The following is a 64,187-nucleotide window of genomic DNA, read 5'->3' on the forward strand; positions in this document are numbered from 1 at the left end:
ATTGGAGAGTGAAGGAGTGGTATACAGGAGGAACATTAATTGGAGAGTGGAGGAGTGGAATATGGGGGGAACATTAATTGGAGAGTGGAGGAGTGGAATATGGGGGGAACATTGATTGGAGAGTGGAGGAGTGGGATACGTTGGAAGTGTCCTAAGGATGGGGAACATTGATGCGAGAGTGGAGGAGTGGGATACAGGGGGAACATTGATTCGAGAGTGAAGGAGTGGTATACAGGAGGAACATTAATTGGAGAGTGGAGGAGTGGAATATGGGGGGAACATTAATTGGAGTGTGGAGGAGTGGAATATGGGGGGAACATTGATTGGAGAGTGGAGGAGTGGAATATGGGGGGAACATTGATTGGAGAGTGGAGGAGTGGAATATGGGGGGAACATTGATTGGAGAGTGGAGGAGTGGAATATGGGGGGAACATTGATTGGAGAGTGGAGGAGTGGGATATGGGGGGAACATTGATTGGAGAGTGGATGAGTGGGACACAGGGGGAACATTGATTGGAGAGTGGAGGAGTGGAATATGGGGGGAACATTGATTGGAGAGTGGAGGAGTGGGATTCGGGGGGAACATTGATTGGAGAGTGGAGGAGTGGAATACGGGGGGAACATTGATTGGAGAGTGGAGGAGTGGGATTCGGGGGGAACATTGATTGGAGAGTGGAGGAGTGGGATACGGTGGGAACATTGATTGGAGTGTAGGATACACGGGGAACATTGATTGGAGAGTGGAGGAGTGGGATTCGGGGGGAACATTGATTGGAGAATGGATGAGTGGGATACAGGGGGAACATTGATTGGAGAGTGGAGGAGTGGGATACAGGGGGAACATTGATTGGAGAGTGGAGGAGTGGGATACGGGGGGAACATTGATTGGAGAGTGGAGGAGTGGGATACAGGGGGAACATTGATTGGAGAGTGGAGGAGTGGGATACGGGGGGAACATTGATTGGAGAGTGGATGAGTGGGATACGGGGGGAATATTGATTGGAGAGTGGAGGAGTGGGATTGGGGGCGGGGGAATATTGATTGGAGAATGGAGGAGTGGGATACAGGGGGGGGGGGGATATTGATTGGAGAGTGGAGGAGTGGGATACAGAGGGAACATTGATTGGAGAGTGAAGTGGGATACAAGAGAAGGATTCTAAGGATGGAGAACACACACACACACACACACACACACACACACACACACACACACACACACACACACACACACACACACACACACACAAACACAAACACATTTTTTTTAACCGTGTGTGCGTCTGTGGGTGTGGGTGTGCGTGCGTGTATGAGTGTGTCTGTGCATGTATTTGCCTATCTCTCAGGCCTACTCTTCTATATAGTTTCTGCCTCGTCTTTTCTTGTCCTGTCTTGTCTTGTCATTTCTTTGACGCACAGTGGCATAATCTATTTTCAGCGGACTTCATGATGATTCACGTAACCTTCACAACCTAAACAGCCGTTTCCTTGACAACTCAAGGGATCGATTGTCTCTCTGCTGACCCGTGTTTGTAGTCATCTGTGTAAATTACCTCCCATAGCAACTCAACTCAAGGACAAGGATCTTTGCCGACCACTGTACCATCTATAGGGAAGCTGCTTACCAGAGGGACTGCCAGCTCCTACATGATGATCTCAATGCTCTGTCAAGTTTGGAACGAGCATGAAGTGTGGAAATTCACGCTCAAAGTGTATGTAGTGCCACTATCAAGGACTGTCGTCACCTCTTAGTTACAAATGGAAAGGCCGCAGACATCAATACTGTGTGGTGTCCATGTCAAGAAGAGACCCGAGTAGAATTGGGCATATCAGTAAGAACGGCAAGCAGTGGGTCCATGATATGGTTCTTCAGATGTACTCATCCATTTGAAGGACATAGCACGAAGAGTAATGCTTACAGCAACCTGGTTCGCTGACAACTGTGTGATGACGTGGTTTCTTTTCTTTCTGTCTCTCTATGTCCACGCCCCATATTTCGTTCCGAGCTTATCTACTAAAATGTATTCCCAGGATTAACACAAAGCAGATAAATGTAGATTTCATTAAGTGGAGTTTTATAAAGCGCTATCGGTGTATATTTTCAATGGGTGTCTGGTAACGATGCTGAAATGAGTTGTATTAGTATTGCTGTGGACTTCGTCATTGGATCTGAATCACTCATTACATTGGTATCAGAATTTGTTGCTGAACCGTTTGAAGCACCGCTATCTTTAGCTCACAACCAGTTTGTTGATTATATAGTGTTACTGAGCAGTTTGTAGAAAATCTTGATGGAGAGGGGAGGAGTGGGATACAAGAGAAGGATCTTTTTAAGATCCAGATAACTTGATCTCAGCTTCTAATTTCAGCGTAATCCAGCTTCACCAAGTTACATTTGGTACAAAAATAGGCCTTCAATATCAGCGATTTTGAATGGTGAAACAGGCATTTACTTCTTATGTAATCTTGTTAAAAGAAGAATGATACGATTCCTGGCGAACCTAATAATAGTGCGTCTGGCAAATATTTATATTTGTTGCATCGAGTATTTCGTTAAATGTTCGTGTTGTTGTCCGTGGCACATTGATATTGAAAATATCCTTGTGTCTGCTGTTTTAGACTGTGTTTGGGATTCTCCTTTTTCTAAGCAAAGAAGTTTTTGTTGTTGTAGAGTTCACATGGGCTGGATTAAAATATCCGCCATAAAGCTTTGCTGTACAGATTTATAATATTGAGTTTGACGGGGAACCTTATGCTATATTCATAATCAATATGGTATTATATTTATCTAAATCAAATTTCGAAGCAGTAATCATAAGAGTCAAATAGAGTTAGGTCGAGCACCAGGAATTCAACAGGAGCTGCGTGTATGTAAAAATTGTGATATGAACAGTATTGGTGATGAGTTTCAACTAGCAGTTGATGGTGATGAGTTTCAACTAGCAGTTGAATGATTGTGATATGAACTGGTGATGAGTTTCAACTACCATTTGAATATACTACGTTTTCCATCTTGAGAACCGAGTTCCTCCCAAAGCATATTTTACATGTGACGTCCATGTTTAATCTGTGTTGTTTGCTTTCTTGAACATTCGAATATTTCGATTCATGTAATTTTTTCCCCATTCCTGTAAAGTTGTTAACCGGGCTGAGTGGTCTATCTACTTTATTGTTTCTTCGTTGTTTAAAAAAAAAATGTAGTATTGAGTTTATCGACCTGTTGACTCCCGCGCTCTGAAGGCATTCTTTTTCAGTGCTGAGTCTTGGTGTTGTGGAAGTTTCGTTGTTCGTGGTGGCGGAGTCATGGAATTATACAGCGACATCCTTTGCTTTTATTCACTGTCAGGAGTACATACTGCTGTGCATTTTGTTACCCTGAATACTCCTATGGGGTGAAAGGATTAGATTAAAGTTGAAAGTGTATGTGTGTGTGTTTATATGTATGTGTTTACGTGTGTGTGTGTGCGCGCTGTGTGTGTGTGTGTGTGTGTGTGTGTGTGTGTGTGTGCGCGCGCTCCCTCTCTCTCCAGTGTGTGCCTGAGTGCATGTGTGTGCGCGCGTGATTACTTGACGTCAGTGCGCGCAGCGTGTGCGTAGGTGTATAAATTATATGTGAGTCTGCGTGCGCTTCCCGGCCCACCTCTCTCTTTCTCACATTCGCGCGCACACGCAGATTTTGCAGCCACACAGACACACACAGACACACAGACAGACAGACAGACAGACACACACACACAGAGAAAAAAGAAGCCTCCAATAAACATCCCCACACAACCATTACGAAGCTCTTCACTTCTGCTCCAGTTTATTTACAGACATCATTTACGAAAGAAAGAATTGGTACATAGTTCACTAGCATTGCACACACACACACACAACACACACACACACACACACACACACACACACAGAGTCATTTATATATTCTTCTTTTTTATAATCTTTAAAAATAAAAAAAAATTCATGAGTCCATGGTGTACAGTCATTTCAGGAATTTAGCCTAATTGATTATAGCCTATGCATATCCCTCAGAATTCAAATGACTCCAGTTGCTGTTTTTGCCAGTGAAGGGATCAGTCGAATCCTCTCCCTCCTTAATTTTTTGAAAAAGTGCTGTTGAAAAGTGTTTTAAATGATGGAATGTTGCTAACACAGGTCTGCATTTTCATCTATCTTTTGTTGCTCTGTGTGTGTGTGTGTGTGTGTGTGTGTGTGTGTGTGTGTGTGCGCGCGCGCGCGCGCGCGTGTGTGTGCATCCGGTTGCCACGGCCGTGAAGTCAGTGTGTGTGCACTGTGTGAGCGCGCGCCTCAGTACAGCAGCAGCTGTAGTAATGGTCTGGTTACAGGTTACAGCAGTGGAAGCAGCAGCAGCACAGTGCACACATACGAACGCATATATAAATTTCATTTTCCTTCCTCCTTCCACTCTCCCCTCCTATCCTGCCCTTTCGATCCCCAACACTGAGATGCAGTGTCGGAAATCGATAGTCCGCACGCTTTGAAGCTTCATTCAAATGCAGGAAACTGTTCATCTCCGAAACATTTCACACATAGCTCAAATTTATTGATTTGACTTGCCTGATATGCTGTCATTTCATGCTTCAAATTTTCGTGGGCTTGTCCTTCATACACTCAGATTTACTAGAGAATTGAATCTTGTAAAGCTACAGGGTTCAATTTCCTGGAAGTGGTTTTATTCGATGTATTTTGGAATGACCTTATGTAACTATCCCAATTCCCATTCTTTTGCGAATCCACGGAGGCTGTTCTATTAATTAAAAAGAACGAGAAATACACAGGATCGACGTGAGAAGCAGAACGTCACGTGATGAATGGGGGGGACGAGCGAATGACGTCACGCGCACTCGCAACAGATTTGGGATCGTTCACCTGTAAACAAACGTGCGCGTCTGCGATCGTCAGTGTTGTCGATGCTTTCAGAGCGTGCGCTGATGTCTTGTAAATTGCAACAGCGGTTCGCATGATTGAAGAGCTGAAAAACGATATGGTAATGAAAGCACGCAGAACTGAGAAGTCACAACAAGAATAGCCCAGGAACATGAGGCCAATTATAATAGGACAACCCGGAAAAAGATAAAACAGTTAAAAAAAATACTTTGCACACATAATTTATGGTTCCATTGCTGTTGATTACTGTGTGAAAAGTCCGCAGAAATCCATTTCCAGCAACACTGCCAATTGAAAGATCACTGACTTTGTCCAAACCTACCGTTTTGACAGTTTGGCGTAAGGCACAGTTTTGGTGTGGATTGCTGAGGAAGAGAACATGGGTACTTAATCTCCATTTTTCTGTAGTTCTCTTCTTCATGCATGGGAATAAAAACAAATACATTTAACTGCTAAACAACAACAACAACAAAACAAACAAACAAAAAACATACACACACTTGAATTCCAATATCCTTCTTTCGTACAGCTGATAAAGTAACATGGTCATGTATTGCTAACAAACTAGAGGCTGTTTTACTATTGTTTATTCACACTGATCAAGGGGGTTTTCCGACTGAAAGGCAGAGAGATACACAGGGGAAATATCCCACACTATATGACATGTTGGTGTATAATGATGAAAAGAAAATGCCTGATCTCTTCTTGTTGGTAGATTTTGAGAAGGTATCTGACACTATTTTATGGAAGTTTATTTCTAAAATTTTTTTAAAATAAATTTGATTAAAATATAAATATAATTTTGGCCTTGAAATAAATGAACAAAAGCTTTCTATGCGTTTCCGAACAGAAACATCCTAACTTGAAGACTGACTCTTAACAGTACTGTTACTTAATTGAAGCAATTAAGAATTTTCAAAATACAGTGGGTATGCTGTGTCAATGTACAGTGTGCAAAAGCCAATGATTTATATGATAAAATGATAAGAAATAGTTTACAAATTACACGTAGGCCTAGATGGATTGATTCACTGTCTCCAGGGGTAATCACATAGAACACCTTTAATAAAGAACGGAAATGGATTTTTTTTTTTCAAAATGTAATCAAACAACAGCGGATTGTCAGCTGAAGTGTTTTGTTGTTTTTGTTTTTTTTCTGTCCCTTCATCTGCTCCGTTTCATTGGCATTACTTCCACGCCGCTCATTCCGAGTACCCCATACACAGCCACATCTGGGTTCGTCTGTCGCAGTCACAGTGTCGGCAGTCGGCCTAAGGCAACCATCGATGTTAGGTCGTCAGCAGGCCACATACTAGAGGAGACCCTGAACTGCTGCTGAGTCACTTCGGTGGTGTTCAGTGATGCCTGTTCTGATTTAATGTACTTAGGACACCACCTACTAAACCCCATACTGACGACAACAATAGCTTAGTCGTGGAGCCAGAGTGAGCGCTCCCGTGCCAGTGTACGTAGGAGCGGGCCGAAAAACCCACCTCCGCTGGGAATGGAACCCGCGTCCTCCCAGCCTTCAGTCCGCGCTCGGGGGGAACCCCTTCGCGACGACGGATAGACGCTGATATGCTTTCAGTTAAGGCTGTTACAGGAGGCAGGTGGCAGAATGGTTAAGACGCTCAGCTGCCAATACAGAGAGACCATCAGTGAGGGTGTGGGTTCGAATCCCGCTCTCGCCCTTTCTCCCAAGTTAGACTGGAAAATCACACAGAGCATCTAGTCTTTCAGATGAGACGAAACTGAGGTCCCCTGGCACATCAGTACAGCACGCAATTAGCGCACCGAATGTCCATGTTATTACATGATTAGCCATGTTTGTGATTACATGGAACAGCGACAGCTGACAGTTACAACACACACATAGAATATTACACAATGTACGCACACAGATACATCAGTGCACACTCACACAGACTGACTGACACAGTAATGGATATGCACACACATGCTCACACGTGTACATGTGACAATACATAAAAACAAAGAGCAAAATTATTTCCAAGACAGCATTTTCCTCCCTGTCATTTAGATAAAAATAAGTCAGTCAAGTACAATCCCCACCACTGATCATGGTAGCACACACAGAAACTTGGAGGGAGTCTCAAAGAATATGGTTGCTGAAGGGACAAGTGACATTCAGAGAAGACGAGGCAGTTGTGTGAAATCTAGTTTGATTCTTGGTCTTATGTTAGCCCTGACTGTGTTACCGCAGATCTTGTACCCAGCTATCCGTGTACTGCATGTGCGCTTCAAGACTTTCAGTGTAGTACTTCAACTGCTCATGACGCCAAACACAAGATCGAGGTGGAATGCGACTCATTCTGATTTCCTTGAATCGTATGGATCAAAACCAAATAACTATGAACTGTTTCATGCTCTCGAACAAGATGGACGGGGGATATGCCTGTTGGTTTTGAAAGACTTGAAACCAGTGGTTTGTGACCGTGTAGACACTAGCACATTTAAAGAGGTATTGTTTGTTGAATGTACCACGGCAGGCAACTCATCTCTACTTGTAGGACTTATCTACAGAAGCCCAAGCAGCAGCCATGAGAACACAAAGGAGCTAAATGCACTCCTGGGTAAAGCTACAGAGGCAGCTACTCAAGACCTACTTCTTGTTGGTGACTTTAACTTTCCCAGCATTGATTGGAAACACGAAATCAGTGAAGTAGGCCCAGATCAACCAGCAACACTCTTTTTGAAAGCCACCCAGGATGCATTCTTTGTGCAACATCAAAAAAGAACCGACAAGATACAGAGAAGGGGAAAAATCAAATGTGTTGGACTTTGTCTTTTCAAACCGTGAGGAATTGGTTGAAGAGATTACAGTGGCACCTGGAATGGGGAAAAGTGATCATTTCACTCTCTTCATCAAACTGGATCACTCCGAAGCCAAGTCACCAGAGCAGAAACGGTTCAACTTTCAAAAGGCAGATTTTGATAGACTCAGAGCTGATCTACAGGAGACAGACTGGGATAGTGAGTTGGATGGTCTAAGCGTGGACGACATGTGGACCCTTATTAAGAACAAGATTAACAATGCTGTCCAGCAATCAGTACCGCTCAAATCAGTTGGTCGAGCTCGCACAAAGAAATGGATGGATCACAAAACGTTGGACTCAGTGAGAAAGAAGCATAGACTTTTCAGACGATGGCAGCAAACACGAGAAAAAGGTGACTACACAGCATACCTTAAGGCAAGGAACAAAGCCAACAGAGAATGCAGGAAAGCAAAGAGAAGTTTGGAAGCCACAGTGGCCGCTGAAGCTAAGAAGAATCCCAAAGTCTTCTGGTCATACGTCAAGAGTAAGACGACAACACGATCGGGGATAGGAGACCTGAAAAAGGAAGATGGCAGTAAAACAACATCAGATCAAGAAAAAGCAGAGCTGCTGAACAATTTTTTCCACAGCGTGTTTACTTGTGAAGATGATGGCCCTCTCCCGGACCCACCAACTGCTGAGTACAGTATGACTTTGGAGGACTTTGAAATTTCCGAAGAAAAAGTACTGAGACTGCTCCAGACCCTAAAGACATACAAGGCTACAGGACCAGATGGCATCAACCCCCTCATTCTGTCGAAGGCTGCTGACATATTGGCCCACCCAGTTACACTACTCTTCCACAAGTCTCTTGAAGATGGACAAGTTCCACAGGATTGGAGAAAAGCAACCGTTTCGCCTATCTTCAAAAAAGGTAGCCGCCTACAACCATGTAACTACAGGCCAGTCAGCCTCACGTGCATACTCTGTAAGGTGATGGAAAAACTCATCAGAGAAAGGGTCATCATGCACCTGGATGAAAATCAACTTATCAGCAAGCAGCAGCACGGTTTTGTGCATGGGAGATCCTGTGTTACGCAGTTACTGAATGTTACGGACACCTGGACAGAGATTCTCGATGCAGGAGGCAGCGTCGACATCATATACATGGACTTCATGAAGGCATTCGACTCCGTGCCCCACTGACGCCTCCTGATGAAGCTTGCAGCGTATGGCATCCAAGGCAAGGTCTTCAACTGGATCCAGGCATTTTTGACAGACAGGCAGCAGCGAGTAGTCGTGAACGGAGCAAAATCACAACTAGCGCCAGTGACGAGCGGGATTCCACAGGGAAGTGTTGTTGGCCCGATGCTATTTGTGGTCTACATCAACGACCTGCCGAATACTTGCACCAGTGAAGTGAAACAGTTTGCAGACGACACAAAATTGTACACCCGCAGTGACATCCCAGGAGCCACGACTGCCTTGCAAGATGACCTCGACAAACGACAGCAGTGGTCGCAGGATTAGCTACTTCGTTTTCACCCGCAAAAATGCAGCGTCCTGAAACTCGGTAACAAAAGGTCAGAGGTGGAATACACCATGCAAGACGGAATACAGGGCACAATAGTGCTGGAGGAGCATGAACATGAGAAAGACCTTGGTATCCATGTTGACAACAAGTTATGCTTCAAGGAACATGTAGCAAAAAGTACTGCAAAAGCCAATAGAGTTGTCGGCATCATTCGGCGCACTTATGACTTCCTCAGCAACGACCTCTTTGTTCAACTTTATAAGAGCCTTGTGCGTCCTATCCTGGAGTACGGCCACTCTGTGTGGCAGCCGCACCACAAAACCCTCTGTAGTGAAGTGGAGGACGTGCAACGACGAGCAACCAAGCTGTTGGCATCACTGAGAGACAAGCGGCGTACCCTGAGAGGCTGGCGATCCTGAGACTACATCAGTACTCTTGAGCATCGCAGAAATAGAGGCGATATGATTTATCTGTACAAATACATACACGGGATCTACGAATCTGATCGGCCGAAGTTCGAGACTGTGCAACAAGAGGAAACAGTCTCAGGATTAACAAACAACATTGCAGGTTGGATGTTCGCAGCCGTACTTTCAGCGGGTGGTGAACATGTGGAATGACCTCCCAGAGTTCGTGGTCAGAGCGCCATCCATGAACAGCTTCAAAGGCAGACTCGACGCTCATTGGAAAGAATTAGCGAGTGTCTACACTCCAACTTATCAGTCCTGACTATTTGTATATCTTAGTATTTGCCACACGTACCAGTGCCACGCATGCCACTAAAATGTACGTGAACATTGAAAAGATGAACTGGCCCATCACTGGGCCTCAAACATCTACAACGTCAAGGTCAAGGTCAAATAACGCGCTCCGTCGATCTAGCCTCTGCGTCCAACTTACGGACTGTTACATTATCCTTCGCTCTGAGTTCGCTGAGTTCTTCCATACTGAAATAAATTCGACTGACACGAGAAACGAAACGAATGACCCGGAAGCGACACCTCTTGTCAACATGGCGTTCATCGCTCCGTTTCCGTTGGATCACTGCATACTGAAAGATGTTTCAGTTTCACCGGCTTTCAAGGAGGCATCAAAGCATGCGGATTGACCAATGTACACTAAACCACGTCTGCTTTAAAAAGGAAAGAAGATGAGCCATGCATATCAAAAGCCGGTTCAGTTCCATGGTAGTAGTAGGCCTCCTTCGGTCATGGCTGACCATGGATAGAGTATACCCGACCTAATGTCTAATTGGGCTGTCTGCTTGGACCAAGCAGCGTCGCCTGTGACTGTAGAGACCGATGCGAGAGAGACAGTCTCTGTCGCAGCGGTCACATGTGTAAGCTGATGCTGGTCTGTCGGCTGCCGTCCTTTTTCTGCGAGCTTGCTTTTCTGCTGCAGCAGCTGACAGTTTGTCCTCACCAATCTGTAGCTGATTCTTGAGAGTGCTTCTCCATCTGTTGCGGTCATCTGCAAGGCCCTCCCAGGAATCAGTGTTGATCTCAAGTACCTTCATGTCACGTTTGCAAACGTCTTTGTATCTCAGCTGTGGGCGGCCGATGTTTCTCTGCCCCGTGGCGAGCTCTCCATAAAGGATGTCTTTTGGGATGCGACCATCTTCCACGCGGCGAACGTGGCCCAGCCAGCGCAGCCGACGCTGTCTCAGGATGGTATTCATGGTCGGGAGGCCAGCGCGAGTCAGGACTTCGGTGTTTGTCACCTTGTCTTGTCAGGAGATGCCGAGTATGCGCCGTAGGCTTCTCAGGTGGAAGATACTGAGCCTTTTCTCCTGACGAGCATGTGTGGTCCACGCCTCACTGCCATACAGCAAGGTGCTGAGGACGCAGGCGTTGTATACAGCCATCCTTGTCTTCGCGGTCAGCTTGGGATTTGTCCACACTTTTTGTGCAAGGTGCAAGGTGTTTGTGGATGGATGGACGGATATAAGCCTGAACAATGTAATATGGAAGACAGGCTGTTGAGTTCCATGGTGTCGTATTGATATATATATATATTTTTTATTTGACACAATCGTGAAACTGAAATCGAAACTTCATACAAGGCGGAAGCAAACCAATGTATTTCCGGTTCAGATTATGTCCCTTTAGAACGCCTGCGCACTTTGGCAACAAATTTTATGACTGTAGAGTCTACGGGAAACGAACAATAATGATTTAATTGATTTTGTAGAGTTCTTTGTGCATAGGAAGAGTCAAGTGGAGGAAGCACAGACCCTCAATATTAGTTCGAATATAGAAAAGGTAAGATGTCGTTGAGAGTTTCATTTGATGTGTTGATCCGTTGGTTGTTGACGTGTTCGAAATGACCAGTTCAACCAGTGGTAGAAAAGAAGTATCAAACAATAACGACAAAAGTTAAAACTTCGTTTAATCTGACTCTGAGTTAATGAATAGATTATTACTTTACCCCCTGTTTGATCAACAGTGAATCAAAAAAATCCGTTTACTTGGTGTAATTTGAATTTTGGATTTCAGCGACGACAGGACCGTGAAGACCGATTAGTCCTGACAGCATCAGTGATAAAGACAGACGTACAAGTCTATTACCAATTTTAATAAATATTCTGCACTTCCCTCTGCTGAAGCCGAAGCTTAGTCGGAGTCGGGCTGAGTGATAAACAATAAGACCAAAGCAAGCTGAAAGAGATATAAAACCAAATGAACAGTAAAACCACAATGTGTGTTGGATCCAAAGTCAAAAGGAAAATAGTGTGAATTTTGAATTTGATCCAGATTGAGTAAGTAAAACTAGCAGTAGAGTAACACCAGTAACAGTACACTATCACTGTCAGTCCTAATGCAGTGTTCTTCTTTAATCCTGAGTTATTCTGTTATTTCCACAAGCACCTCTTTACTGATGCTGAGCAGATTACAGTCAAAATATGCTGCCACTGTCCACTAAAATAAGATTAATTTGGCCTTTTAATCGGCTATATCCACGGTTTTTCTCCTCAAGATGTAATGAGTAGTATTCTCAACAAGGTGTGGATGTTTACACTTCACCTGTCATTCAGATGAATGGAGGGGAAGAAATGTGGTATTATCGCATTTTAATCTTGAGCAGAGAGTGGGTCCTGATCAGTCCCACTTGGAGATGCTAAACCTGAGATGTGTAAGCAGTAGTAATTCTACAGTTATAATTTTAGAGCTTAGCATTTCATCAAAAAAGTTTGATCACTAGAAATAAAAAGTAGTATACTTCATTCCTTGTTTATTAGTCACTGTTTTGTGATATTTTTTCTTACACGACAGTGATGTGTTGTCAGCCATAACAATGACAGTCCAGAACATTTTTGCTGCTGCAGTGTAATCCAGATCCTAACAGGAACACCATAATGTTCATAGTATCACACTATTCTTGACTGTTCTCAGGTCAGTGCTACTCCTGGTATTGTAGTAAACCATAATTCATAAGTTATAAGTTATGACACCATCAGCATCGTCTCAGCTATGCACAATGAACTAAAGTGGGAACTGCTTGAATTACAAAGGAAAAAGTGTCAACTATCCATGTTTTACAAAATCACAAATGGACTTGTTGACATCCCACCAGAACAGTACCTTTTCCTTGGCACCACCCGTGCTCGATGCTATTATTATTATGTTGATGAAGAAGATTATGGTGATGATGACAAAGGTTTATAAACATTGGTGAGATTGTATACTTGTGTACAGTATACATTTTCATCAACGTCATGATAATCAACAAGCAGAATACCAGGACCCATTTGCACAGCTATACCCATATAGGATGCCTCCATCCCCTCACCATAACCCCTGCCTCCATTCACACATATTCACCTACCCTCATATATATATATAATATACTCAAGCGTAAATACCCCCCCCCCCCCACCCCACCCCTTCTCCCCCTCACACAGTATGGTGAACTTGCTGATGCACATAATAATTATGACATAACCATACAACCTCACCCCCACACACCCCACACCCCCGAAAAAAAATCCACCATGCTTGAAAAGTAAACTACGTTGTATGTATATATCAACGGGTGCAATAGCCGAGTGGTTAAAGCGGAGGACTTTCAATCTGAGGGTTGCGGGTTCAAATCTCGGTAACGGCACCTGGTGGGTAAAGGGTGGAGATTTTTCAAATCTCCCAGGTCAGCATATGTGCAGACCTGCTTGTGCCTGAACCCCCTTCATGTGTATATGCATTCAGAAGATCAAATATGCACGTTAAAGATCCTGTAATCCATGTCAACGTTCGGTGGGTTATGAAACAAGAACATATCCAGCAACTCCTGAAAACAGAGTATGGCTGCCTGTATGACGGATAAAAATGGTTATACACATAAAAGCCCACTCGTGTACACTTGAATGAATGTGGGAGTTGCTCACGAACGAAGAATATATATATATATATATATATATAATATATATATGTAAGCACACACAGACACATACACACATTTATGTTTTGAATAAGAGATGCCCCACAGAAGAAAATGATAAAGCTCCTGCAGACATTTACTCACTTACCCGTTCTTATCCTGCTCAGAGCCCTGCACACAAACACATTTAATAGTTATATACTTGCAAAAGTGTGCATGCGCATATGTATATATATATGTGTGTGTGTGTGTGTGTGTGTGTGTGTGTGTGTGTGTGTGTATGCACACACAGTGACACGCATGTACTTAACTACTCCCATGTATACACACAGATTCATGTTGACTTGTTGTTTATTATGTATACTGAATCCTGTTACCTCTTAGTTTTACAAGGTCTCCAGATCAAAGCACTGTCAGCTTTTTTTCTTCTTTTTTTTTTCTTCTCTCTCTGTCTTGACATAGCACTGTGCTATTTTTGTAAAAGCCTGGAAAGAATCTGCTCCATTTTGAAGAAGTCTGTATTCTGTTTTAGAGTGGAGATTTCTGAAATGGTGCCAATGAATAGTAATGGTTCATACTCTTCCTCTCTAATTAGATACATCACTTTATGGGTATTGTTTCATCTTTGGGGATGAACAGGCCAGAGGAAGGTGGCAGAATGGTTAAGATGCTTATCTGCCAATGCAGAGTCTGTGAGGGTTTGGGTTCAAATCCAGTTTTCACTCTTTCTCCCAAGTTTGACTGTAGAATCAAACTGAGTGTCTGTTCATTCGGATGTGATGATAAACGGAGGTCCTGTGTGCTGCACTCATTAACTTGGTTAAGGGCACTGAAGAAGAACCCATGGCAATGAGAGTGTTGTCCATATGCATGCACTCGAGGCCTACTGAGCATGTTGGGTTGTGCTGCTGGTCAGGCATCTGCCTAGCAGATGTGGTGTATTTACATGGATTTGTCTGCACGCAGTAACACCTCCTTCAGTCCTTGAGAAACTGAAACTGTTGCTTCTCTCTATCCTTCTCCCTTGGACTTGGAGGTAGTTGATTAGTGGCATGATATGAAATAAAATGATGGCCTTGTTCTTGATTTTCAGGTTACTCCCTCCTGTTTGTTGTTACTTTAGATCCGAAAACTTAATAAAATGTAAACCAAATGTTATAGTTAATCTGTCATTGAGCTATAGTTAATCTGTCAGTGAGCTGTTGATTTTCATTGACACCTGTATGTCCAGGGCAATACTTGCAATAAGTTCCCTGTATAAGTTTTTGCAGCTGAAGTCCAGAGGTTGCTGAATTTATTCAGTAATATTTATATTACTCTTTTGTCACAACAGATTTCTCTGTGTGAAATTTGGGCTGCTCTCCCCAGGGAGAATGCATCACTATGTACTGAGAGGACCACCCTTTTTTTTTTTTTTTTTTTTATTTTTTCCGCCTGCAATTTTATTTGTTTTCCTATCGAGTATCAATCATATTGATATTATTCATTCTCTGGTATTATTATGTGAATTATTTAATATAATTTACTGAATATATATTGATGAGAGTTATTTCCCGTCGCCTTATGTGCTTGAGGGAATAGCTCTGGTGTTGAATGTATGCCTGCGTGTGAGTTCGTGTTTTCGTGATTGTGAGTGTGACAGTCTTTTTACTGATGGAACGCTGGTCATTTTGGTGTATTTTCTGTCGCTTTTTGACCAGGGGCAAGGGACTTATGGTTCAATTTGTCAACCTCACTTTCTTCTTCGTCTTCATCCATTTCGCTGAGCTGCTTAGTTGTCGGTCATTGAACAAGCAACCTGAGCGTGTGGAAGAAACTGCAGAGCAGAGTTGTCCTGTGCTGTTTCCGACCACTCTAGTCTTTTACAATAGAACCAAATTACTGTCGATTCAGTGTACGCAGTCTAACCATAATCTGTCCGTGTGTGACAAACTTTGTCATCTTGGTATTCACAGTCCGGTTCCATGCTCAGATCTGCAGTCAGATCAGTGGGCTACATGCTCATCGAAGAAGAGAAAGCAACGGCCGTTTCGAGGTGGGCGCTGACGGGCGCAATAGCCGAGTGGTTAAAGCGTTGGACTGTCAGTTTGAGGGTCCCGGGTTCGAATCACGGTGACGGCGCCTGGTGGGTAAAGGGTGGAGATTTTTACGATCTCCCAGGTCAACATATGTACAGACCTGCTAGTGCCTGAACCCCCTTCGTGTGTATATGCAAGCAGAAGATCAAATACGCATGTTAAAGATCCTGTAATCCATGTCAGCGTTCGGTGGGTTATGGAAACAAGAACATACCCAGCATGCACACCCCCGAAAACGGAGTATGGCTGCCTACATGGCGGGGTAAAAACGGTCATACACGTAAAAGCCCACTCGTGTGCATACGAGTGAACGCAGAAGAAGAAGAGGTGGGCGCTGGAGATTTCTACACAGTAGGCCCATCCGAGTGCTTGCTACAAGATATCAAGTCCTCCACTCCCCCTGTCCAGTCGATGACCGATCGCCGATCAAACTTCTTCCCTCTGTGAATTTCAACGACCTGATCTCCATTCCCCTCCACCCTCACTCGTCCAACAGAGCTCTCTGGTCTTAAAATTGGATCTTTCAACACACAGTCTGTTGGTCCCAACTGCAGAGAGAAAAGAACCGCTATTTCTTCTTTTATTGTTGACAACAACATTTATTTACTGTTTATTGTGAAGACGTGGCTCAAGCCCTGTGGAGACAAAGCAGTGTGTGCTCCATCAAGTCACTCTCTTGTGCCTCTGGTCATGGCGGCGTTATTGCAGTCAGTTACAGAGACACTCTCACTCCCCACCTTACCTTTACCTCCACGTTTTCCTTCACCCACTCATCCTTTGAATTGCTTCAAGTGTCTCTCACTTCCCAGCATAGTGTGCTGCACTTCGTGTGTGTGTATCACCCCTGGCCCACCTCTTTTAATAAGTTACAGAGACCATGTTCTTTGAACAGTTTCCTAATCTTTTGGACTACTCTGTCTTCATGGAAATCTGTGTCATTTGGGGGATTTTAACTTTCATGTTGACAGTTCCACTGATCGTAGTGCTTTAAAATTCTTGGAACTTCAAAATATGTACAACCTTTCTCAGACTGGGCGTGGACCTACCCACAAGCATGGTCATACTCTTGATTTGGTGATTGAGAGGCCCAGTGATGGAGTTCATCGATCGTCTGATGTGAATCAGGACTTAGAATCTGACCATTTGTGTGTAGTTAGTGTCCTCCACATAGACCTCCCCTCCACTGTCACAGTGTATCACAGTGTGTGCAACATTTGTACTATAGACAGAGCAGCTTTTTGCGACGACCTAAAATCAGGACTGTTAGGCCGACCAGTACAACACTGCCCTCCAGGCAGCACTGGACAAGCACACCCCTGCATCTCATTGCAGGGTGTCGTCCAGGAAAGTGTTGTGTCCATGGTTTGGGCTTCTTGGTGAGGAACTGCTAACAGTGAAGAGAGAGAGGCGACATGCGGAAGCACAATCAATGGAAGGTATCTGGTTTAACTGTCTACAAACAAATCTACCAGAAAAACAAGAACTTTGTTACCTTTCTTGTGCACAAAGCGAAGACTCTGTTTTTCAACACCAAGATCTCCGAAGCTAAATCAAACAAAGAACTATATTGCATTACAAATAAGCTTTGTGGCAGAACAAAATCTTCTTTCCTTCCTTCTGTCTATCCATTTTCAGTACTGCCCAGTGTCTTAGATTTTTTCTGCTGAAAAATTGTTAACCTCAGGAAAGAACTGGATTCACAGTCAGTTGTGTTACATCCCTTGGGAAAAGAATTTCAAGGTGTTCCTTTTGTTGCTTTCACACCTGTTTCAAAGACAGATGTACTAAGTGTGTTGAAAAAGTCTGCTCCATACACATGTGACCTGGACCCCCTTCCCACACCACTACTGTATGAGTGTTTGGATGTTGTTTTACCTGCACTTACAAAAATTATAAATTATTCTGTAATTTCTGGTGTCTTCCCTGATGTATTCAAAACTGCACTTGTTTAGCCCCTGCAAGTACACAGTCTGATTCTGTCAATGCAGGATTGTATTCTCGATGTTGAATCCTGGATGACATTCAACAAACTAAAGTTAAATGATGACAAAAACTGAAGCTGTGATTATTTCCTCTGCAAGAATGTCCACATCTACTTCTTTTCCTGCCTCTATTGTGGTTGGTGATGCCACAGTTCAGTTTTCTAAATCAGCAAGGAACCTTGGACTAGTTGGAGTTTATTCTTCACTCAGACCTCAGCATGCATGCTCACAGCTCAGGTAGTAAATCTGATATGTATAGTCAATTGTGAACTTTGTCGCATCAGCTCTGTCCGTCAATACCTTTCTGTTGAAACTACTAAAACTCTTTATTTCTGCTTTTGTGCTGTCATGAATCAAGTACTGTAAAATTTCTCTTCTCATAGGCTGTCCACATAATATTCTTCAGCGAATTCAAAAACTTCAAAACAATGCTGCCCGTTTGACTCTCAGAGTCCCACATACTGATCACATTTCTCCTCACCTCCGAACTCTACATTGGTTCCCCATTGAAGCAAGAATTTAAATACAAAGTTGTGTATCTCTGCTATTCTGCTTTCCACTCCGTAGGACCTACATATCCTTCTGACCTTATCAGTGTTTACACTCCCACAAGAAATCACTGCTCTTCCTCTAACTGTTACCTTTTGAAACTTCCTTGTGTCAATACAAGAACCTTTGGTAAACGTTCTTTCTTCTTTGCTGCTCCTTCCTCATCATATCCGAACATCTGATTCTATTTCTGCTTTTCACTCATCACTAAAAACTCATCTTTTTAAAACCCATCTATAAGCACTCTCGGCTTCCTCGTTCTCCAGACCACCCATGTCAGCTCACTTTGGATGTATGTAGAGTGGGAAAGGGAGAGTGTGTGTGGGGGAGAGGTGGGAGGGGTTTTGAGAAAGAGTGGTCATGAATGTTTTATGTAACTTGTAATATTTTTCTTTCATGTAAAGCACCTTGAGCTCTTAGAGAGAAAGGGCGCTATATGAATGTACATAATTATTATATTGACTCACAGTTACTGACTCAGTTGCAATTTACATTTATGAATGCCAGCCACTGGGTAGTGTGTGTCACAGCTTCTACTTTATTGTCAGACTGAAGTTTGTGAATTTGTATGCAGCATTGTCTTCTGACTGTAATTGCATTTCCATTTTGTTTCACAGTGTATCCCCAACCCGAGTGATTGTTACTACATGTTAGTAACTAAACCTTGTGTTATTTAGTGGTGAAATATGTTATTATATTTTGTCTTCTTTGTGAAGTTTTGCAAACTTATATAAGGCATAAAAATTGCTAATGATGCAAAACAGTAAAATGAATAATCATTTCATTGGCATGTTTCAGGCACAATGGGCTATGAGTTGGGTCGGTTTGAAGGAGATGTGGACGAAGAACTGATCTGTCCAATCTGCAGTGGGGTTCTGGAAGAGCCACTGCAGGTGCATATGACAAAGTTTTATTCACATATATATACATACATGTAATAATGTATTGTAATTTTATGATGGAGATTTGATGTGTGTGTGTCACTGTCAGTGTGTGTGTGTGTGCATGTGTGTGTGTGTGTAGGGGGGGGTTGGGGGGGGGGGTTCTGGAAGAGCCACGGCTGTTTTGTGTAGTGTATGTATGTATGCATGGGTATGTATGTGTGTGTCTGTGTGTTTCTGTGTCTGTGTCTGTATATATTTGCACTGTGTTTTGCATGTGATAATATGCACAATGACTGTCTTGAGTACACAAAGACATGTACATCCACGTAATATAGATGCCAAGAAATGAGAATTATTTATTATCAACCAAAGATGTAAAGTGCAGTGCTTTAGTTTATTGATTCTTTTTTTTTTTTTTTTTAAATTCACTTAAACCAGTTAAAGTTGTAAAATACAATGAGGTTCACGATAACTACAAAATCATATCTAGAACATTGTGGGTCAGACTAAATAATAATCCTCTTTCATTGGATCTCGAGCTAAATTAAATTTTTTTTTCCGAATGTTATTGCATATGACTTCTGTTCATTCATAGTGTGTTCGTTTGCTGGACTGCCACACAGGCCCCGCAATGTGAACATGCATACTGTGCCAGCTGCATACAGGAGTGGCTGACTCGACAGCCCACCTGCCCGGCCGACCGCAGCCCCATCACCTTCAACCAGCTGAAGCCAGTGCCCCGCATCCTGCGCAACCTGTTGTCCCGCCTGCAGATTGCCTGCGACAATGCCCTGTATGGCTGCACTGCTGTGGTCAAGCTGGATGTGCTACACTCCCACTTGCTGGAGTGCGAGCACAACCCTAAAAAACCTGTGCAGTGCACGGAAGGCTGTGGCCTGGTCATCCCCAAAGATGAACTGCAGGTATGGTGGCAGTCATGACCGACTGCTTGGATTAGATGAGTCATAAGCATGAGGATTGTTATTGTGATAATTTATATTAATCTGTAATGATGAAATCCTGTGTGGGAATGGTTCTTTGGTGGTGGTTCTGTTTGTTTGTAGATGAGTTGAAAGTTGGGCTATTCAAAGGTACTTATTCTGTAATCCATGATGATTATATCATGTTGATAAGTTTGAGAATGGTAATTATTGGAAGTTGTTTGGTAGATAAATGGTATTTATTATGTTCTTTTGAAAATACTGATAGTAATTTGAAGGTTGAAATTTTATTTTATTTTATTTTTTGCTGATGTGTGAAATGCCTGTGTGCATCAGGATTAAAACTGGCACTTGTGCTAATGTTTGTGATAACTATTGTCAGGATCAAAACTGTGGCCCTCAGATTGATGTATGTGATGACTACTGTCAGGATCACAACTCTGGCCCTCAGATTGATCTGTGTGTGTCAGGATCATAACTGAGGCCATCGTGCTGATGTGTGATGTGTGATGACTGTGTGACATGTGCGATGACTGTGTTGTCAGGACCATAACTGTGTGCGGGAGCTGCGTAGCCTGGTGACGAGTCAGCAGCAGAAGATGGGGGAGATGCAGTCAGAGATCATGGAGGCTAAGCTGCAGCTTAATGAACAAAAGAGGGAAATTCAGATGCTGAAGGTAATGATAATTATGAAACATTTAAATAGCACACTCCTCTAGAGTGGTTCAGAGCTCTGTGTGCTTCAAGACACATGCTAAGTTAATACATCTCCATGCTAAAGTGATTTGACTGATTGATATCATGGATGTTAGCTGATATGCATGTAAGAGAGTCTGAGTCTGCATGGTTATTGTACATCAGACATGGGCCGTCATACAGCCATAAGGGAGGGAGGGGCATTGGAGGAAGAAGAGAGTTGGGAGAAGGTAGGGTAGGAATGCCTAATTGCGAACGATGCAGTTGAAGTGATCAGCTCAGCGTGTGTACTGAAAAGATAACATGTTGTATGATAGTCAAACGCAATTCTTTTATTTTTGAAGGCTTTTTCTGACTGGTTGCATCAGGAAAAGTTCGTCTGCTCATTTTTTTCAACGTTTTGTCTACGTTTGAAATAGCAGGGGTACTTGAGGGCAAAAGTGAACAGGCAAGTCTAATTGCGAACAATTGGTTTGGGTACATGAAGACAATTAAAACAGAAGCAGGTCTTTAGCTCATTAGACATAACATATTATTGGAACATCGCACCAGACTGCTGTATTATTGGTTTTGATCACACATGCCCACAAACACACAAACAGACATTTAAACACCCCCCACACCCCACCCCACCCCAACATTACACAGAAACACACCCTTTTAAGAGTGCTCAGTAACTGTGCAGCATCGTTCGCAAATAGACACATCAAAATATCCTATGGTGTAATTGTAAAGGACATTATTTTGCAGATTCCTGTCAAAACTGACATTCTGATCTGTCACCAGTATGCTTTCTTAAATTCTCCCAGCACTGGTAATGCGCATTCAACATTATGTTTGATCACATCAACTATTTTGAGCTGTCAAAGTTCAAGTGCTACAACTTGCTTCCTTTGATTTTAGGATTTTGAGAGCATGTTTATGACCTTGGTCGGCTGTGGTTCGCAAAGAGAAGAAAGAGTGCGGAAATAGTCAGAAAAAGCCGATGTTTGACTGGTTCTTGGAAATGGATATTCATTAAACTTAAAGTATTAGAAAAAGGTCAAAGCAGATGTTGAATTGTGAAATGCAACCGTTAAGAACGCTTTGAAGTGGGGTGGTATACGAATCGTTCACAATTGCACGCTGTTCGCAATTACCCTTACCTACCCTATGGATGATAAGGATTGGGCATTGTGACAAACTGCTTGCATTTGTACAGATTCCTTGATCAGCTGTACTGTCATAAATAGATCATTACATAGTGAAAGACACTGTGTGTGTGTGTGTGTGTGAGCGCGAGCACGCACGTTTTGTTGACAACAAAAGTCATAAGACTGAACTGTATCATGTGACTCAAATAAAATATTGTAACCTTTTGTTTGAGTAATATTATCCATGAGGCAAGGGAATGCGATGAAAGTTATTACTTAGTGATGCAGTACAGCACAACAGATTTAGATAAATCTGTTTTGTTGGTCTCTTCAGCTGAAGTTAACATTGTTTGAAACTCATTCCCATGCTTTGATTTAAGTAAATAGGATTTCATAATTTTAAATGTGTAAAGAAGTTGCATTATATTATTCAGATTAGATTTTAGAAGGTTAAACAAGTTAAGTTCATATTGTCCAGTTTTATGGTCAAATTTGTCAGTTAAGATGCCAAGTAAACTGGCTTTTCTATGATCAGTTATGTAGATAATCAGTTAGAGAAGAAATCAAATGTTGAAAATCCATGAATGTTAAAGTTGGGTATTGAGATACCAAAGTGAAAGTGAGGATATTATATATAAATAAAACTGGGTTTTATGAAAATGTTGGAAACAGAAACCTCCTTTTTAAGTGAATAATATTGTATGAAAGATGTCTGTACTTACACTATGTGCCTAGATACCTTTCCTATTTCTGTTTACATTTTGTCCATGAGCAGTTTGTTCCCATTTTTGTTAACATATAGGTTTATGCATTACAGATATCTGTACTTACATTTTGTATCCAGACACCTTACATGTTTCTTTTACATTTTGTCCATTACCAGTTCCCATTCTTGATAACAAATGGGTTTCTTTTTACAGGAGCTTATGAGATCAATGCGAGCGACTAACCCACGCATACGGGAGATTCAAGCCTCTATGGAATCAGAAGATGTTGTTGGGTAAGGCGTTATAATCCAGAGAAATTTTCACTACATTTGTGCTTTTTTTCTAGCATTTGCATCATCTTTTTTTTTTCTTTTTTTTTTACTCTCGGCAGCATGTAATTTATTGCTTCCAGCTTTCACTGAATTAACATATTACAGATACTTTGTTTGACAAACTTGGCAGACTGATATATATGTGTAAGACTGATTACAGGAAATACTGTTAGCTTCAGTAACATTTGTTTTCTGTGTGCTATATGCAAACAGTGCTTTCAGTTGCAGGAAGAATCCTTCTGACCCAGCTTCTCCAACTTCTCTCTAGCCTTTTGTAGTCCAGCTTCATTTCTGCTGTTCCCCACATATCATGATAGCTCCCTACATAGGCAGCATGGGTTGCCTGCAGCTGAGAAAGGCAGCAATAGGTCAGTTGAAAAGGAAACAGAACCATGATTTTCATTTTAAACTCCTATGAATAATAGATTGTTGGGAAAGAAATTTGAAGCAAAATTTTCAAGTGTTTGTATTATAATGGATGATGATGAATCTGAAGGTGATGTTGAAGAAGATAATGATGTAGTGGAGTGATGGCCTGGAGGTAACTCGTCAGCCTAGGAAGCGAGAGAATCTGAGTGCACTGGTTCGAATCATGGCACAGTCGCCATTATGTTCTCCACTAGACCTTGAGTGGTGGTCTGGATGCTAGTCATTTGGATGAGATGATAAACCAAGGTCTCATGTGCAGCATGCACTTAGGGCACATAAAAGAACCCATGGCAACAAAAAGGTTGTCCCTGGGAAAATTCTGCAGAAAAATCCACTTCAATAGGAAAAAACAAATGAAAAAAAAACAACGCAGGCAGCAAAAAATACAAAAAAAAGTGGGTGGCGCTCTCAGTGTATTGACGCACTTTCCCTCGGGAGAGCAGCCCAAATTTCACACAGAGAAATCTGTTGTGACAAAAAAGAGTAATACAATACAATACAGTGACGAAGAAAACTTACTTTGACCTAACCAGGTGGGTGAACAGCCTGGAGACTGCCCGTGTGACCCGGTGGGGCGGCATGATCTCCACCCCTGACGCTGTTCTCCAGGCGGTCATCAAGCGAGCGCTGTTGGACAGCGGCTGCCCCACCCACATTGTCACAGAGCTGATGGAAAATGCCCATGAGCGCCGCTGGCCCACTGGCCTCAGCACACTGGAGACCAGGCAGCTGAACCGCAGACAGTATGAGAACTATGTAGCCAAGAGAATTCCAGGTAAAGAAAAAGTGTTGTATGATAATCAGTCATGTCGAACTATGACCATCAGAACAGCAGAAGAGGCAGCTGCTGTCCTGATTATCTGGGCTAGAATTTGATTATAGTGGAGAGTGTCTTGCCCAGGTTACTTCCCCATTCTCTCAGACAATAGGGCTTTGGGATGTTGGAAAATTGTGTTCAGTTAAAAGACTTGGGCAGTTTAGTGAACAAGATGGAAATTGTTTAGCCAAAATGTATATCAGAAAAAAAGATGTAGCTCAGTAGATTTGCATAAAAAAAAAGAAAAAAAGATTGAAATTTGATTAGAAAAGAGGATTCTCAGTTAAAAAAAAAAAAAAAAAAATTAAGAGTAGCTAATTTGACAACAGCGATGGGTTTTTTTTTCAGCCTATGTTCAACACTCTACCCAGAGCTGAGCGTGCTGTGGGCTTGAATTAGAAGACTGGGACGACACAGTCAGGCGTTATTCACTTCATGGATGCATCCTTGTGTTTTGCTCAAATTTTCTGATGAAAACTGCAGGTGTCTGTATCTGTCAGGCCTGGTTGATGTCAGGGTGTGTTATACAAAGAAATGTAGGGTACAGTCTTGCTACGTTTGCCCTGCTTTATGATGACCCCAGTTTCAATCCCCAGCCACTTCCATGCTTGGGTAAAGTTCCTGTCAATTTCTTTGGTGTTGGTAGATTCATGGTGGGGCTCTTATTGGGAGGACATGCCGGTTGTCTTTACTTTGGGGGGGATGCTCACTCAGTCTGGCTCCACGACTAAGTGATTGTTACAGTCTATTGGGGGCTTAGCAGGTGATGTCCTGCCTATTTTGAATCAGAACAAGTACTACTGCACACACACTCACACACACACACACACACACACACACACAAATTCAGGCCGAGTACATATACAGTTTGGAAAAAAAATCCTACTCGGTGTTGTTATAATTGTCTTTTTTGTTGTTTTAGCATTCTTTCAGTTTCAGGGATAGTGGTGAGGGTGGCTTTGCAGTTTGAAGAAAATTATTTGATATCCTGACCCTCTACTTTCAGCTAGATTTCTGTGTTTGGTTCAAATTTTGTAGTGGAAAAGTCATATTTGATTGTCATATTGTGTCAGAAGTTGGCATTTTGCATTTACTGTTATGTGTGCTTCAGGTAAGCAGGCAGTGGTTGTGATGACCTGTGAGAATCAGCATATGCCTGATGACCTCATCGTGGAGCCAGGCCTCGTCATGATATTTGCTCATGGAGTGGAGTAACCCTTGAACTACTTGCAGTTCATGGTGAGACCTCTCACATGTGTGTGTTGTGGTGAGTGTGTGTGTGTGTGCGTACATGCGTGCGTGCGTGCATGCATGCGCGCGTGTGGGTATGTGTAGGTGTGGGTGTGTATATGTGTATATGTTTGTGTGTGTATTTCAGCCAGTCAGATCACCTGATTGCTGGAGAGCTAGCCCATGTCAAAATGCAGATCAACTTAAAAGTTTTTATTATATAATTACATTTCGGTTTAATGTCACCACCCACCTCATGTGATATGGCTGATGGGGTGCACCATTCTCAGAAAGTGGGGGATGGGACCTGTTGAACACTATGGCACTACCAGAACAAGTTATGATCATTGATGGGCTGCTTTAATTTCCTTTTTTTTTTCTTAAAAAATTTTTTTATTTGTGTTTCGTATTTGTGATTATAGTTCACAACGTTTTGACTACAAACTTGGCATTCATCTGTTTCAGCTAGTCAGGTACTTCTACTCAAAATTGTCATAATTATGTCTGAGTTCTTCACAACCAAAAATTTTGCTTTTTTTTTTTTTTGTATTGCTTTAATTTATCTCAGCCATTTTCTCATTTACACACACACACACACACACACACACACAGACACAGAGACACAAGCACACACACACACACACACACACACACACATGCACGCATGCAGACATGCGCGCGTGCATTAATGCATGCACTAACATGCACACTCACATATAGACATGCTCAGACTAAAAACATTCATTCATTTTAAAAGAGAATACCCTGAGCCAAACAGAAGGTTGTGAAGGACTGATTTTCAGAAATTATAGCCTCATCTTAAAGCTAAAATGAATGTTAAAAGTGCTGTTCATTTGCATTAAGATACTGCATAATAGCTTTATTTGATTTTTAATGCATTACGTCATTTAAATGTTCAGCAGCAACCTAAACAGTACAGCCATAACATGACATTTCTTAAAGCATAGATATTTTTGGAAAAAAAGCTTAACAAGATCTGTACATTTGAAGAAAAGAGATTTCTGGTTTTGCTATTGTGTGTTTGGTGTTGCAGTCACCTGATGTGTTGATGTGTTTGTGTCCAGGGTGCCCTGCTGTATTGCTGCTGTGCATCTGGCATGCAGAAGAAAACCATCATTGTCCTCATTCTGTACAGCCCTCTCTTTGCTTCTCTTCGCAACACCTGTTAAACTGTGTCTTTGAATGCGTGTGAAACTGGAAGCCACAGCTTCTTCCACCCTTCTCCTGCTGGCATTGTGAGAATGGGAAAATGGACTGTTCCTGTAAATACTGTGCTCTTGGCTTTGGAAATACACCACTGATGTAAATAAACCAGTTCTCCATTGCTTGGGGGGAGGAGGAAGGAATGGGGACTGCCTGTGTTTTCCTGAGTTTTCTAGTTTTGTGATAACTGTTGCCCTTGTTTTGTAAAGGAATGGTTGTGCTTCTGTATTGTGTCTGGTGTCTGTTGCACTATGCTCTTGTTGTATTGTGGAGTGCCGGACAAGCAATGTGATAAACATTTAATCTGTTTAATAACATGTAGGTAGGTGGGTCATGGGTAATGAGAAATTTTAAACAAATTAAGTTAGTATTTTCAAACCCAGTTCTTCCGTACAGCACCTCTGTTGACCAGTGATGTATTGATAGAGGCCTGAAGTCAATCATCAGTGGCAACCAACATGGTTGAGTAAACTGAAATGGGGTAGAAAAATATCTGGGAAAAATTTTTAAAAAGAGAAACAGTTTCTTCTGCTCACGGTATGGGAATGTTTGTTCAGTGTTTTCTGCACCTTTTTTTTTATAATCTATTTTCAGATTAATATCCGAAGAAATAAGTGTGTGTGCAAACCAGTCTTGGATCTGTTGTGACAAAACATTTAAACATGTTCATCCTAATGCTTCTTAAACTAAAGCTACTCGTTTTTGTATGTACTTAATGTTTGAATCAGATGGCCATTATTAGTTTAATGCCAAGGTCTCAGCAAGCTCTTATTTCATTCCAAACACTAAAACACAAAAAAAAAAACACAAAAAAAAAACAACTGAAAATTATCTTGAAGGAGTCTGTTCCAGTTTCTTTAACCAGCTCTCAGTCTTTTCAGTTGGCTGAAACCAAGGAATGAAAGCAGAAAGGTACTTTGAAAGGAAAAGGCTGGATTTGGAATTATGTTGATGTCTGTTGGCAGATGACGGGACAAAATTTGAGTAACTCAACTGGTGGTCAGCTTCCTGTCTTGAACCTTGATGAAAGAGGCAGTGTTTCAGTGTAACCAAAGCAAGCCATTTTGTCTTTTGGGGAACTCATCAGGCCTGTGATCTCTGGTTGCAGAATGCAGAGAAAGCCTTTGCAACGTTCAGGAAACAGTTCCTCAAAACTGGAGAACAACAATACGTGTGGAATAAGGCAAAATTTACTTTGAAAGTAAAAAAGACTACAGCAGTAATATTAAACACAATTGAAACTGAAAAAGAATGCGATGTTAATCAGATAAAGGAAAAAAGTCTTTAAAAACAGCAGAAGAAAAAAAAGAAAGAAAATGGAAAACTTCCTGCTAAAGTAAAAAAGAATCTGCAGACTTTTTGGACAAAAATAAAGCAGCCTTTGATCAGTTCACTTCAGCTTTTACTCCAGCCACATGAATATACAGATGTGTGTGATGTGCTGTCCAAAACATTCACTCCTGGGGAAAGCTTATCTTGAAGTTAATGCTTTGAAGAGAACAGAAGGCAACAAGGCCAGGCAGGGAATCCCAAATTCTTCACAGCCTGCTGCTTTGGAAGGCCACCAGTGTTTCACATTTTAGTCAACATGATTTTGTTTTGGCATGGAAACAGTTGTTTGTGTGGTAGCCTGAATGATTCCATCTGATTATTGAGTTGTTTTCATAGTAATGTCTTTTGTTCACAGGCTGGTAGACTTTACAGTTGAATCCATACTAGATATACTGATGTTGTACTGGTTCATAGTCATAATGATAGTTACTGATGATCCAGATTTAAGAGAGAGAGAGTGTGTGTGTAAGGACTGATTCATTATCATTACTCAGAGAGCAATTGGTATTTTTCATGAATGAGCCATCATGCTTGGATTTGCTTTGTCTGGCTTTAATTCCAGAGTTCACCTTTCTTGCACATTTTCGACAACTGATTTCATGAAGTCTGCAAGTAAAAGTGATTTTTCTCTGACATATCTACAGCACACATAAGTAGTGTTTATCCGTTTAAACCTTTGGTTATCTTTGGTCTATTTTCATATGAATAGATATACATGTATGAATGATTATAAGGGACCAAAGATCATTTGTGAACTTGACAGACAAATGCACAACAGTTCTATCCATGTTCATCTGAGTGATATTTAGTCTGCACATGATTTTTTGGACCTCAACCTAGGATTTAATCAGTTTAGTGAAAGCTGTATGCCTTCTTCATACATTTGGATACCTGTATGCATATGTCTGGAAGGGGAGGAAAGGTCTTTTTACACGTTCCAGCATTATGTTTAATAAATGAGTAATGTGGGATCTGAAACTTCATTGAAGGTTAATACCATAGTGGTATGTCCCAGAATGCAGATCAGCATTTAGTTAACAGCTAGTGCCATACAGGTGCATCTGAGGATAAAATTCAACAATATTCAGTGGTGATTAGTCCAACACAGACACTCCTCAGGATAAACTATATTCAGTGATTAATATTCCAGAACAGGTGTGCCTCAGAACTGTATGTCGCAGCATTGTACATCCATTATCTGCGTTATCTGTGACCATCATCAGTAAAGCAAAAGTACGTTATTTAACTGTCAATTAACAATCTCCTTTGGCTTTACATTACTTTTCACCATTTTGAACTCTAGCCATTACATTTTAAGATCAAATTGATGAAAAGTAATTACAAGGTGATGAATGTTTGTACTTGTCCAAAGTCAGTTAATGTTGTGCCATTTTTTGAAAGCCAGTTGGCACAGTATATATTAATAGCTGCTTACTTGTCTTGTGGTCAGCTAAGCTAATAGGCATGCAGACTTGTGTGTCAAATAGGACCTGCAGACTCCCTCTAAGGGTGTAGGTGATATTTAATGATGTTGATAAGCATGGATTTACATTTTTTTGTTTTGTTTTTTGGAAGACAGTGCAATCAAGAAAGATACAGAAGACAAGGTGGACATATCACCCTGTGTACATAGAACCCACACTGATCAGTTCAGTGACTGCTTGAGGTATTGACATGGGAACACAGCATGGCTTGTTATGTACAGAATAGAAGATTGTTTTTAAAGCAGAGTTTTGTAATAAGAAAGCTGCTAGTTTGTTTTCAAGGTGACATCTGCATATTTTAGTTTGTCTGCTGGTTGGTTTGTTGTATTGCTTTTGATATAGGTGGTTCAAATCTGTCTGGAGCTTGAAATTGCATACAAGTAGATGTGTATTTTATTTTATACCAGTTCATTCTAGCCAGCACAGACTAGCAGAACATCCTTAAGTAAAAAAAGTATCTGAATATGTGGGGACTGAATGTTTATTTTTGGTGATCATACACATATTTTATACTCAGTCCTCTTCCTTTCTGTTTCTGCTCATTGTCTGTCTGAATCTTTCTCTCTTTCCAAATCTTTCCTGTCTCATTGCCTCCACATTTTCTTCTGGCTGGATAATTTGTTGGCAGTCGTGTTGTTGTGCACATAGATGTATGCATGCACCAGACAGTTCTTTCAGCCGCAAGACAGTTTCCTCTTTTGGGTTTGCCTTGATTTCATCATGAATGAAACAGGGTACTAAAGATTTGACTAACCTGTTAGTGTTGTTTTTTTTTTTTTTAATTTATTTTAATTTTATTATTATTATTATTTTTTTTTTTTTTAAGGCAGTACCCTGCATTTCTTCCGAGTTTTAGACTGACAGTATTATTTGCATTGTAGAAACTGCGTTTGTTGGCATGTTGCCCAGTTGTTCTGGGACAAGACAATTTTTTGAAGTGGAATTTGTCTGCAAGACCTTCAGCTTTCCCCTGAATGCTTCACTTCATATTTAATTTGCAGTGTTTGTGTCTATTTAAAAAAAATAATTTTGAAGTGTAGAATGTATGCTGTGTATGATTTTTTTCTGGTCTCTGATGTTGATTTATTTAATTTGTTTTTGTATTCTCATTTGTAAAGCCTATCATTTATTTTCAATTGAATGTGAATGGTGAAAATTAGAAACTTCTGATCATGTGCTCTGCTGTTTAGGGTCTTTCTGAAAACATACAAATGATTAAAGATCTGTTGCTGCCTGTGATTTATGTGTCCTTTGTTGTCCAGTTTTCTTATTTATGTGTGTGTGTGTGTGTGTGTGTGTGTGGTACATGTGTGCATATGTGTGCGTATGGCATATAGGTTTATTGTGTTCTTGTGTGTAGTGTGCTTATGTTCAGCATGTGTGTGGATGTATGCGCAATGTGTGTACTTTTGCATTTCCAGACAAATGTGTATTGGAGAAATCTCAAAACCTGTGCACAGGTCACAGATGGATGCTGACTGGTGTCGGGGCTTAATTTAACACCTTTAACACATGTATTGGTGACCAGTTTTCGTTCAGCATCTTTAAGGACTTTTGCCTGTTTCATAGTTCACCAGTCAGCATCTTTTCATGACTTTTCATTTTCAATCCATAATAGCTGAAAAGGTGAGGGGTGGAAATGATAGCTGGTGAGAATTTACTACAACAGATTCAGTTGCAGATAGTTTCACTCTGTTCATAGATGGTTTGTGAACATAATGCTAGTCAATGGTCATTGTTCCCTATTTCTGTTCTCCTTATACGCTATTCACTGCACCAGAACACACAAGATGATCTCAGAGATGATTCTCTGTCACTTAAATATAACTGGACTTCATGATCATCTCTGTTTGAACACTGTATTTTGCCACTTGTGGCTTTCACTTTTGTCTTTTGATTCACTTTGTAAATTCTCCACCTGCACTCAACTTACCATCAGAAAATACACACACACGCATGTGCATACATGCACATGCTAGCACACACAGGTTATAGAAGTCTTTAAAAACTTAATGAACACAAGACACATCTTTATATTATTTCTTACATGACCAAAAATTACTTAACAAAAAACAACAGATTCTATGCCAGAAATTTCATGTTTTTTATCCTCTTTTTCAGTCTTTGTTTCTAGCTTCTTCCTTTTCTTTGTGTTGTCTCTGAACAATTTTTTTCATGTTGTTGAAATCCTTGAATATTTTTGACTCGTGTGTGTAAACAAAGTGAGTCTATAATATTACGACCCAGATTTGGTTGTATGTGTGTCCGAGTGTGTATCTGTCTGCATGCAGGTATGTGTGCACCTATGTATTTTAGACCATCTTTCTCTTTAAAAAAAAAAAGAAAGTTATTGATGGTTTGATATATATGTGTGTGTGTGTGTGTGTGTGTATTAAGTTTTTGACAATTTAAAGTACCTTTGAAAATAAAGCTGTGACTCTGACTTGACTTTGACATTCACATACACACATGCATGCATTCCGACAGACACACCTTCCAAAAATCACAAACCCCAGATCCTTGAACAAATCATAGATTGTTTTGCAGCATCAACAAATGTCAGTGAATTGCAGTCTCGATATTTCAAGACATATGTAATCTCCCTCCAAAAAAAGAACATCATGTAAAACTAAAACTGCTGGAGCTAAAGATTTGTGTTTCTCAAAATGCACCGAGTTAAAAAGATAACTAGGGATTGCTGAAGAGACTGTAATGACTTCCTCAGTAGAATTTGCCTTGTGTGTGGATTGGCTGAAGCAAGACGCCAAGTAACGAGTCACACTACACTCGACTTGAACATGACCCTGAATCACAGGCATGCACATCCACACCCTGGCCAACCAAACACCATGAAGTGGGCAACCTCACCATCACCAGACTATTCACACTGAACCACCTGCTCCACCACATGCACACAAAATTTGGCATTGGACAGAGTGGACAGTGCCCTTGTGGCGAGGGACCAATGACAACCAACCACATCCTTCAAGACTGTAGGATGCATGCAGCATCCAGGAGGAAGTACTGGCCAACACCAACAGCAGTGGAAGCCAAACTGTACGGCACCCTGGAGGAGCTGCGACGGATGGCAGCCTTCATCGAGGACACAGGGCTGCTCATCTAATGGGAAGCGAACGAGGAAGAAGAAGAAGAATAAGGCAAATGACACTGAAAACAAAAAAATCTTCAATTTTGTTCAGAACAGAAATTAAACAGAACAAGTTTTACAATTAAACTTGACAAATTAAAGTGTAGGACAACAATATTAATCCAATAATGTCTCAGCAAAAACAAGGCAGGCAAAGATTATATTTAAACTGAAAACCGCAAATGATGCATGCCTATGTGCACAGACCATCTAAATCTAAAATAAACCATGTCTATATTTGAACCTCCGAATAAGCATGTATATGAATTCAAACTATTTTAATCTCAAATGAAGTATGTCAAAATCTAAACTATTCAAACTATTAAAACCCAAAATGAAGCATATCCATGCACATATTTAAACCTCAAAAGAAGCACAACTAAATAACTTAAACCTCAAATGAAGCATGTGTATGAATATGGCTACTTAAAGCTGAAAATATATGTATATACAATCAAAACTATTCAAACCTCAAATAAAGCATGTCTTTGTATCTCCATCTGCACAATGTATCCAATAATGACCTCTGCTGGAGACAATTTCCAATTTGTTCTGTCTGTCAGTAGAATTAACACACATACACAGAAGGGTTGAGAGCAGAATATTCTTTCATTTTGTGGAAATATTGGCTATGGCCCAAGGTTCAATCATTTGCAACATCATTTCTTGTGGAAAGATTTTTTTTCTCTTGCTGAAAATATTTTTCAAGTAATTTTGCTCAAGTAATCTGGTGTGTCCTAGTGTTTACCAGTACTCTGAAAGATTTCAAAAAGTTATGCCTTCTACCTCTCACCTTTTCCCCACTTTTCACATTGCGCACAAATAAGCAGCTAGAAAGCAAAAACCTTCTTTCCACTGAACAGCTGTGATATGTGAGGGTGTATGAAAAATTTTAATTTATTGTGTAGTGGTGACAGCTGCATTACTGGGGACAAATTTTTCAGGAAGTACAAATACATTTTGTAAATATGGATTTATATAGCATTAAACATCAGTATACATTTGATGCAGCAATATAAATTAACAATCAAGCATAAATATACCATCTTCAACTGAAATTTGTCAATATTGAAATTCACACGTTAAATAGATTTTACATAGCAATGGCACTATGTTACAAAGCAAAAATTTTAATCTCACTTATTATGAACATCATATTTATAATATAGTCAGATGACATGTGACAACATGCTACAGCTCTATGTATTTTGACAAACAAAAATTGCTGACATATATGTATTGCTCTGATTAAATAACAGCCCTGAAGACTGCAAATGCAGATATATGATTAAAAGGTAAGTCTCATAATTACATTTGTCAACATTGACTTTCACTTGTAATACATATTTTGTATAACAATGGCATTACATTATAAATCAAAGGGTATTCACTGTAAACATTATTAACAATAAGCTGTTATTGTGCTACTGCATCATGTACTTGACAAAAAGTAATTTTCTACAAATATGAAATGCTTGATAAAATATAATTATGATAAATTCTAGTTCTTCACAGCCCTGCAGACTGCAGGCAGAGTTGTGTGATTAAAAGCATGCATTATACGTTTTCATGGAGACTTGTTCATTGTTGCTTCTAGTCCAGCCGACTGCACAGGGCCATATCAGGACTGTCAAACAAACCATAGAAATGGTTTTCCAAGTCAACACAAAACTGTCATATCCAAAACAACCAAAAAATTATTAAAAAAAGCACAAAGATAAACCTACAAAACACAGTTCATGACACATTACCTTAAACATTTAGCTCCTTCGGGCAAATAAGACAAGGCCATGCTGAGGATGTCAGCCCTTCAACTTAATTTATCATTCCCAGATCACACACACACACACACAAAAAAAAAACACACAAAAAAACAAGGAAAAAACAATACTTCCAAGCCAACAACAACAACAAAACAAAAACAACAAAAAACATAAAAAGGCCATATCAGCAAATAACAGTGCAGAATGGACAACTAGTGCCCATCCCTGTGTTTATAAGCTCACCACCTAATTGCCAGAGCAAAACAGCACAGATAGTACATCACAGACTGCAGAAAAAAGTGTTAAAGCTTGCTCAGACTGTTTAGACAGAAAAAGCAGACAACAGTAAAGGAAGAAAAAGAAAGAAAGAAAGAAAGAAACAAAAATAAAGTGAGCAAGAGAAAAGAGGAAATTTCTAGCACAGAATTTCCAGAATGAGGAGATCCTATTTATAGTGTAAGACCCCCGGCATCCCCACGGGGGATAGGAAACAAGTACAAAACAGGTGAGACACACAAAGATTTGACAGAATTTTCAGCTTCATTTAATCAAAAATATCTTTTATAGTTCACATCACAGTTCTTCCTCTTCTTCTGCGTTTGTGGGCTTCAACTCCCACGTTCACTCATATATACGTGAGTGGGCTTTTACGTGTATGACCGTTTTTACCCTGCCATGTAGGCAGCCATACTCCGTTTTCGGGAGTGTGCATGCTGGGTATGTTCTTGTTTCCATAACCCACCGAACGCTGACATAGATTACAGGATCTTTAACGTGCATATTTGATCTTATGCTTGCGCATACACACGAAGGGGGTTCAGGCACTGGCAGGTCTGCACATATGTTGACCTGGGAGATCGTAAAAATCTGCACCCTTTACCCACCAGGTGCTGTCACCGTGATTCGAACCCTAGACCCTCAGATTGAAAGTCCAACGCTTTAACCATTCGGCTATGGCGCCCGTCACATCACAGTAATACCGCAGATGTCGGAGAGAAATAGTATCACTTTATGAAATATCAAAAATATCTTTCACGGGTAAAGGGTGGAGATTTCTCTGATCTCCCAGGTCAACATATGACCTGCTAGTGCATGAACCCCCTTCGTGTGTATACGCACACAAATCAAATACGCACACTAAAGATCCTGTAATCCATGTTAGTGTTCGGTGGGTTATGGAAACAAGAACATATCCAGCATGCACACCCCCGCAAACAGAGTACGGCTGCCTACATGGTGGGGGTAAAAACAGTCATACATGTTAAAGCCAACTCGTGGCCATACAAGTGAATGCGGAAGTTGCAGCCCACGAATGATGAAGAAGAAGAGAAGAAAATATATTTCACAGTTCACTTAGCAGGAATGCTGCAGATGTCGGAGAAAATTTCTTCTTATATCTAACAAATGGCTACACAGATTTGGAAAAGTGCCAATGTTTTGCTTGTAGTGGCCACTTTTTTCTACGGACAGTCTTCTGCATATGCTGGATTGTTTGTCTCAAAAGTATGTAAATGTAGAAATCTGCTTTCTTGTAGGAGATTAATTTCCTTCACACATATATGGGACCTCCCCACCCCCCAGAGAATGGCTTCTTTAGCATATATCTGATGACTTTTTTCTCCTATCAAAAGATAAATCAGACTTTAGGGGAGTGTTTCTTTTGAGTCTATGCAAAATACATTACACCTTTCTTTAAAATTCACATTTTAATTAGTTCATATGTACAGTGTTCATACATATGACATGACCGCCTCATGAGTAAACTTAAACAGAACCATTTTGAACAAGAACAACAAAGATCTGAGATATAAAAATGTTTAGCCATAAAACCTTCCTGACACCAACCTGTGAACTGATACAACAATCCTAGCTTTCAGCCTGTAAACAAACCATAACTACTGTCAAAATACAAATGGAAGGTGAAAACAAGCTGGTCAGTCTCCAGACAAACGTAGATCTGAGACCAAAATATCAACCCTTCTCTCTGAAGCCCAAAGAAACTTAATACATTTCCCCAGCTGGAAAGAGAGTTGCGACCATTGTTTTTTTTTCAATGATGAAGACACTAAATTAAACTAAGGTGTTTCTACAAAATCACTTTTTAAACAGACACCAGATGAGTAATGTGCTGCATGCAAACGTTCAGATGTGGAATTGCATAGTATTTTTTAATGCACTCTTTAAAGTGGAAATACATTGAGCTAAACATTCACATTATAGATTCTTCTATTTACATGTATATTCTCACAAGTATTGAAATACATTAAAAAAACCCAAAACAAAACAAAACAACAACGACAAAAAAATAACAGAACAAGAGAGGCAGGGCCTTCAAGACTCACTTGTGATAAATTAAGTCCCCTAGCATTAATTACAAAGTAATTTCCCTTTTTTAATATCTGCACCAAAACGTTTGCAAAATAAATAAAAATTCCATGTTTAGCAAAAGAAGTTCCTGTTTGAACAAAAAATGAAAATAATGACTGCTCTTGTTGTTGGGTCAGAATATCAGATCAAAGTGCCAAGTTTAGAGAATACAAAAAATATAACAGTAAATGCAGTTTGCATATAATTAGGCTTCATTATTTATTTTTTTGTGCCCATCCCTGAGGTGCAATATTGTTTTAAACAAGATGACTGGAAAGAACTGAATTTTTCCTATTTTTATGCCAAATTTGGCGTCAACTGCCAAAGTATTTGCAGAGAAAATGTCAATGTTAAAGTTTACCACGGACACACAGACACATGGACACACACACACAGAGACAACCAAACACCGGGTTAAAACATAGACTCACTTTGTTTAAACAAGTGAGTCAAAAATGCTGAAGCTCTCATATACATAACTGCACATGTTTCTTACACTGAAAATACAGTATTGCAGTTGGATGAATCATTTCATTTCATACTGGGATTAATAAATTAATAATAAAAACATGAAAATTCTATACAGCTTCTAAAGCAACAAAAACAAGAACAAAAAAAGTGAACACACTAAAAAAGAAAAAACCCCAAAACAAAACAAATAAGCAGATAATCAACAGATTATTTCTTGCTGGAACAATCTCTAACAGAGATGAACACATTCTTGAATTCAAGAGAAATCAATAATTTCAGAGCTCATCGCTGTGCGATCGTCTCTTGTTTTTCTGTGATCGCCGACTTTTGATATTGGAAAGCGTTTCATAAGCCTTCTGGATTTGCAGAAACTTCTCCTGTGCTGCAGCTTTCTTGGAGGGATCTTGCTGTTTGTCTGGGTGCCATTCCTTCGCCAGCTTCCGATACCTGGATTTGATTTCCTCTTGGCTGGAGTTCTCGTTCACCCCCAAAATCTGTTCTCACATAAAGCACAGAATACTTCAAATATGTCAAGCACATCATCTGAATGGAATTCATCTTTCCTCCAAAGTTGTTCTCAAACAAAACAAAACAATGAAATATTAAACGAGTCATTTACCCCCAGTAACAGTCTTTGCAGAGAGAAAAAAAAGAACAATTCAGTCATGTTAACCCTTTCAAAGCCAAAGCTGCAACACTACAACATACAGTTTACCGTTTAGTGCCAAAGATGCGTATTTGCAATAACTATTTTGGCACAACTGTGGGACTGATAACTCTTTTCTGCTGAAGGGAGACACAAACAAAACATTTGATTTAAAGCTTTAAGGTAAATGAACATACTTTTATTTTCGTTTACAAAACATTGCAAGATAACAGCTCTAAAAGTCATGAAGCCGCCAGAAATACATTCCAGAACAAGTGGAAGTGAATGGGTTAAGCACATTATTCGAACTGAGTTTTTATTCTTTCTCAGTTTCTGCTTTCACAGAAAACAGAAAATCAAACTAGTTAACCCATTACAGCCTCAACAGGTTCCCCTGCAATTGAGCTGGAAAAATGAAGAAAATATACTGAAACTGACTGTTTTTCCCACCAAACTGACACATGGGGACACAGCTGAAAATATTGTAAATTAGTTCATACTGATTGTAGTATATACAGGAATGTACACCACTTTGATGTAATGAAATTTGACACCAGGGCAATGCTTGGACACATGGACGAATGAGTTATGCATGACATCTAATATCTATATATGAAAGAAACAGGATAAGTGTACATGTTCAGTTCTTGTTTATTTGTTCATTCACAGATTTCCCATTGTGTTGAGCAGTGCCATGTTTAGAGGCCCTCAAAGAATCTGGGCAGCAAAGGTAAATGCAAAAGGCCTTGCAACTTGTGTTGACAAAATGAGAGACTTTCTGAAATGGGTTTTGTCATTGGTCTGTGGACCAATGGGCAATTCTGCTTTTTTTTTGTACTTTCATGGATTGCAAATGCAATGTTCAGCAGTATCTCATTCTACCAGTAGGGTTTTACATGCAAACTGTGTACACCTCCATACAGGAAGGGATGTGCATACTGGGTATAGATTTTTCAATGGCCTACAGAACACTTGACATGGATTACAGGATCTTTGACATGTGTATTTGATCTTTTGCATGTGAATCTCTCTCTCTCTCTCTCTCTCTCTCTACATATGGGAATTAAGGTTCTGGCAGGTCCTCCAGGATGATCTGGGAGACAAGAAAAATCTTCACCCCAATCCACCAAGCGTAAAACTGGAACTGAACTCAGGACCCTCAGATTGAAAGTCTAACACTTTAAATCAAACATTCAGCTATTGCATCTATCAGCAGTTCTGTTTCATGCCAAATAAGACACTGGGTTTGAAAAGTGTAAAATACTCAGTCGTGAAACATAATGACATTGAGTGATTGACACAGTTGTCAGTAAGAACAGCTCAACACTATCTGGATCAACATAATCTGTGTAGAAAAGTTTTCATGAGCAAAAGTCATTACAGTTGTCCCCACCCAAGTCTGCCTCACTGAAGTCAACCCATCGGGTAAGTCATCACATTTTTTGGCCCCAGCCAGCCGCCTTCTTTATCTCTGTAAAATTTCCCCGCTTAACTCGACCTCGTGTAAGTGGATCACATATATGTCAACCAAAATTTTGTGCCCCAGTAAGGTTTCCACGCCGATAACGGATAAGTTGGCACTGTTGTCATGTTCTGGGCTAAAACCATGAATGTTGGGAAAATTTGCTGTGTCAGACCCAATGCAATGTCTCAAATCTGCCCCTGCCCCTCCCCTTCCATAGGTCCTAAAGCATCCCCAGGGGGTTTATCAGTGTCCCAAATCATCCCCCAGGGGACTAGTCAGTGTCCTAAGCTGTCCAAGAACGTCCCCCACCCCCACCCTCATGCTGTTTCAGTCATCCACCGACATTATTTGAAAATCTCTCCCAAAGCGTACCCCCTATAACTAAAATAGAGTACTCTCTCTCTCTCTCTCTGTGTCTCCCTCTCTCTTTCGGTCAGTACCAATCAGTTATGAGTCATACCAGGTCGAAAAGTCTTCACACTGCAAAATGAAATGCTGTATTCTGATTCTTTTTTTAAAAATTTTATTGTTGTCACTTGTGATCTGCAGTGGTCAGTAATGATAAGCAGTGGTCAGTAAACAGCAAAATCCTGCCAAGAAGTCCAATACTGTATGAAAGGAACCAAAAATAGTGGTGAGCAGTGGTAAAAGATCTGTTGGAACATAGAGCTGGGGAAACAAAGACCCAGAAAACATAAATTTGGGGGAATGCAGGCCTTGGGGAACACTGACCTGCGGGACCTTTGACATCCTGACTTCTTTTCCTCCTCTTCTCACAATTTCCAACACACACACACACACACACACACACACACGGACTCGCACACACACACACATACATACACACTCAAGTGAATGTACACACACACATGTATGCATGCACAAGCATGCACGAGAACAAATGCAGAATAAAATTTAGTGGTGGTTTGGTGGGAGGGGGGCTGGGGAGGGGGGTGGGGGGGGTATTTTGAGACGGGTGCTTTGGTGTGCCAGAGGGGGCCGAAACAGCATGTGGAAACGTCCAAGAATGTCCCCAAAGGGATGTTTTTGGATTTCCCATGGGGGACATTTCCTCAGCTGAGCTACAGAAGTAGGCAGGGTGCGGAGGAACTAATTGGGATGTTACACCAATGCTGATGAAAGGAAATTTTCTTTCTGCACTAGTGGGTCACGGTTAAGTATGTGTAATTAAATATATTTCCTTATTCAGTGTAACACAGACGATGAAACTGATCATCCTGTGCTGCGAAGGACAGTGAAAGGCAGGTAAGTTACAGTATGCAGTCAGTGAAAGAAAGACGATCAATCCCCACATGAGCTAAGTCACGAACCATGCAGAACCCAGTTACAATGTTGACCAAGAACAACAACAACAAAAAAGCCAGAGAACTGTGGGTATGACCTTGATGAAACAGAGAACTTGGCTTACAGTTGAAATAAAAAAAAAACAAAAAAAGGGTAGAGTAAGGTTAGTGGGTTTTAAATGTAAATAACAGAAAGATAATCTACGGATCGGATGTGGGCAGTGGACGCCTAAAAGGCTTATATAGGGATCGGATGTGGCCATTGGAATTTGGACACCAAAAATGCTATGGATTCCATAGTTTGAATGTATGCTTGTATGTATGTATACATTGTTTATGTGTGTACAGTCTGCTTTGTGTATGTGTGTGAATAACTTTGATGTGATGTGGTATATACAATAACATGTGTTTTTGAAAGCATCTTGAGCAGTTTTTTGGATAGAGTGCAATATACTAATATAGGTATCCATCATTATCGTCATCATCATTATCAATATCAACATCATCGTTATTATTGTTACTGTTATTAGTAGCAGTAGTAGTATTACTACTAGTATTTTTTCTTTGATCATTTTCAGGAACAATGTTAATGTCTCACACATACAGTGACGCACACACACATACACGCTCACACTCACAAGCGCACACATGCACACACACACCATACAATAAATGTACCCCCACCCATTCCCGCCACCATCACAAAAAAAAGAACAAAATGAATAATCAACACTAAGCCTTCAAGAACCATGACCCAGTCTGAAGTGAAGTGAAATAAACACTTAAGAACAACTCAAAGAACCCAGGACAACTCACCCTGTATGCATTGGTTTCTCCTTGTGGATCTATACTTTGGACAAGTTGCTCATAGAAAGTGCGCCAGCCATTCACTCTAATGTTCTGCCAGATCAGGTACAAGCTCTCCTTGGTCTGGGTCCATGCTGGGGACGTGAAGAAGTTGTTCAGAGCTTCTCTCAGTGGGACTGACTCTCCATCTTTGGTGGTCACTGTGGCGTTGAAATATAGAGCACTGCCCCACATGGACAGATAAACCATCCCACAGACAAACAGAACAGTCAGTCGCCGACACTTGCTCTTCCGGCGTCTGCTGGGCTTCCAGCGGTATCCCGAGGCACAGACAGAGACAGCAGAGAAGAAACATGATGCCCCGATGTTGGTAGGATCATCGAGCTGCCAGAAGACACCCACTGCAGATCCCACCAGGCAGCGAACAAAGGAAACATGGAGATGTCCGATGTTGCCCACCAGATGAACCCCTGCAAACAAAATATCCCAGCTGAATGTTGTTTGAAGCCATGCTGACTGTAAAGGCCATCTCATTTTCAAAACAAAATCATATATGCACACATGCTTCAGCCTTAGAATGCTTGCACAAAAATGAAATGCATCTTGACCACAGACTCAGTTGCTAAAAAAATCAAAAAATAAAATCACTCAAAATCCCACAAAAAAATGACCCATGCATAAATCTTTGCTCAAAAGAAGTTAAGAACTCAAAAACACACTTGTATACATGTATCTATACAAAATTTTTTTCATATGCAAACACATATTTTTTGTGTTTTACAGCTTCAGTTAGCTCTCAGGAAAGAGTGAAACAAACAAGCTTGAACTAGGGTGGAGGAGGGAAGGGAGTGGGGGAAGGGAGTGGGGGGAGGGAGGAGGGTCCATGTTTGAATGTATGTTTGAGAATGACAGCAGGAGAAACCACAAAACATCATATCTTTTCATATTTTTTTTTACAGGAGTGTATATGATGTCTGTGTATGTGTATGCATATTTGCATGCATGCTTTTGTGTGTGTGTATGAGTGCACATCCAGTCTACCACTGTGTGTGTGTGTATGTGTGTGTACATGTGAGTGTGTTCATAATCTAATGCGCAACTGGTGTAAAACCCAAATACATAACAGATCTCACTTCCAGTTGAGACGGTAAACTGTTGGTTTGGGCCAGTATGAGAATTATCTTTGGACAGCTACTGGACTTGTATTTTGTACAATATAGCAATACTGGATAGCAGATCACTTTTTGGACCTGGGTCCTGTGCATAACCAAATTTTTATTGGGTCACATTATTCTTAATGCAGAATATGTGCAAATTTGCATGCATACATCAGTGTGAAGGGAAGGTGGCTATGTAAATGGTGGGAGCAGAATTTTACATGCATTTTGGCCTTTTTATACTCTAAAGATACTGACCAGCAGCTGCTGCTGTGGGTGGCACCACGAGGAAAAAGGTTCTGACCAGGATCCTGTTACCTTCTTTGAAAACTTCCTGTGGAAAAAGGAACATGACCAAGTAACCCAAGACATATCCCATCGTCATCATTCCCACGAAGCGAACTAAGCTCATTTTGGGTCTCCTGTCTCCATTCCTGTTCTGATTGGCCTCGTTTGTCACTTGTGTTGTAGGTACCACGTTTTCATTTTCTGTCTGATACCCAGTGTAACGGTCTTCTTCATTGGTTTCTTTAACGTAGTCAGGCAGACGCCAAAAATCCCTGATCCATCCCAGGCCGAATACTCCACCCAGCGTGGCCCACCATACAAACGCCTGTCTGTCTCGTTTGAGGTAGAAGTGATGGACGCCGAAAACCCCCAAGAAAAACCAAAGGATGTAAGCAACCACCTGATTCGCCATGTTGTAGTTGTAGGCCAATAAGTTCTCCTTATAGCGTCGATCAATGTTTTCTCATCATCTACGCGAAATCTGAAATCCGAAAGTACACGTCATTATTTCTATTCATAGGAAGAGGAAAGCTTTCAGTTTGGCTGATGTTGCTATCAGACGCCACCTGGAATCATCATATCCGGTCCACAGATACTTGTTGATCTCTGTGAAATATTGTCAGATTCAGTGACAAACATAAGAACTATATCTGATATTACTAGAATTATAAAGACGCTGACTCTGAAAACTGATGTGTATTTTCGACTGGGAAAAAAATTACCTAAAAAACAAAAACAACAACGACAAAAACAAACAAACAAAAAAACCCACACCTAATTTTTGGTGAATTTCGGTAATTATATTGTGTTGAGTTTGTTGCTCAATGGGTTTATATATATATATATATATAAAGAATCAAACAAGCAAAAAAACAAACAAGTATAAGTTGCTCAAGGAAGAAAAAAACAGGAAAGTATAATGTATCAAGGATGATATTTCGTACGTTTTCAGGGCGCATGAATTTTGGGGTTGGGGATTTCCCTTCAACTTCAAGTTCCCATCATGCAATTTATTTACCTTAGCAATGGCGTGTGAGTTGCAGACGACCTAACGGGATCGTTGAAAGCAGATGCTTGCGCTTCTTTCCCTTGGCTACCGCCTTCATCATTGTGAAGATTCTGACATCTTCCTTTCAATAACATTTACCTATCACAAAATGGATAGAACCCCTGGACACTTGTCAAAGAACTACCAAGAAGCCGTGTCGTCGCTTGTGTGGGCAAAGGTTTGATGTGTACAAGCTCAGAATACGAGCATCTTAACGTCAGTTGCCTGGGTCCCACGACGTGTACTCATCAAGATCCAGAACCACACACGCACACACACACACACAGCCCAAACTGGATAATTCTGTCACACACGCGCGCGCGCGCACACACACACACACACACACACACACACACACACACACACACACACAGAGCCCATACTGGATAATTCTTTCACACACACACACACACACACACACAGATATCGAGAGAGTCCAAACTGGATAATTCTTTCAGTCTTAGCACCGATAATGCATATGGAGAGATCACTGTCATGTTACCATAAGGCCACAAAGCAGAGAAAAACCCAGCACTGTTGTTGTGTCACTTCCTTGGTGTTTTAAATCCATTTGGAGGGGAAGAATTGTGGCCTGAGGTTGTGTGACTCAAATCAGATCTCTTATTGTACTTGATTATTAATTGAGGCCACCATTCCGCTACTTGATTGTACTGTGCCTGTTGTGTATGGATTCAAGCACATGTTGCAACATTTCAGTTTGTTAGAAAAATATAAACTACTGAGGTGCACAGAAGTATCTTTATTCAATGGTAAAAACATTAGATTTTAGATTTTAATGCTTCAAAGAAATCCATTTATTTTATGTTTGGGAGAAATATCAGTGGTTTGAAGACGGTTTCCTTCAGTCAGAATGAATCTTAACTCAGTGTCATATTCTTTCCCTTAATCATAATAGTTATTATTCAAAACAAGCATCTGTCCGTTTGTTTCTCAAATACAGGTTTATGTATATTTTTAAAAGATCATTAGTGTTTGTGGATGTTTTTCAGGTGGTTGGCGTGGGCAGTGCAGGGACAGGCAAAACATGTCTCATCAAGCACTTCTGTGAGAGCAAGGTACATGAGTGTTTAAACACATCATCATAGCACAGCAGACCACACATACATGTGTGCGTGTGTGTGTGTGTGTGCGTGCATGAAAATTTACTGACGTTGATGCCTTTGCATTTTTGTTCCTTAGATTGCATTTCAGTGTTGAGATTTGTGCTGATGAGAAAAACATTTTAGGATTTTTGTTTGGGTGGGAAGCATTGAAACATTCCACAAAAAGTTTAAACAAGAAAAGAAAGTTAGTCTCTGATTTTATAAGTGCCATAATAAAAAGAGAAAGTGATTTAACATTTTATTGTAATCATTTAGCAGTTATTAGTACACAATGTGGTAAAGGGAACAAGTAGTTTCTGCAGACTACAAAGAGTTGTTTCCCATGTACCATGTCTGATACTGGATGGCCACGAGTAGGCTAGTCCTGGTGCATATGTCCAATATCAAGTTCTTTTGAATGAGCGTGCACTTGTGTGTGTGTGTGTGTGTGTGTGTGTGTGTCTGTCAGTCTGTCTGTCTGTGTGTCTGTGTCTGTGTACCAGTGCATATGTTTTATTAACAAATGGTGCAGTAACATTTGGTTGTCTTTAGTTACTATATGGCTGTACAGATAACACAATTTTTGACTAAATATATTTGTATGTAATTTTGTTTGTAATAAACAAGAAATATATTTTGTTGTTGTTGCTTTTTATGGAGATATCACCATAACTATCCTCCTCCTCACTGTTAACCATTTGGATGTATGAACCTTTAGAGTCCAGATGAGAACAGGTATGGTGCAAGTGAACAGAAGGTTTGTATATCTTTTTCAAAGATAGTCAGCATTAGTTTTCAGTGTTGATTTTCCCCCCCGCTGCTCTTCCTTTTCCTCTTCATTTAGAGTGTTGCTGCCAGACTGCCATCCATAGAAAACAGCTGATTTAGGAATGACTCATTTGATGGCTTTGCATTTTACAATAAAAAAAATTCTTAGGGCTGTTGCTACTTGTGTTTTGTACAACCTGTTACATGGAATTGTGAACAAACATTTCCCTACTTTACTCAGACAGCAGAATTCATAGACTACACAAAGAGGAAAAAAAATTAGGAATCACTCATTTGATACAGTTGTGTTTGTACAACCCATCACATGGAACTGTGAGCAAACAGTTTTTCGCTACTGTTTCTCAGATAGTGAAATTCATAAGCTACACAAAGGCACAACTTTCTTTGAGACTTATGAGAATTCAAAGTTTCCTATAGTTATCAATCAGTTGTCCCCAAAGCCCACAGACACCAATTAAACATCATAAACTTCCAAAGATAACAAAAAGATGTACCAATTTCCTGAAGTTACCAATAAGACACATTGAATGTTAATTGATATTTATAGGACAGACTGCTAAATTCCTGAAGAAAATAAAAAGATACAGTAAATCTCCAAATCATATATAGTAATGATTTATTATCTGAATATGTCAAAAAGACATGTGTAAATCCTCAAACATTGCAAGAAAACATATCAAATCCCTTATTGATTGGCTTAGATATAGTAACATGATCTATGAAAAACAAAAACAAAAAACAAACGAACATGATCTATAAAGATACCAAAATATAAAGATACTGGAGCCACCTAAATGAGAAAACAGCAATAGCTTCGTCAGTTGACATCCAGTGTACAGGTCAGCACGCTGACCCACTTATAGTGTCTGCAGCTTAGTACATTGATCCTTCCCACTGATGCCATCAAGTGGTTTCAGTGATGTATGCATATCAAGATCAAGGAAACAGCCCTAGTCACCAAAAATGCCAGAAAGACACCATCAACATCACAAAAATTCTAAATCCTGAGATATTTACAAGGATTCCTAAAATCCCAAAATACAAATGAGGCCTACTCAGCACCTAAGTTTGAGGTGATATTCTCTTACATCAGTTCATTTATACTTTAGCACTGATTGATTGATTGACTGATTGATTGAGTCTTTTTTTATTAAAAAAAAAGAAAAGAAAATAGTACAGCTGATTGTTGTTCTGTCAGAATAGTCTCTGGAGTATGGCATACTTACACAACAGTGTTTGTTGCATAAAAAAAACACAATTATGTCTTATTTAGAGTGTAGAAAATAGCTTGTATCTAGCAAAGTTCAGATAAATTGCCTTCTGCTGGTGTTCATTGATGTATAATACACACTGTGTTTGCTTTCAGCTTTTTCCACAAATAATTTCAATCTCTAGAATCCTGGTATGAATTAGATGCATATTGATGCACAATCTTATTTGTCAGCTTTGGCTTCTTTTGTTGTTGTCCGGCAGTCCTTTCTTCTAAAATCTTATCAGCCGAATATGATATGTAATCCATGGAAGGATTCATTCAAAATCATCAATTTATATAACACACTATGTTTCATACCATACTGAAGCATGTAGATTGCACAATTTTTCAGTTTGACACTTATGTATGTTGTGAACCCTTCAGTGGGCCCAGTGCACAAAAAGCTGTCCTGGAATTGACCTAAGATGTTGTAGGGAACTGATTTCATTTTTGTCTTTAGTGCTTACTTTGAGATAACCTGTGAAATGTCACCTCTGGATAATGTGGTGTGGATATCTTAGTTCTTACCTTTTTTTTTAATATACTTCTAAACATGCGTGAAATGGGATTGTTATCATTGTGTACAAATTGCAGATTTACTAATGATAGTTGTAGTAGTTATAATAATAATAATAATAATGGCTACTTATATGCACTTTATCCAGAATACTACTCTAGATGCTTTACAAAACACATGATTTTATGCATAACACATTACATCAATGTTACATATTCATGCCAAAATGTACCTAGCAAACTGTACACACATATAAGAAAAATGCTTTCACACATACAAACATAATTCAAACATGCATATATACATACCTGTCCCCTCCACACACACACACACACACACACACACACACACACACACACACACCATACACACACGCACACATTTGCACATACATGCACATGTGTACACAAACATAAGCACATGTACATAGTTAAACATATTACATGAACAGGAGTATACTGTTTGGATGGACATTCCACAATGAAACTTATTTACCCCATTTTCTTTGAATTATGTTGATTATTGTTTTGCTATAAGTTGATATGCAGGACATAATGATTGTTGATGTTGTTACAGATACAGTATTTGGTGACTGGTTGATTTATTATCATTTTTTGTGCTTTACTAGTATTCTAGTATTGCACATACCCGGTGTAATGTCATTTTGAAAGAAAAGAACCAGAATTTTTCACAGGGGTGAATGAAATATAGTGTGTTTGAGGGTTTGGTTTTCTGCAACAGCAGGTTATTTGAAATAAGTTGATGAGGTGTCATTGCGTGGCATTGTTCTTGAATGTTTTAATTTCATTGATTTTATGTGCCATCCTGTTTGTGTGTTTGTGTGTGTACGCATGCATGTATTTACGCGTGAATGTGTGTGTGTGCTTGTGTGCATGCGCACATTTAAAGACGGATGTGGATGTGTGCAGTTTAATCAAGGTTATCAACCAACAGTTGGCGTGGACTATGGCTTCAAAATCCAGACCATCAATGGGACGGACAGTGAGTATATCTGTCTGCAACTGTCTCTGTTTGTCTGCCTGTCTGCACCTGTCTGTCTTGATCTGTTTCTCTATTCTCATATGCTGACATACATAATCAGATGTTAAGGTTTTCTTAAAGATTCTCCATCCATTTCAGCGCTTTCTGCGTTCGTTGGCAGTATTTCCTTTGTTCACATGTGAACTTTTATGTGCGCGATCATTATAAAAATTATATGCCTTGGACTGTTTTCCGGTTGCATAAACTTCAAGTTTTTTTTTTTCCCTTTTAAGGAACATTGTTGCCTACTTTCTGTGTTGTTTTGCTCTGGTGATAAGGTAATGATATTGTAAACATTGGGATGGCCTTTTTGTGGCTTTGAAGTATTTTTTCATCCCCCCCCCTTTTTTTTTGTGGTCAAATCTTGGAATTACACTTAATTAAGCGGAAGGCCAGCCCTCAACACAACCTACTCCTTAATTCTCTTTAAGGAGCTTATTTAACAGTTGATTAGGTTATATATCATGAACTGTTTTGTTTTACAGGTGTGTTTCTTTTAATTTTTTTCCCCAGATGTGTCAGAGGTTTGTGTTTAATGCAGTTGGAAGCTTTTATTTAATTGAACTGCCCTGATATGACCCTGTATGGTCCGCTGGACTGCAATAATGTCAAACGCCAATACTGGTTTGTACATCGTAATTCCCTTCCTCTTTTTTGATAATTTGTAGGTATACCTATTTCATTTGTTTCATTTGCTGTTTTAACAGTTAACTATTTAGTCCATTGTTCCCGAATAAAATGTATTTTCTTATGTCCACAAATAAACTACTGTATATTCGGAATGGTGTTTAGATATGTTTTGTTCCTCTTTTTTTTTTTTCTTTTTCTTTTTAAGTGGACACTGCGCGCATCCGTCTACAATACCTCTCGCGTGAATCAGGTTTTCCCGAATAATAGGGATTCTCTGATCGTTGACACTAAAGTCTTCATTCTAACTTTTTTTTTCTCTTTCTTTCTTTTTTTTTTTTTTTTTTTTTTAAACCGTCTTCGAGACCCATACCTCATCGAATGAGCTCATGTGTTTTGAAACGGAAGAATATTAATTTGCACATCAGGATACAAGCTTTTACATGTCGTTCACTGCCTGCGTGCTGATGTATTTACAGTTCCAACAAATCTCCTTGGTAAAAATCGGTAAGGAGGGACACGGAAACGGAGCGACGGAGAGGGGTGGGTGGGTAGGCTAAAGAGATAGAAGTGTGGGATGGATAGACCATAGATCGATACAGATCAGCTGGAGCTACTCTCTCTCTCTCTCACTGTGTGTGTGTGTGTGTGTGTGTGTGTGTGTGTGTGTGTGTGTGTGTGTGATGCTTTAGATAATATCAGGATTGTGACATGATATTTCTAACAGTGGAAGTGAGCTCCATGTAGAAATTTTACATCTGGGTGCTTAGAGGATAATCAGGATTATGATGCTGGTAAGAACCTCATAGATAAACACGAGTTATTGACAAAAACGAAATATGACTGATGGATAAAATGACTGAGCTAGTCAACGACCTGACCAACAATATAAAGGAGTAAATCTGAAGGGGCATAAAAAGCCAAAAATGGCTAAGTTGTATATAACAACGCCCCAAATTCTGATCCTGATCCTGAGAATGGACAGAACAAAAGGGAGGGAAATCAGTGAGTGACGTTAGCATCGTCGCCTTAGGAGTCTTGTGTGGACACCCGATATAGGTATATGTAGTAAAGTACCATGTTCTAGACGCCCACCCCAAATTTTGCAGCAAAATTTCTGCATGGGGTATCTGAGTATAAACTGCCAAAACAAACTTTGGGTCAGGACAAAAAAAATCTAATGCAAAAATACGTCAGCACGACAAGCTGCTTTAAAGTCATGACATGGATCCTGTGTGGACGCAAGAAAACAAACAAACAAACGAAACAAATGAAAACCCCAAAACCAAGGCCCCACCCCCTCCACACACCCACCCCTCCGGCCCCCACCAAGCAGATTTCTCTGAGTTTGAGAAAAGACATTCATAACTCCTTGTGTTTGAAATCTTGGCGCATATACCGTGTTTAGATTACATATTCAATATAAAAAGCCAGCCCTCACTTTTGAAACAATTCTCTGAAAACGGAGGATGGACGAAAAGGCTGTGAGGGGCGTTACAACACACACACACACACACGTTAGGTGCATATCTGGAGAACATATATCTGGCAACCATATAATATTCGAATGTCAGAATCTAATATGTTTGTTGTTTTTTTTACCAGACTTCACCAAAAGTTCTTTTGAATGTGTTATTAACAATTCCAATATGTTATTTGCTGTTGCAGAAGGTTTGCTGCGTAGTCCAATACGACATTTGTTATAGTTGTTTGATGTTGGCGTTTTTTACGTTTCCATTTTCCCTAGCGTTGTCTCTCCCTGTTCACCCTCCACACATACACACACTTTTACCCCCACCCCCTCTCACAACCCCTACCCCCACGGTTTTTTTTTTTGTTTGTTTTGTTTTTTTGTCAAATATCACTTCAAGTGGAAAGACGTCAAACTGAAGACGAACACACACACACACACACACACACACAGAGTTTGTTAATTTCTGACTAAAAAATGAGTTAGCTTTCGGAAAAAAAAGAGGAAAGAAATGAAGAAGAAAAGGGAGCCAGATCATGAGGTTGACCTTTTCAAACGAAAGCGCGCACCGTTTTGATTCAGAACTGAGTCTCCGTGTTTACTGCAGTTGACGAGACATCACACGGAAAAGGCGAATATCCAACTGACCTTTCTTTGAAGCTCACACATGCAGCCAACAACAGTGTCAACACTGTATTTTCTTCTTCCTGTTGGTTGGAGATGCGATCAGATTTTCAGTATCGTGTTGTGCTACTTTGTATATCAGCGCATTGCATTGTGTTGTAATACTTTACTGGAAGCGAGTGAATAGCACGTTTTTTCTGTGTAAATATTCACCTTGTTGAGGTGCCAAAGTGCAGTACCACCCCTTCCGCGAGAATTCGTGCACATGGTTGAAATGGATTCATTCGTGAACTTTGGTCACAGACAACCATTTTGTTGCTCTGGGTTCTATTCCGTGCTCAGAATCAGAATGTGGAGCAAACCATCATATTTAATACAATCACGCAGCACAGTACGAGAGAGAGAGAGAGAGAGAGAGAGAGAGAGAAGTCTTTGATATCGAGCGGGGTGCGTTTGGTGTCGTGAACATTTGAAGAAATGTCGACTTCCAGTGCGCCCGTACGTTTTTTCTTGTTGATCCATGACCACAAGTTGCGGCTCACCAGTGTCAGATATAGCCTACACTTGCGCGCACACACACACACACACATACACATACGCGCGCGCGCCCGAGCGTGTGGAACTCACCCCAGCACACTGCAGCGGCCTAATCGCCCCCACCCCCACCCCCCATCCTCCTGAACACGGTCACTCATGAGAGAGGAAACAATGTGTGCTACAGGTTCTTGGAACAATTTCCAGGTGTCAGGGTGATTTGATGACGTTCATGAGAGGGAGGGGTGTGAACGGATCTCGCGAGACAGTGTAAAACGGGTTGCTGTGTGAGAAGCAGTCGCTTGCGCCACAACCCCCCCGTGCCACCGCGGGGGGTGGAGGGAGGGGGTTGTTGAGGGGAGAGAGGGAGCATGGCCACAGTGAGATACATGGCTTCAATGCTGGACATCAGTCGTTCTTTTTGCTGATTTCCCTCGAGGCCGTCCCATAACACCTTCGGTTTCACAACTTAATTCCTCCAGTTTTTTGTGTTTTTGTTGTTGTTGTTGTTGTGTGTGTGTTTGTCCCTCAGTTTTAGGGTTTTTCTAACTTTGTTTGTGTCCTTTAAAACAAAACAAGAAATATTGATAGGGTTCAAAGGGGGGAGGGGACAAGGAGGAGTGTTTCGCGGTTTAGGAACGTATGGAGAGAGAGAGAGAGAGAGAGAGAGAGAGAGAGAGAATGCGGTTTGAATGTTCAGACAACGGCAATTTGAAAGTGGTCCGTGTTTTATTTTTGGTTACATTAAGATGCTGAAAAGGGAACTGGTGTGTGTGTGTGTGTGTGTGTGTGTGTGTGTGTGTGTGTGCGCGCGTGTAGGGGTGGGAGTGGGGGGTTACATGCGTGCATAGGCGCGTTCATGCGTCCGTGCGAGTATCATCATGACAATCACCATCAGTGCATCCGTGTAGCCAGATCTCCACCACGCCCACACACTCCTCCCGATTGATTTATTGAATCATTTATCCTGATATATTACATTTTTCGCTCTGTCCATTTCTAAAACATGGTGTGTGTACCGTGCCGTTGTCGGCAGTGCGCGTGCACATGTGGGACCTGTCCGGGAGTAACGAGTACCTGGACGTCCGCAACGAGCTGTACACCGGAAGTGACGCCATCTTCATCGTCTTTGACGTCACCAACACCTCGTCCTTTGAGGCGCTGGACTCGTGGCTACGGGAAATCAGCCGCTTCAGTTCCGGCACTCCTGAGATAGGCATTGTGGGCAATAAGGTATGGTACAACGGGAGGGGGCAGTCAGGCGGTAGAGAGAGGGGGTGAGGGCGGGGGATGGGGGTGGGGGAGCAGGGGGGGGGGGGAGGGCACACACTTTAATGGAGAACCCTTGTTTTAGACCTCGGAGTGCTGAGAGAAACATTAAATTTACACCAGTCTTTTGGGGGTGATTAAAAGAGAGGAGGGGTGGGTTGGGCCGGGGGAAGGGGGCAGAGCAGAGGGCGATCGGAGGTGGGGAACGAGGAGAAGTTTGGAGAGTTTGTGACAGAGAAAAAACTGATGTGATTTCAAGCATTGTATTTTTTTTTTTTCCGCTTTGAGTTAGCTTTTCCCTTTACACTTGCATGAATGTGAAACGTTATTTCAATGTTGCACTGTCTTATGCTATATTGTCCCTCAGAAGTCATTCTCTTGTATTTTCTGTAAGGACATTAAACTGATTTCATTGATTGAAACATGTATTGAGACACTGGTTATTTTTGGTTTTAACTGGTTTTGTTTTGTTTTCAAGGTTCTGTTTATTTATTTTGATGTGCTTCGTTTATATACCTACTACATTGTATGTACTGTTATTTATGTTGTCGTCCCAAAGGGGAATGGCTGGAAATATAACATGTTTGGTATTGTCACAAGATTTTTTTTGGTATAATATAATGTTATCATTGCAGAGCGATCTGAAGCAGAAACGCACTGTGTCAACAGCAGAAGCCAGGAAGTTTGCAGTTCATCACAAGTGTCTGTAAGTTTGAAAACTGTTTCAACTTTTGTTTTGTTTTGTTTTGTTTTGTTGTGAAGTGATCGTCGATGTCTCTGCTGTAAAGAGCTTTTGCTGTGAAGTGTGTTGGAAAAGATACTATTATTATTACCATTGTTACAGATTATATGCATAATTATTGTGTGCATGTGTGTATGTAGGGGGTAGGGGTAGGGGTATGTTGTTTATTTCGACGACTGTCCAATCAAACTGATAATTTATTAGAGGAGAAAATATTGGAAAACATAAAAAAAAATCAACCACTGAGAGAATGTGTGAGGAAATTGGAATAATTGTGTGAGTGCACACGAATGTTTGAAATTCAAATTGTAATCAACTTGTAACTGCATTTTAACATTTTTACCCCCCACGCCCCTCGCCCCTCGAAAACGGAGTATGACTGCCTACATGGCAGGGTTAAAGACGGTCACAATTGTGCATGCGAGTGACCGTGGGAGTCGCAGCCCACGAACGGGGAAAAAACGTTTTTTAAAAAACAACAACATGAATTTCTAATGGTTAAAACAAACAATACCTATCTCTTGGGAAATATTCTGATATTTTTTGGTGTCTTACTGGTCAAGATTTTCGCGGAAATGAATAAAAAAAACCCCACCCCTATCTATCTATCTATCTTCTCTGCGCGGAACCAAAGAAAAAATATGTCTATCTTCATCTCTGCGCGGAACCAAAGAAACATCTGTCCATCTATCTATGTAAGAGGTTGAGCAATACATTCTGCTCTCTCTCTCATCCTGCTCGTCCTGGTGTCATATAATAGAAGGGACTGAGGGAAGTGCGATGTGTTGGCAGGTATTTCGAGACCTCAGCGGCAACAGGGGATGGAGTGGACGACATGTTCCAGCAACTCCTACAGGAAGTAGCCCAGAAACGGAAGAACATCTCTGCCAGCAGCGCCACCAAGCGGCCCAGATAACACCAAACTGTTCCTGTTGTCGACCTGGATTATGTTTTGTCCTGTGCTGCGTTGTACGGCGCTGTTTTGCATTGCATTCTATTTTATTGAGTTTGTGTGTGTGTGTGTGTGTGTGTGTGTGTGTGTGTGTGTGTGAAGGGCGCTTGCGCATGAAAACGTAATTCGAACGGTAGTCATGTCTGTGCATTTGATTTTCTTTTGTATTGAGCAGACCGGTTTCTCACGTTTGTTGAATATTTTATATGAATAAATCCATTGATAAACGGCATTCCTTCAGAGTCCAGGTTTTATATATATATATATATATTTTTTTTTCATACTTGTAAAATCAACAGCTGTTGAGGTCTCACTTTTGAAACTCAAGTAGTTCCGCCAGAGTTGAGACAAAGTGCATGACCATCAGACACTTACACTGTTGAGGGTATAATCATGGACATAAACTGGGCTGAATACACCAACATTGCTTCAGGAATCTCCGTTTCTTTTCCTCCAAAACAGTATACGTTTTCTGACTCATTTTCTGTCTGTCTGCCTCTCCTCCTATCTCACAAATCGATTTCAAATATGAAATGCTTTCACCGGAACACCTTACGTATTTCTGAAAACTCATTGCAAAAACAACAAAGCGACAAACCCAACCAACCAAACGAATAAACAAACAAACAATCCTAACGGATAAACAAACAAAAGAAGAAGAAAAAAGAAAAACGATGGAAAGACGGTACGGATACGCTGTTGAGAAAAGTGGTTGGAGTGGAACGTAATCCAACTCGTGTTGACCGGTACCTCGCATCTGAGAACCTTTTCTTCCAGAGCAGGCGCCACTCAGACACCACTTCAGGGATGAGGCCGACATGCCGCCTTGTTCAATTACTACCAACAGAACAGAAAATCCACCACCAGACTGTTGGTCTGTTTGATTGTCCCGTGTCTTTAGTTCGAGCGCGTTGGGGTGGATGGATCAGTTGTCTCACCATGTGTACTGAAGTCTGCTCCTGTCAATATTTCAATCTGAAAGCTCGCCACCAGACTTTGGGGCAGGTTTCTTACTGTTTGTACCCTATCTTTACTGCGAAGGGGCGTGGGGTGAGTATTGGATTGGTTGCCTGTCCAATGTTTGCTCTTATCTGGCTGGCTAAGAGCATCGCTTCGGTTTTGCCCGAATGTTTGCACAGTTTGTGAACCATTTCCTTCCAACACCAGGAACTTGGGCACTTGATTTTGCCACTCAGTTTTTCTTCAAGCGTGATGGAGAAGCCACGTGCTTGGAGAAACGTTAACACGTGAATATATCATAGAAGTATTTGTTTTGCTGCGGCTTGTGTGTGTGTGTGTGTGTGTGTGTGTGTGTGTGAAACAGTAAATTAATCTAAATTCAACGTTCTACGCTCCCATCCCCGAGTCCCTCGTGCCCAACACTACGCACGGATCTATCTTGCACACCCACAATCAATACCCACGTGGTATTTTAATGCCGTCAGTGGCATCCGATGCACTTTATTGTCGCTTATTGTAGATTTCCGTGACACGCATCTGCGCGTTTGTGTCAATAGTAACACATTTGCAGTTTTCGTATCGTATTTATCTCGCTTTGCCTGAAAGAGACAGAATTATTGTTCTTCTCAGTGCTTGGTATTGGCTGTATCTGAAACAGGGGAGTCAGTCAGTTCAGATTGTGTGGGTTCTTTTTGTCGATTTTTCAACAGTTCCTTGGATGATTGTTTTAGCAAGGCCATTGGATCTCATTATGAGGCCTAAACAGATTAGCTTTCTTTTCTGAACTGATGTCAACAGATCTTCAAAAGGTCCAGTGTGATGCTTGATGATTGGCAAACTTATTCATGTGTAACTGATATTTAATGTCTTGCGATAACAAATCATTTCTATTATTTTCTAACAAAATCCGCCGTGAGGATCTATGTCTTGCATGAATACAGGAAGATAGATCCCAGATAGATGAACTGTTGAACAGCTCATAGCTTCTGTCCCTGGACAGTTATATCTGCAGTGATGGTGGTGGTGTGGGTGGCCACCAACTTGGTCTTTTCGGCGCTGATTTCCATGCCTTATCTTATCTGGTCTTTTAACAAGTTAGACAAGTTATTGCTCACTATCTGCCAAGCCTTAAGTGTCGTCAGCAAAGCAAAAGTGCTTGATGACTGTGCTGACTTAATCTTCAAATACGTCAATCATGGTGCGTTCCAGGAATATGATGAACAGCATAGGAGACAGAAGGCTGCCCTGACGGACTCCAACTGAGGTATGAGACCACCCTCCAATAGCTTGTGTGAGTACCGCACTGGTTGCTTTGGAACAGAGTTGCTGGATGGTGATGAAAAGCTTTTGCCCGCTGTTAATTTTCATAGTGGGCACTTGTGCATCCTACCAGTGTATCGCCCCCACAAGTCTGCAGTTGTTTGCAAGCGACAAGACCTATTTCCACATTGTGTTCAGAGGTGTGCATCACTAAAACACGTCTGCTGACAGCAGTATTCCTTAATTCACCCTGACAATGTCATTACCACACACCATTTAGGGGGTTTCCATGCTACTTCTGGACGTTGAAATGTGCTGTCAACAATGCTTCTTCACAGGCTGACTGACATTACGCCAGTGTGAACGAGACAACACACACACACACACACACACACACACACCACCCCCGAGCATGTGTGTCGCATATTGGACAATTGCACAACGATAATTGCATGTGATAAGTGCATGAGAAAATTAGCCATTCAGAAGAAAATAAAAATAAAATTGAAAGCATGAAGAGATGCAAATCTTGCTAGTTTTGGGGGTATCCTCAGTAAAGTAGGCTTACAGGAAATCCAAAAAGAAAATGAATGAATAATTGAAAGATGCTGCAATCACCGACAGTTCTTTCTTCAATGTGTTCATAGCGCTGACAGAGATTGCCATTGACACCCTTCTGTGGCACAACCACGCATACAGCGTGTGCTTTGTCACATCAGGATTATGACAGGGCTGAACGTCAGTGGCTTTCTTCCTTTTCGTATGCTTACAAGCAAGAGAGAGAGAGAGAGAGAGAGAGAGAGTTTGTTCTGTGTGTATGTGCGACCGTATAAATAAGAATTACCAAGTAGAAAGACCAGTCTTATGTGACAAGCTTCCACCCAACCTCGAGCCACGCTCCCCCTCCCCCCACGCTCCCCACTCCCCCCTCACCCCCAACCCCCCGTACTCAGTGAAAGACCGACCGCCCCCCTCACTGGTAAGCCTGAAGTAAGGTCAATGACCTGACCACACTCCGCAACCCCCTCCCCCCCCCCTTTTCCCCGGCCCCCCCACCCAAAAAAACCACACACACACCACGGAAAGAGAACTTTTCAATACTCACAAACATAAACAAGCTTTCCACAATACTGACTACAAAGACAGCATTGTTGTTGGTATCTGAGCATCTTGTATGAATGTTACTCTGTTCGGTTATTGCCATTTCCCGACATTGTGAGTTATGTGAATTCCAGGATCTCTGTCAGAAAAGACAGCAGCGTCAGATTACTGTTTCCGCTGTCTGTCTCCACTTTTATCCCCGGCTTCTGGTCCCGCTGGTCAACACATACTCCATATTCTTTCTTTCTTTTTTTTTTTTTTTTGCTTCATTCTTGTTTCCTTCATCCCCACCCCCTTCCATTAATTCAAAGCACACTGAAACTTGTACACATGCAGTATGTGTGTGGAGAATCAGAATCAGAATCAGAATCTCTCTCTCTCTCTCTCTCTGTTCTTCAAGTTTATGCGTTTCTACTCTTGGTGTTATCACCGCGTACGTAGTTGTTTCTTTAATTTCACGTCTTTTCACTATAAGTGATATTAGACGTGATGTGATGTGTGTGTATGTGTGTGCGTGCGTGCGAGCGTGCGTGTGTGTGTGTGTGTGTGTGTGTGTGTGTGTGTGTGTGTGCCAATGCACGTGCGTGCTCGTGATAGAAGGGCTGAAATCTGAGGCAAGAAACAGAGGGGTCTCTCTCTCCTGAGTGACGACTGCATACGATGACGAACATGACGGTGATGACGACGACAACAGGGAGGACATCGACAAACATGATAATGATGATGACGATAATTATAATTGTGATATCATTTTTGGCTCCCAGCATCTAAGAGCCCCGAAGAGCTTAAATCAAATGCAACCACACGTTGAATAATACAAAGTTGCAACACAAACAGCACAACGGGCTATGGCGTGGTTGAATCTAATCCCAGAAAATTAATTGTAAACATATTGAGACATCACACACACACACACACACACACACACACACACCACACCACAGATATTTCCGACGAGATATAAAAAAAATCTAAAGGTTTTGGGTGGGACTGGTAGAGGGAGGGCAGTGTTATGAAAGAGAACTGAAATCGCTGAATTGTGGTTGGCAGTCCTTTACCCTAACGAAGACTGGGCACGTTATTAGCCAGAAACTGCAAGCAGACGTACCGATTGGAACTTACGTATCATCGACATCTTCGCCTTTGTTCAGACAATTAAGGAAACCTTTTTTTCACTCTCTGGATCTGTCGGTATGGATTGCCCTCCCCCCTCCCCCTTGCCTCCTTGGGATGAAAGGTAGGTGTGTTACTTTCTTGGCCTGACAGACAAGAAGGGCAGCGGATTAAACGAAACCTTAACAGACGATCCAATTACACTGATGAAATATCTCAATGTAGAAATATACGGCTGTATAACCCAGCCTTTGCCGGGCTCAAGAAGTGTTGGATCTGAACCACTCCGCCCATTAGCCCTTTTCTTGCTACAGAAGTGCCTGCGAAAGTTCAGGAGACTAAAGCCAAGGAAAGAGATAGTGGGTCTTTCTTTTCCATGAGAACGGGGATAAACAAGAAACCCAGCTGTCACCTTTCCACGAAGACTCCGCCTAAAAATAAATGGTATTCAATGGGCACCTGGGATACAACATGAAGACTGTTGGGCTTTGCAGAATATCTGGCACTGCTATTTGCCACTCACCAACAGACTCTGGTGAGGACGATAAAGACGATGTGCAGATGCCACAAAAAACCAGTTGCAACATAAACAAAACCCAAACTAATTCCACGAAGACCAACACCACCAATACCAAGCCAATACAATTGGAAGGCAAGGCTTTGGAAGACGTGGAAACATTCGTTTTTTGAGCAGTGTCATGGATAAACATAGCGGCACGGGCGCTGATGTCACACTCAAAAACGAACATTACACAACATGATCCAGGGTGTACCTTCCGAACAACGCGAACTACAACAAACACTTGATGTCCAGTACACTCGTGTACTGTGCTGTGCATCGGAGGAGAAATTGGCGGGCTTTTCGTGGCAGCTTGAACATTTTAGGCCTATTCGTTTAGATAAAGCAACATTTTCACTTTTGTGTGAGTCAATGGTTCGGCCGCATTTAGAAGTTAGGGCATTTTGGTACCCACATCTTAATCGTCAATCATCATTAATTGAAAGAATATAGAGAATAGCAACCTAAATGGTTAAGCAGTATGAAAACATGAACCATTAAGACAGACTGAGACTACTTAATTTACATTCATTGAAAGGAGTGATGCATGACACGAGATCTTACTGAGCCATACACACTGTTCAATAGATTGGAATATGTTTGAGTCTTTTGTTTCATAATCTGTTTGATAAAACTAGGTTCCAAGATGGAAAAGTAGGCTACATATTCAGTATTTCAATACAAACAAGTGTAAACACTACGTTAGTGATAGAGTTGTTAACCTTGGAACTCACTGTCACCTAAAAAAACAATAACAAAACAAACAAAACAATAATAACAACAACAAACAAACTTTTGACTTTGATGATTGTTTTCAATCTGATATAATGTGCACACAATTTGTAAACCTAGTAAACGTAAATATTTTGACAGATGTAACATTTATAAGCCGCAAGGCTTAGGCTCGGGCCAGTCTCCTTTCTACTACTACCACTGCTACTTCAACGACGATTACGATGACGACGACTACCACTTCTATAACCTATATCAATATCTCAACCATGTTGAAATGGCGAGTATCACCATTGACCTTTCAATTCTATTTCTTGCTCTTTATTTTCACCCAGTGACATTTCAGAGCAACTCAACACGCACAAGAAGAGATCAGTTGAAATCGTTTTGACGGCAACCATTTGAATTGATAAAGTTCTGAAACTTTTCAGAAAGTTTTGCAATATTCGATGTTATCATTTTACCCGAGAGGTGGAATGATTCAATTCAGGCTAATCATATATGTCTCTCTGACTGCAAGTCTGCAACAAACTGGATTGACTTTTCTACACACTCGATCAGCTGCTGTGCTGTGGATGGCTTTGGCTTTAAAAAGTTGACAAGTTGCTCAATTCACACTTCGAGAAATGAGGACCCCCCCCTCTCTCTCCCTCTCTCTTTCTCTCTCTCTCTCTCTCTATATATATATATATATTATATATATATATATTGTGTGTGTGTGTGCGTGCGTGTGTGTGTGTGGTGTGTGTGTGTGTGTGTGTGTGTGTGTGTGTGTACAGACACATACACTCAAGTTTCAAGTTTTAATTATCCTTTCACTCCTATTGGAATATAATAATAAAAAAAAGAATAATGCAAAATAACGTTTTCATATCCAGAACAAACATTTCCAAATACACAACAATGCCACATAAATTGAGAAAACACAAATGTCTTTTAACTTCATCTTACTTACAGATAAAATGTCTTTTTTGCCTCCTTTGAGCATAATTATTACAAAAATTAAAAACCGATTATGGAGACAAATATTTTTTAGGAACATATCTATTTCGTAACTAATCATAATTGGGACATTCTTATAAAATGAAACTCATCCCGTCACAGACATGTCACAAACCTTGCAATGCCGTAACTCTTGTGGTAAGCAAACACAGGGGTTTGAATTACCAACAATGGATCTGATTTGATTTTGCATTGGTATCTTGGTGGAACATAAGCATTGTGTCCTTTGGGTGCCTCACGTACGTTTTAAAAATATTCTTAAATCTTATTATTTTTTAGGAAAAGAAGGGGATACGAATAGATTAGTATATAGATCATTCCGCTAGGTTCCAACATGGACAGTCAAATGCCATTTTGGTAAGTTGGCACAGGCGGGTTGGATCTGGGTATGACAATTCTGCGTCAACACTAAACACTGGATGATTATTTCCCCAGTGGTACGTGCACCACTGCCTGCCTAGGGTGTTTGAAGCTTTGTGCTGCACCGTCCAAATACGAACGCACGTGTGCTGCACGGATGCTGCACAGAGCTTTCAAACTACCGACTTCCAGCCAGCTCAGGTGTCCACCTGGTACTGCATGACCATACCGCCTGTGATCTTATTTTCGTATGTCAAGAAAGTGTAACCCGGTCTGAGAGCTCATATTCTGCTGAAGGAAACCACCAGAACAAAATGTGCTCAACAGCCGGTTCCACAGAACGTAAAAATATGTTGCCACTCAGGAACGATTCTTTGTGACACTGGCATAACCAAAAGCGAAACTGAAAAAAAAATAGAAAAAAAAATCAAACTGAGCTTTATAACTATATACAATTCTAAGGACGTTCAGAACAGCCTTCGCATAAGATAGTTTGGACTGGCGGATGTGGTTAAAGAACATTATCATTTTTCATTCCTGAACGTATTCTAAATCATGAAGTGATATTTTGCCAAACAGTAAAAAAATCGATTATCCGAAAAGACGAACGCACTATAAAGGATGTACAGTTAAACACATCAAACGTATCTGAGTGCTCATTTTTCGTGTTAACGTTGAACAGAAGAGATGCTGATTTCGAAGGGCTGTAGCCTATTATGCACTGTCACAGTACTCTCTCTCTCTCTCTGTCTCTATGTCTGTCTGTCAGTTTGTCTGTTTCGCTCTCTAAAAGGCCGTGGCCTTCATGAATAAAACATCTGAGTCAGAATCTGAATCTCTCTCTCTCCCCCCCCCCCTCTCTCTCTCTCTGCGTGTGAGTGAATGAGTAAGCGAGACTGTATGTATGTGGCAGACACACATGGAAAGTGAAAGACAGACAAAATCGATATAATTAGAGAGGGAGGAGAGGTGAGAGAGAGGAAGCATGGAGAGGGAAAACCAACCAACCAACCAACCAAATCACTGGCAGTGTTATCCGATGGCACTAAAAAAGAAAGCATCCTCACAGATACAGACGATCCAGACTGTGGCGAGAGAGGTGTGAACGGAAATGCTAATGACGGATTGTCTCCCCGCTGGCTTTCACCGCCACATGAAGACATCAGTGTTATCTTCCATTCTCGGTCATCAGTCAGTTGTCAGGGTCTGTTCCCACATTTCCATACTTTTCATTAGCAGGGGATTATGTCCCCCTGAGCAACAACAAAGAACAACCAAGCCCTTACTAACGACAATAATCCATTAGTCACGAGGGCAAAGTGACTGGGCTGGAGACCGCTACCACTTTCTTCAAGCGATAATTTAAGCAACAGTCCAGAGGACACCTTCTGTAAAGTGGATGATACTCGACTGTATTGTCTCAGTCTACAAATTTCAGTCCGTAGCATACCCAACACTAGATAGGAACCGATCGAGGGACCGAAACATCCTGTAATGATATGCCTCTGATGGCGTTTGAACCACGCCCTCAGTATCGTAAAACCGTGAGGCTGGTGATATTAAAGAGTTCCTCTCAAAGAAATTTGTTTCCCCTGGTAATATACCGGCTACTACTACTACTACTACTACTACTACTAACAACAGCAACAACAGCAATGGTATTAATAGTAATGTATTATCTAGCTCTGAATCTTGTGCGGGGACACTCACTCACAACTTTCACACACATGCACGAAATTTTAAATACACGTAGACAGAAGAGAGCAAGAGAAACCATGGACTATGAACTATGAAACGAACTATCATGAATGGAAGACACTGTCAGCAGCCATCATTCCAGCGAGTACTGTGTAAATAAAGAACCGTTCCGAAAGCAAACAGCTCGTTACAATGCATACATATTTCTCAGGCTGTGAGTGCACACGTTCTGGTCACTCCATGTGGCATGGACAGCGCGGCTGTCTTCCCGGAGGAAGCGAAGCAGCAGAGATGGGAATCAAGCACCGTGCGGACACCTGGATGGCTGACCACTGAGATGGTCGGTGATAGAGAGCCAAGGACTGTGCCTGCGAATGACAGCAGTCAGACCGTTGGGAATCCAGTTCGTAGTTTTGACTTAGGGGATAAAGGCAGTGTCACGTACACAGACATAGACACACTCACACACACGCACGCACACACACACACACACACGCACACGCACACACACACATACACACACGCACGCACACATACAAACACTCATGCACACACGCGCGCGTGCGCACTAGCACACTCCAAACACAGAGTATGGACTCCTTCAAAATA

General features: G+C 41.0%; 4 protein-coding genes across 5 annotated transcripts in view; 3 read left to right on the forward strand and 1 right to left on the reverse strand.

Annotated features, from left to right (window-relative positions):
- The window catches only part of LOC143286624 (uncharacterized), a 7,914-nt gene extending 6,346 nt beyond the window's left edge, over positions 1–1,568 (forward strand). Inside the window, exon 5 of the mRNA XM_076594291.1 lies at positions 1,436–1,568. Coding sequence (XP_076450406.1) covers positions 1,436–1,473 — 38 coding nt within the window. The 3' untranslated portion in view covers positions 1,474–1,568. The remainder of the gene's footprint in view (positions 1–1,435) is intronic.
- A 9,750-nt stretch (positions 1,569–11,318) lies between these two features.
- On the forward strand, positions 11,319–30,664 carry LOC143285875 (E3 ubiquitin-protein ligase NRDP1-like). The gene is made up of 8 exons (XM_076593320.1): positions 11,319–11,477; positions 18,998–19,092; positions 19,707–20,006; positions 20,570–20,701; positions 22,774–22,853; positions 23,855–24,096; positions 25,250–25,377; positions 26,454–30,664. Exons 2-7 carry the CDS (start codon positions 19,003–19,005, stop codon positions 25,351–25,353), a joined length of 948 nt encoding a protein of 315 aa, XP_076449435.1. The 5' UTR covers positions 11,319–11,477; positions 18,998–19,002; the 3' UTR covers positions 25,354–25,377; positions 26,454–30,664.
- A 4,382-nt stretch (positions 30,665–35,046) lies between these two features.
- On the reverse strand, positions 35,047–43,404 carry LOC143285884 (dnaJ homolog subfamily C member 22-like). The gene is made up of 3 exons (XM_076593332.1): positions 42,795–43,404; positions 41,389–41,849; positions 35,047–37,651 (listed from the first exon to the last, which is right to left on the reverse strand). The coding sequence occupies exons 1-3, from the start codon at positions 43,234–43,236 to the stop codon at positions 37,433–37,435; spliced, it is 1,122 nt and encodes a 373-aa protein (XP_076449447.1). The 5' UTR covers positions 43,237–43,404; the 3' UTR covers positions 35,047–37,432.
- Positions 43,405–43,855: 451 nt separating this feature from the next.
- Positions 43,856–55,019, forward strand: LOC143293177 (ras-related protein Rab-13-like). Of its 2 annotated transcripts, XM_076604106.1 has the most exons (7): positions 43,856–44,050; positions 44,883–44,948; positions 45,694–45,732; positions 48,463–48,535; positions 52,867–53,063; positions 53,735–53,805; positions 54,634–55,019. In XM_076604106.1, exons 1-7 carry the CDS (start codon positions 43,895–43,897, stop codon positions 54,755–54,757), a joined length of 726 nt encoding a protein of 241 aa, XP_076460221.1. In that variant the 5' UTR covers positions 43,856–43,894; the 3' UTR covers positions 54,758–55,019. The 2 variants fall into 2 exon arrangements, with proteins under 2 accessions (XP_076460221.1, XP_076460222.1); XM_076604107.1 differs by lacking the exon at positions 45,694–45,732.
- The last annotated feature ends 9,168 nt before the right edge of the window (positions 55,020–64,187 follow it).

This window comes from Babylonia areolata, chromosome 1, assembly GCF_041734735.1.
Source record: "Babylonia areolata isolate BAREFJ2019XMU chromosome 1, ASM4173473v1, whole genome shotgun sequence".
Lineage (NCBI taxonomy): Eukaryota > Metazoa > Mollusca > Gastropoda > Neogastropoda > Buccinidae > Babylonia > Babylonia areolata.

Coding starts and splice junctions, on each gene's coding strand:
- LOC143285875 (XM_076593320.1), top strand. CDS start 19,003: ATGGGCTATGAGTTGGGTCGGTTTGAAGGAGATGTGGACGAAGAACTG. Junction 20,007..20,569: donor TCCCCAAAGATGAACTGCAG/GTATGGTGGCAG, acceptor CTGTGTTGTCAG/GACCATAACTGTGTGCGGGA. Junction 20,702..22,773: donor GGGAAATTCAGATGCTGAAG/GTAATGATAATT, acceptor TTCTTTTTACAG/GAGCTTATGAGATCAATGCG.
- LOC143285884 (XM_076593332.1), bottom strand. CDS start 43,236: ATGGCGAATCAGGTGGTTGCTTACATCCTTTGGTTTTTCTTGGGGGTT. Junction 41,850..42,794: donor ACCCACAGCAGCAGCTGCTG/GTCAGTATCTTT, acceptor TTTTGTTTGCAG/GGGTTCATCTGGTGGGCAAC. Junction 37,652..41,388: donor GAGAAACCAATGCATACAGG/GTGAGTTGTCCT, acceptor ATGTGAGAACAG/ATTTTGGGGGTGAACGAGAA.
- LOC143293177 (XM_076604106.1), top strand. CDS start 43,895: ATGCTTGCGCTTCTTTCCCTTGGCTACCGCCTTCATCATTGTGAAGAT. Junction 44,949..45,693: donor AGCACTTCTGTGAGAGCAAG/GTACATGAGTGT, acceptor ATGAACCTTTAG/AGTCCAGATGAGAACAGGTA. Junction 53,064..53,734: donor TAGGCATTGTGGGCAATAAG/GTATGGTACAAC, acceptor TTATCATTGCAG/AGCGATCTGAAGCAGAAACG.